Source organism: Natrix helvetica, assembly GCF_964273705.1.
Source record: "Natrix helvetica genome assembly, chromosome: 5".
NCBI lineage: Eukaryota > Metazoa > Chordata > Lepidosauria > Squamata > Natricidae > Natrix > Natrix helvetica.
The window spans coordinates 66373464-66445552 of record NC_138551.1 but is presented as its reverse complement, the minus strand read 5'-3'; the positions used below and the strand labels follow the sequence as shown (position 1 = coordinate 66445552).

Genomic DNA, 72089 nt, shown 5'->3' with positions numbered 1-72089 from the left:
ATTTGAATTCACTGAGAACTTTACAGAGGTCTGAGAACATTTTTTTTTCTGTGCACCTTCTAGCAGTTTTTGACAATTAATGCCATAAATCTTAGCTGGTCCTTACTATTGTGAACATGAGGTAGTACAACACAAGAAAAATGGATTTACAGTGAAATATAGATTTCATAATATTCCCAGAGTAATGAATCATGACACTATTTTATTATCATCTCAGGAAAGCCATCAACACAAACAAGGTAGGAATCACTGCACAAAGTCAATTTAAAAAGAAAACACCCTGGTTTTGCTACTCTGCACTAGATTACTCCCACAACTTTGTCTCTAAAGTTGAAATACATATCCTGCAATCTTAAGAACCTTTGTCTTTGGATTGCCATTTTTCACGTTACAGCATGAGGAATCCAATATAAGAAAAGAAATGCTACCTGTAATTTAAGACATGGGAAGTAAAATCAATGTTTGTTTCTATGTTGGTCTGCTGACAATTTAAATATAGTCATGTACTCCACTCAGGTTGTGATCCTTGGCATGAAATAAGATAGGGGAGTCCATTCTAGGGAAATAATATTCCTTGATTTCTAATACTGGATGGGGAATTCTGGGAAGCTGCCAAGATTAAGAAACATTGCTTTAACTCCTGAGCACAAACACCCAGTTCCCCATCTCCCTCCTCTATAAAATTGTCCAAGAATTGTGAATTTTGGTAAAGAAAAAAAATTTCTGATGGATTAGAGATTTTGCAATTAAATTTCAAGCCATTGTTATTCTGAGATTCTTCAATGATATTTGTAACATTTCTAGTCCATTCATTCATTATTAATTTATTTTCACTTTTCCACTTCCTCAATAACTACTATGCCTTATTTATATTACTATTCATAACAATGGCAGGCATAGGATGGTAATTGAATGCAATTAAAATCTAAATATAGACATACTCAGAGATATTAAACAATTGTATATATGATTATAATATTGCCATCCTGTAATACCCAGCATTCATTTTCCTATTATTACATAGTTTGAATTATGAGCTATTGAAGGCAATACTTGGATGCTTTCAAGGCTTCCCTGAATCATGGCTCATCACAGTTATGGGTGTGTACAGGTGCATGCATGCACCTGTGTGGTTCCAGAAAAACTAGGGCGGTTTCATTTAAGCACTTACATTAAGATTCAAAACCTGATGTTCCTCATGTAAAATCCCTACCAAATAAAATCCCTACAGGTAGTCCTCCACTTACAATCACTATTGAACAGAAATTGTTTTGAGTTAAGTTAAGAGAGTTTTGCCACATTTTACGACTTCTTTTGCAACAGTTGTTAAATGAGTCACTGCAGTTGATAAGTTAGTAACATGGTTGTTAAGTGAATCTGGCTTCCCCATTGACTTTACTTGTCAGAAAGTAGCACAAGGGGATCACATGACCCCGAGACACTGCGACCATCCATATAAATATGAACCAGTTGCCAACTGTCCAAAGTTTGATCACATGACCATGAGGATGTTGCAATATTGTAAGTGCAAAAAACACTCCGAAGTCACTTTTTTCCGTGCTGTTGTTAAATGAATAGTTGCAAGTTGAGGATTATCTGTACTGAAAAATAGAAGGAGAAATGCAGAGGTGTTGGTGTTTTTTGAACTTGGTTATTTTCTTGGAGACATTTCATTACCAACTAGGCAACATTATCATAGCTAGCCTAGCACTTACGATACTGTATCTTGTTTGATAATGAAATGCATGCAAGGAAACAACCAAGCTCAGAGAGCACCAACGACCTTGCAGTTTAATCCTTAGCTACAAATGTTTTCTTATATCAAAAGTGGAAAGTTTAGCCATTCTTCTAGCTTGATGCATACCTACTCACCTGATTTCATGTACTATGTGTATAATATGCCTCCAGAAGCATTGTCAAAAATATTGTAAACTCAATAGTTTACTTGCTTTCATAACCATTGTACAAGAGACATTCCTCTACAGAGGCTTTTAACCAGACAATTTGCCTAATGCTAAATCTGTTGCTTGGCACGTCTCCTAGTAAAGTACACATTATGTCATTGTGGGGACAATGACATGATTTCTACTATAATTTTTAAAAGCCTTCTTTTAGAAGCAACATAAAGGAAGAGTGTATTTGGGGTCAAGGAACATTATGTTCAACAGACTGGAACAGTTGCTTGGTAGGTAAGTCTGAACATAATAGAATGGCAATAATATATTAAGCAGTATTTTTTTTACATTTAGTGGCAGAGCATGACAGAAGAAAGAGACAGAGAAAAAAAATCCAACCCTGCACAAACATGATTACAATGTGTATCCCAATTTTTTTCTCTAGAAGACAAAATATAATCCCTTCCTCTTTTGACTTTATCTTTATTATGAGATAAAGTAAATTAAGAGTATGTGATTTGGATTCATCATATACTAAAAGAGTCTGGAAATTTCATTGGATTATATATTTTATATATATAATCGTAGATTAATATATATATTCATAGATTTTCATGGGTGTAGGTATGCTGGTTTTGTTGTATTCGGGTCTTTTCCCGTGTAAGGTTGAGATTGTCTTTGCAACGTTTCAGCAGGATCTCACCTGCCATCTTCAAGCGTGGGCTTAAAAAAACCACCATATTTTTATTTTTAATGTTGCCTTTTTATATTTATTTTTCAGTACAAACACAAATATAAAAAGGCAACATTAAAAATAAAAATATGGTTTTCTGCCTGCATGGTCTTCTGTGATGAGCCAAAGAACAGAAAGAGGGAGTAGTGACCTTCCTCCCATATTTAGGCATACCAGGGGTTATAACACAAATACATACCTATTTCCCTGGCTCAACTGATAAGGAGGCGAGCCTGTGGCTTAACAACAACAACAACAACAACAACAATAATAATAATAATAATAATAATAATAATAATAATAATAATAATAATAATAACAACAACAATAACAATAAATATTTATTTCTTAGCCGCACCCTCTCCCGAAGGACTCAGGGCGGCGTACAATGAAACATATGAAATAAATATGTGGACAAAACAAACATATAACAGAGACATATACCGAGACACACACAAGGAGGAGGTCGGCTGATAAATAAAAACAATTAAAATACAGTATTTAAAAACCCCTAGATAATTAAATATAATTAAAATACCCAGTTAAAAACCCGTCAGGAGCGATATGGTTAGATCAAAGTTGAGCCAGGCCAGCTGCTTGGAATAGGTGGGTCTTAAGCTTAATACGAAAGGAGCGGAGGTCAGAGGTATTCCTAATATCCGGAGGGAGGTCATTCCACAGGGCTGGGCCCGCCACAGAGAAGGCTCTACTCCTAGGCGCCGCCTTAGCTTAGTGGCTAAGACTTCTGCCTAAGATATAATACAGCCCAGGTTCAAATCCCAGTAAGGGTATGGCTAGCTGATGAGAGCTAATTAGCTCGAAATAGATCTATACTAGTCTCCCTTTATTTATTTATCAGTACAAATACAACACAAATATAAAAAGGCAACATTAAAAATAAAAATATGGTTTTCTGCCTGCATGGTCTTCTGTGATGAGCCAAAGGACAGAAAGAGGGAGTAGTGACCTTCCTCCCATATTTAGGCATACCAGGGGTTGTAACACAAATACATATACGTATACGTATACGTATACATACATACATACATACATACATACATACATACATACATACATACATACATATATATATATATATATATATATATATATATATATATATATATATATATATATAAATTTGCAATGACAGGTGAGAGGGGTGATTCCATGGGTGCTCCTTCTATCTGTTTGTATCTTTGTCCATTATGGATGAAGTATGTGTTGGTTAGGCAGTGGTTGGTCAGGTCCAGGATGTGTTTAGGGGGGTTGTGTTTTTTCTGGATGGCTGTCAAGGCTTCTTTTTTAGGCACTTGGGTGAAGAGGGATATGACATCGAAACTCATGACTAGGTCGCTGGGTCGTAAGTTTTGTTTCTTTATTGTTCCTATGAAGTGGAGTGAGTTTTGTACGTGTGAGGTGATGGATTCTGCGTAGGGTTGGAGTTGTTTGGCGAGGAATTTGGCAAGATTCTGTAGAGGTGAGCCTATGGAGCTGACTATGGGTCTGAGTGGTATTCCTTCTTTGTGTATCTTGGGGAGGCCATAGAGTTTGGGGCATCTGGAAGATTTCTCTCTGGGAATGATTCTTTGCTGGATCTCTTCACTGATGGCAGAGGCTTTTATTTTGGATTTGGTGGTTTTTTCCAGGTAGGTGGCGGGGTCTGTGTTTATAGGTTTGTAAGCAGGGTCTTGGAGTAGGTTGGATAGTTTGGCTTGGTAGTCAGATGTGTTCATCACCACTGTGGCATTTCCTTTGTCTGCTGGGAGAATGATTATGTTGTTGTCTTTCCTCAGGTTGGTGAGTGCTTTTTCTTCTTGTTGCTGTAAGTTGCTTCTGGGTGGATTGCTGGAGCAAAGGACGTTGCTGACTGCAAGTCTGATTTTATTGGCTTCATCTGGGTTGATTTTGATGAGTGTAACTTCAACTCCGCATATGATGTCTTCAGTGGGGATGCGTTTAGGGGCAACTGCAAAGTTGAATCCTCTGGAAAGGACATTGGTTTCAGCTGTGGTGAGGGTTCTGTCTGATATGTTGTGTACTGTTTGTTTCATGAATTGCTGAGGAGGGGGGTTAGGCTTCTGTCATTTTTCTAGTCTGTAGAGTTTGTTGGAGTGTTTTTCTGTCTTATAGGAGGTTTCTGTTTCTGCTCTCCAGAGGGCTAGTTGTTTGAATTTGTCCCAGAGTGCTGGGTGGATTTTTTTTCCTGAGTTTGAGGTGAAGAGTGAGTAGGTCCCGGTTGGTTTGGTCTAGTAGGAATCTTTTCCTGTGGAGTTCGTTTCTGATTAGGGCTAATTCAGTTCTTTTCAGGATCCTTTCGGTGGCTGAGGTTTGTGAATGGAATTTTAGCTGGAAGCATGTGGGGATCAGGCTTTTGTCTCGGCAGTTGCGTAGGAATATTAGGTCACATAATATGGTGACTCTTCGGACTTCAAGCCTCTCATAGGATCTGGTGAGCAAGAAGGTTTCCTCCCCGTAGAGGTAAGATATTTGTTTTCGTAGATTTTCACGGGTGTAGGTATGCTGGTTTTGTTGTATTCGGGTCTTTTCCCGTGTAAGATTGAGATTGTCTTTGCAACGTTTCGGCAGGATCTCACCTGCCATATTCAAGCTTGGGCTTAAAATGGGAACGGAGCTGCTGTCTTTCTGTAAATCTTGGTGGGAGGGGATGGGGTACTGGCTTTGTTTCAGTAAGTGGAATCACCAACCTAATCCAAAAGGAGACTCCCCCCAAAAAACAAGACACAGAACAGGACAATGGCATCGCCCTCCTCCCTTTCATCAAAGGCACCACAGATAAAATCAGCAAAATTCTCCACAAGCACAATATCAGGACAGCCTTCACCACTGACCAAAAAATAGCCAACAGCTTAAGAAACCCCAAAGACAAAATCCAGCTAGAAAACCAAGGAGTCTACAAAATACCATGCAAAATCTGCCCGGCAATATATATAGGACAAACAAACAGGAGAATAAATGCACGCATCACAGAACACAAGAACGCAGTAAGAAAAAAAGAAAAAACTTCCTCCCTTTTCCAGCACCTTAAAGCTACAGGACATGAAATCAACTTTGAAGGAGCCAGGTTAATCTCCAAAACAGAACACCTCAACAAGAGAATAATTATGGAAGCCATCGAAATAGAGAAACACCCCCACAACATGAATAAACATGATGATACCTCCCGCCTACCAAACATCTGGAAACCAGCCCTAGTCAACAAACGAACACCACCCACCACCCAAGCCGTTACAATACAAAACAACAATGCACACACAGCCAGCACCAATCAGCACCAATCTACCAATCATGATACAACCACACAACCAATCATTCCACTTACTGAAACAAAGCCAGCACCCCATCCCCTCCCACCAAGATTTACAGAAAGACGGCAGCTCTGTTCCCATTTTAAGCCCACGCTTGAAGATGGCAGGTGAGATCCTGCCGAAACGTTGCAAAGACAATCTCAACCTTACACGGGAAAAGACCCGAATACAACAAAACCAGCATACCTACACCCGTGAAAATCTACGAAAACAAATATATATATATATATATATATATATATATATATATATATATATATATATATATATATATATATATATATATATATATATATATATATATATATATATATATATATATATATACATACATACATACATACATACATACATACATACATACATACATATATATATAGAGAGAGACTATTTGGGCATACCAGGGGTTGTAACACAAATACCAGGGGTTGTAACACACATACATACATACATACATACATACATACATACATATATTATTTATACATGTACACTGAGTTATAACTTCAATTACTACAATGAGCCTGCATGAGATGGATTTTTAGAAAATTATTTGGGTGCACTCCAGCAGTTAGCAACAAAATGAACATGCAATAGTATGCTATAGTATAGCAACAATTCAATTGTATCTCTAGTATTAATATTCTAGGACAATAGGTAGTGTTGATAGTGGATCTTGTATATTTCATTTAAAGAGAGATGAAGATTACAGAGAAACCACAGAGCCATGTTCAAATCATCACATATCTTCAATGGTTTCTATCCTTTGCAACATGAAATTTGGTTTTACTGAAGTTTCTTAATCTACGTTATTAATAGAAAAGACATAGAGTTTTTAGAAAATTGTACATTTACAATACAGATTTCTTTCATGCTGTTCATTCCGTAAATTTGATCAAAGCTTGGCAATGTGAAAAGATATATTTATATCTACATCTTCAAAATATATTTATGTCTTCAAAATATATTCATGTTTTAGATTTCAGCCCTATAACACATTAAACTCTAATGTGATTAGAGAATTAAGTCCCATGAAGAAGTAATAGAATGGCTAAGTGAAAATTTTCTCTGTATGAAGCAAAATGTACATATTAAATAATATGTTTTTCTGTTTTTATTTAAATATCGGGTGTTATATAATTTGATTGCCTTTTGTTGTAGGTATACACTAACGCATAAAGGGCAACATTTTATGGATAAAATCACTTCAGTTTGCTCTTAAATACAACATGAATTAAGTTAGAGGAGTAACTGGCTTTATATTGTAAAATTATCTGGAATTTGCTTTAGTTGGCCAGCTCTGAGGGAGTAGATAAAATTATTTTGAATGGATTCAGACATTTGTAGACTTGACTCATGTCCTACTCCTTAAGGAAATTAGGAAGAATGTGAGAAGATAGTGGAAGATCTAGCTCATTGTCTTTAAGAGGCCTTCTAAAAATCCTTTCCTGAATCCAGTGAATCTGGATTCCAGTGAATTTTTAAAAAATCATTAAAAAGTTGTGGAAGTTCTAGAATTTGAAAGATTATTAATGTATTTTGAAATATATTATGGAGGCAAAAATAAGGAAAACAGTTTATCGACACTTCCACCTCACTTTCTGCAAAGGTAACATGTCTGATAACCCTATTTTTTTAAGTTTAATGACAATAACATAATGCAATTTCAAAAATAGATTGCATGGAAAAATTGATAGTTTTATGTGACTTAAGCTGTCATGAACCAATTATTGTATGCAAAGATCTGGTAGACTTAAGAAAATACTGAAACATTTATTTGAAGAAGTCAGCCAGGGCCCATTTCATTTCTACTTGCTGCGCATGTGTGGGGTGTGTATGAGTGAGAGAGACAGAGACACAGAGAGAGACAGAAAAACACAGTTCAACGCAGTCCAAATAAGATAATTTTTGTTCTCCTTCCCTTCAGTATAGTTCCCTTTCTACATTAAACTCATTTAGCAGAAGGGAAGAAAATAATGCAGAAAAACCTATAGCATCTAAAGGAATAACTCACAAGGAAAAAATTGATTTTCTTTCTTGAGTGCTAAGTCGATTCTGCAGCAATATAGCAATGCTCTTTGCCATTTAGGCATTTCACTCTATCTGTATTAAAATTGCAACATCTTGAGTCATAAATTATGAGGCTGTGCTCAGGGTACGCTTAAAGAACCAAGAAAATGGTGAGCTTAGAAGAACCAAGAAATATCCACTGAAACCTATCAATGAACTAAAGCCATTGAAAGTGATGGCGCATTATACTGTACAGAAGGAAAAGAGTACTCAGCAGAGATTGGCTGTTAGGATCTAGACTACATCAATGGCAGACTAGGTAGGTTTTCAAGGTAGGAAACTGCTTATTAGGTTAGCAACAAACTTATGAACTGATGACACATGTGCTATATGGAAAGGAACAATTGGGAATCCTGGTGAAAATTTGAGTTCTATTCATTTATAAAGGTCATCAAGCCACAAAAAATAATAATAAGTTAAATCTCAAATTCTCATGCACCTATATAAGAAAATCATAAGACAATCTGTTATGTTGAAGGTATTTAAGGTGAAGCAACATTAAAAAAAAATAACTACTTTTGCTAAGCATCTAATTGCACTATATTGAAAATTAGGATAATTTGGAGACATTCCTCCCTCTTTCTTCTTTTTTCTAATTGTTCATATTAATGGAACTTTACCAATGCTGCATAAACATCCAATATAATTTACTTTCCTGTTTTTAGCCTAGCTGTAAAAAAAACTATCCTGCCTTAACAAGTTGCAGACAAAGTGATTTATGACCCAGGAGGCTTGTTATAAATGAATCTCAGATGTGTTACACTGAGTTGATAGTGGCATCATATTTGTTGTTCTTGGCACCCTAAGATTTAGAAACTAACCAAATCAAGATTGACTTCCCCATTTTCAATCTACTATGTGCATTTGTATCATAATATGGCAATTATTCTGGGGTTGCCAAGGTAATATAAGAGGTACAGTTACCAAGTAATGTAATAGTTAACAAAATTCAATGCAGAGTGTGAAGACTTTGTTGATTGCAACTATATCATTAAATTTCCATAGTATTATTCAGTAGCTCTTCTATTTTCTGGGCCAAGGTCAATCCCCTTTTTCCAAAGAAAAAGTAGATGAGCAACATTTCCTATACTTGATATTGTGTTAAGATATAAATAAGCGCATATACAAGTCTTAAAATGCCATAAGATTAGGGATTAGAGACTGGTGAGGAAGAGTTGGCCAATATGTGCTCATTATAGGTACAGTACCAAGTCACACAAATCATTGTAGATCCACCAATGTAAGGCAATTTATCTTTAATGGAGGATTGGGCCGGGAAAGATGAAAATGCCACTTTCCTTTGATTTAGCAAAATACCAGTTTGAATTACCAAAAATAGAAATTTGAAAATATTAACATAGTTCTGTATAAAGCTACCTTAAATGATTGAGGCAGGCTCCCAAAATGGCTAAGTTTCTCATTAAAGTTTTTTTTCAGTCCTGAAGAATATATAAAATTTAAACTCTGCATATTCCTTTAATATTCATTTTAAAAAACCAAAATATAAGTTAATTAAAATATTTTAATAATTGGTCATTTTCATCTGCAAGTTTTATTAAGCATTTTATCAGTTTATATTTGTTTTTCTCTTACAGGGTATGTAAGCCTTCACATGTATTCATGCCAAGGAAATTAATCCGGGTCTTATTCTCACAGAAGGAAACATTAAATTATAACCAGGGGTGGGTTCCTGCCAGTTCTAACCTTTTCTATAGAAGAGGTTCCACAAATCTACAGAACCGTTTAGATCTGGTTCCAGCTCTCTCCCCGTCCGCACATCATCAAGATGAAGAGCGAGAGGAGGAATTCTGGGAGTTGAAGTCCACAAGTCTTAAAGCTGTCAAGTTTGAACACCCCTGGGGTTTTTTTTCTAAAGGGTTAGGGGTGCAAGGGTCTTGTAACTTGATAGCTTTAAGACTTGTGTGCTTCAAATGCCAGAGTTTCTGAGCCAACATTTTGGTTGCTAAGCAAGAGCGTTGTTAAGTGAGTTTCACCACGTTTTACAAGTTGGCCACGCCCACCCAGTCACATGGCTGGCAAGCCACTCCCACCCAGTCACATGGCCAGCAAGCCACTCCCACAAAGCAGGTCACATCTACAGAAGAGGTTCTAAAAAATTTTGAAACTCACCATTGATTATAAGAGTTACTATAATGATATTCAGCACTTACTTGAGAAGTCCCTATTAATTTTTGTTGTTGAATGTTAAACATAGACTACAGTGTAGAGTACTTAAATTTAGACCAAAAGCAGCTGCCTTCCTTTTATTCTTATTTCTTCAACAATCTAGCCACCTTTTTGTGAACTAATTTAATAAAGTCACAGATGTAGGGCAGCTTTTTATTACATTTTAAAGCTTTTTCTATGAATACAGGCCTGAAATCTAGACTCTCAATATTCCAGTAGAATTAACTCATTGACAATCATGTTTCTATTTTCCTACAGTCCAAAAATAAGAAGAAGGCAAGCAAGCACATAAATCAATGAATTCCTAGGTACAGTAAAACTGCAAAGAAAGATCCTGTCAATTCAAGCCAGATGCTGCTTGCAGGGAGAAATGGGCTGATGAGTAGACTGTAAGAAACAGAAGAATGACAAGGTAAAAATAATTGTACTTAGCTGAGGAAGACAACTGTTGATCTCTAGTGATTACCTCTCAATAATGGAGAATCCCAGGAAGTCTCATACAAACAGAGTACTCTGAAATCTCTGTGGATCTGTGCCCAGTCTTGGCTAAACCCCAGATGTTTTTATGATTTAAGTTGTTGTGATGGGGATTGCTTGCCACTGTTAATATAAATGGGAACTATATATAGATTATGGGGTTTTAAGTGCCATGCATGCTAGGAGGCAAGATGTTCTCCCCAAGATGGAGAAGATGTTCTATACTCATTGGCAGCTGTTTTGGGGTTCAGACATTATGCACTGCCATGACATGGTCTCTTTGATCTGTTCTTAACAGGATGTTTTAATGCAGCCACTGCAACATGGGAACTTTCCCTTACAGTTTAGTATTATGTGTGAACTATTTCAAAACAAACCATGACTTAAACAAGATATGTGAACCATGACATCTGTTTTACATAACAAAATTATCCTGTTGAAATTAACTAGACCTAAGGCAAGTCATTGCTTGAATGATAAACATGGACATTCCTGTAAATGCTGAGAAGTTTATTTTTTTAAAAAAAATATGGGGCTTTGATCTTCCTTTTTAAAAATAAACTAGTAACAACCTTTCTAGTACAAAAGGGTCATTTTGAATTGGCTACAGAACATTTACTATATTTCCATTTACTGTATAATATGTCTCAGATGATACATTAAGAATCCAGGCAGATGAAAATAATCTGCCACCATAGTAACAAGGTAGAACATAATTCAAATCCTTTTGATTATTTCTTTTTTTTTTTGAATAATTTTTATTGTTTTTGTCTTTTTATCACATATTACATTCTTTATATCAACAGTTTGTACAATGTTACATCGTCGTATCTATGTATGTTTTCCTCTCTTTACCATATATTACAATCCTTATGTCATTTTATCTATACATTTTTATGATATTTAACATATTTACCTATTTTTATATACAGTTCTATGTTTATTTATGTATATTGTTTTCGGCTTAAATGTTTTTCTTATTATCCAACCATTCATACCACTTATTCCAAATTTCGTAGTATTCCGATTCTTCTTTGTCCTGTAATTTTTGAGTTAGTTTGTCCATCTCTGCGCACTCCAAAGTTTTTTTTTATCACTAATTCGTCTGGCGGTGTATTGTTTTGCTTCCAGCATTGGGCGAAGGCAATTCTAGCTATAGTTAATATATGTGTTAGTAAATATTTAATTTTTTTTGTATAGTTCCCTTTAATTATTCCTAATAAAAAGGTTTCAGGTTTATACTTTACTTGTTCCCCCGTAATTTCTTGTGCCCACTTCCAGATTCTTTTCCAGTATTTTTGCGATTCCGGGCATGTCCACCACATGTGGTAGTAGGTCCCTTCTTCTTTTTTACATTTCCAGCATATCGATTTCAGTGTTGGGTACATTTTTGCTAATCTTGTTGGTGGTAGGTGCCAACGATAAAACATTTTATATATATTATCTTTCAGTGTCGCTGATCTCGTTAATTTATAATTTATATTCCAAATTTTTTCCCAATCCGCTAGATCTATGTTATAACCAAAATTTTTGGCCCATGCTATCATACATCCTTTAACTATTTCTTCTTCTAAGTTTATTTCTAACAAATATTTATACATTTTCGTTATAAATTTGTTTTCTGGGCCAGTTAAGATTTTGTCTATTTGTTGCAATTCCGTATATATTCCATATTCTTTTATATCTTTTTTATATCTTGATTGTATTTGGAGGTATGGCCACCAATCTATATTGATATTATTCTCTTTTAGTTCTTGGTTCGTTTTCAAATTCCCCTGGTTATCTAATATTTCACTATATCTAACCATTTTTGATAAATCTAGCGTATTGGGGTGTATCATGGCTTCCATGGTGGAAAGCCATGCCGGTATTTTCATATAGTGTTTTGCTTTAATTTTATTCCAGACTTGAATTAATGCTTCTCTAATGTAATGTCTATGGAAATATTTTTGCTTCGTTTTACTCTCTTCCCATAAGAAAAAGTGCCATCCTGTTTGTAGGTCGTGGCCTTCTATTGCTAATATTCTTTTGTTTTTTAGATTTATCCAATCTTTAATCCAAATTAGTGCTGCTGCATTGTAGTAGAGTTCCCAGTCAGGTAGTCCCATACCACCTCTGCTTCTATCGTCCTGTAATGCTTTCAGTTTTATCCTAGCTTTTTTCCCTTGCCAGATGAATTTTAGTATTATTTTATTCAATTCAGTAAAAAAAGTTTTCTCTAGTTTTATGGGAATCGTTTGAAATAGATATAGGACTCTTGGTAGTATGTTCATTTTTATAGTTGCTATTTTCCCTAATAGCGATAGTTGTAGTTTCCCCCATAATTCTAGGTCTTTTTTTATTTGTTGCACTAATTTTGTGTAATTATTTTCTTTTATGGTTGAGCACTTTGCAGTTAGCCATATTCCTAAATATTTGACTTTCTTTACTACCTGGAGTCCAGTGGTGGGTTCCTCCCGGATCGCACCGGATCGCGCGCGCTCCCTTTCAGCGTTCCACCTGGCTTGCGCGCTCCCTTTCAGCGCTCCACCTGGCTTGCGCGCTCCCTTTCAGCGCTCCACCTGGCTTGCGCGCTCCCTTTCAGCGCTCCACCTGGCTTGCGCGCTCCCTTCCGGCGCTGAAACCGGAAGTACAGTTTTGCCCGGCCCTGGCGAAGCAACGACGCCTGCCTGCGCTCCACCAGCTCGGCTGGGAACGGAGATGTTTCCTCAGCGGAGCGGAGCGCCTGAAAAGTCTTTTCAGGCGCTCCGCTCCGCTGAGGAAACATCTCCGTTCCCAGCCGAGCTGGTGGAGCGCAGGCAGGCGTCGTTGCTTCGCCAGGGGCGGGGCAAGACTGTACTTCCGGTTTCAGCGCCGGAAGGGAGCGCGAGAGCCAGGTGGAGCGCTGAAAGGGAGCGCGCAAGCCAGGTGGAGCGCTGAAAGGGAGCGCGCAAGCCAGGTGGAGCGCTGAAAGGGAGCGCGCGCGATCCGGTGCGATCCAGCAGGAACCCACCACTGCTGGAGTCCTATTGTTTTTTCTAATTCTTTGTTCTGTTTTTCCTTCAAATTTTTGGTTATTATTTTAGTCTTTTCTCTATTAATTTTTAGTCCTGCCACATCTCCATATTTTTCTAGTTCTTGCATTAACCTGTTCCCTGTTTCTAATGGATCTTCTATGATAAATACTAGGTCATCCGCAAAGGCCTGTATTTTGTATTCTTCCTTTTTAGTTTTGGTTCCTCTTATTTCCTGGTTTTTTCTAATTCGTATCAGAAGGCTTTCTAGCGTCAGAATAAAAAGCAGAGGTGATAGTGGGCAGCCTTGTCTCACTCCTTTCGTTATTTCAAAAGACTCTGTCTTCTCCCCATTCAATAGTATGCTTGCCTTTTGGGTGGAGTATATTGTTTCTATTAATTTTTCAAATTTATTTCCTAGATTCATATTTTTAATTTGTTGTTTCATGTATTGCCAATTTAAATTATCGAATGCCTTCTGTGCATCCAGGAATACAAGTGCCACTTGTTTCTCTGTATGCACCTCATAGTACTCCAAGATATTAGCAATTATTCTGGTATTATTTCTAATTTGTCTTGTTGGGAGAAATCCATTTTGATCTGGGTGTATGTAATCATTTAGTAATCTTTTTAGTCTCTCCGCTATTATTGTTGCAAATATTTTGTAGTCCACATTCAGCAACGAGATTGGCCTGTAATTTTGAATTTGGTTGTGGTCTGTACCTTCTTTATATATTAACGTAATGTATGCTTCCCTCCATGTGTTTGGTATTTTTGCTTTCGTCAATGTTTCGTTGTACATCTCCAACATTAGGGGTTCTATTGATTCATTCAGATCGTTTATCGTTTTGTACCATTCTGCTGGGAATCCATCTGGACCTGGTGTTTTATTATTTTTCTGTTTTTGAATTGCCTGTTTCAGTTCAATATTTGTTATTTGTTTCGTTAGCATTTCTTTCATCTCTTCCGGTATTACTGGGGGTTCTTCTTTGTTCAAATATTCTTGTATTTGTTTGTCATCTACTTGTTCCCCCTTGTATAACTTCTCGAAATATTTATGTACAATCTTTTTTTCCCCTTCCATTGTATGTTGTAATTCACCCGTTTCCTCTTGGAGTTGATATATTAGTCTTTTTTCTCTTTCTTTTCTCAATCTATAAGATAACCACCTTCCTGGTTTATTTGCTTGTTCAAAAAAATTTTGTTTCGTTAGTTTTAAGTGTTTTACTATTTCTTCCTGGACTAGTATGTTTAATTTGTGTTTCGCTAGCATCCAATCTTTTCTAATTTTGTCACTTTGTGGTTTGTTTTGGAGTTCTTTTTCTAGGTTCTCAATTTCCTTCTCTAATGCTTTCTGTTGTGCCCATTTTTCTTTATTTCTTTTTGCTGCATAAGCTATAATGATTCCTCGTATGTAGGCTTTCATGGTATCCCATAGATTTTGTATTGATGTCTGTTCAGTATTCGACCCCACATTTGTTTTTTCTGTTTCATTCATTTCTTCTGTTGGCCCTTTGGATGTTGGGGGGGCCGGCGAACCCCTTGTTGTTGGGTTTATTGCAGGGTTGATGTTCATCTTTTTTCCACTTCTAAGTGCTGTTGATGTTATATTTGCCATTTCTCTTATAGTTTTATCTTGTTCTGAAAGTATCTTGTATATATTGTCCCAAACTGGCATTCAATCTTTCCCCCCACCTTCTTTTTTTTTTTGTCTTAGTATATCCGCATTAATCTTAGTATACTATATAAATTTTAAGTAATACAGTATAATAATAATAATAATTATTATACAATAATATCTAGAGGTGTTGGGAGAAGGGGTTATATAGGCAGTGAGGGAGGTCTGGGGAGAGTCTCAATATTTGTTCATTTTAACATTTACAGTGCTATATTTAAGTACTTAAATGCTTAGATTGTTTCTTAATAATGTCAAATTTAAACTTATTTAAATGGTTGTGGCATATATAGCTAGTAATTGCCACCAGGATTCACACTTACTTATTTATGGTTATAGCAATGTAGCAATAAATATGTATATAAATAACGCTATTTGTCTTAAATATTGATTAATTTAAATATTTGATTATAAAGATTATAACAATTGTATAAAGTTAATATAGACAGTTCATTCACCACTTTTTCCTCTGTGTTTCTTTAAGTTTAGAGCTTCTTTAAATTCTTTTAAGTTCTTTTCAAGTCCTTTCTTTCAACTTTGCTCAGATACTCCGGCACTTCTAAGTTGTTACAATGTTGCGATTTCGTCAGCTTTCTCTTCCGCCTTGATACTTTGTTGCTCTATAATTAATGGCTGTCTGCTGCTGTTCCCCGGTCTAGCACGATCTTTCAAAGTCTCCTTCTGTCTCCTTTCTCCTGCTACCCGAGTCCACAGTAGCCTCAGCCAGATCGTATTTCTTTCCCCCTCGTTTCTGTTCGGGCTCCTTTTAAATTTTAAAGTGTCGCTCTCACCTCTTTCAGTGGCCTTTTTGATGGGGTTTTCACGCCAGATCTCTGGAGTCTCCCTGTTTGCCCGTTCTCCTCTATAGTTTAGGTACGTCTTTTCCCAGCCTGTAACTCTCCGCTGTGTTCACTTGTATCAGGCGTTGCAACAATGTAGCAAAAGTTGATTCAATTCTCTTCCTTCCTTCTTCTATTTGGTGGTTTGCCGAGGCTTCAGGTCCACCATTCAGTGCAGCAAGCGGCGAACGTTTACACGCTGGGTTAAAAAGGGTATCCCCAGTCGTAACGGGCGATCGCCTTCCGCCTCGTTCGTTCTGGGGTATCCCTACTTCTCCGCTTCACCCTACAAGCTCAGCGTATCCCCCTGGGGGATCCTCCAGGCGTGTATATCGGGGTTCGAAGAGCAGAGCCCTGCTTTCTTCCCCCCACTCGCCTCCACGTTACCACCGGAAGTCTTGATTATTTCTTTAGGTATGGATAAGGAGCAATTGTAAGGGTAATTTTTCTCTTATAATTTGCTTTTAAACAAGATCAACAATTATTTTTAAACAACAAATGAACAATTTTATGAATTGTTGAAGAGGCAATTAATGAAGAAAGGTTGAGTAAATTCTCCAGTTTAAAACACACAGAATAAAAGTCATTTATACAGAATTACTGTATCAAATTTTCATTCTCAAGTATCTGGTTACCAGTAAGACTGAAGAGACATAATTATACTGTAGAATTATGGAGTTGAAAAGGACCACACAGATCTAGTCCAACCCTCTGCAATGTTCAAGAAAACCAGTTAAACCATCCAGGAGAGTTGCTTTCTAGTCTACTGTTAAAAAAGTGAAAATAACTTCCAGAGTGAAACTGTTCCACTGTTGTACAGCACTTATTATCAGTTTTTTATTATATTTAAATAAAATATAGGTAGCTGCAACTTAGAGCAGCGCGGTGGCCTAGAGGTGGAGCTCTCACTTCACAATCAGGAGACTGTGAGTTCGATCCTAGGTATGGCAGATATTTCTCTCTCTGGGGGCAGTGAGTAATTATCTGCTGCAAACACTGCATAAGTGTCAGGAAGGGTATCCAGCCAGTAAATGTTCAGCTTCATTAAGTCGCTGCAATGCCACACCGATGCAAAGGACTACAAGGTCATTAAAGGTCATCAAATCATCAGGACCGGATAGATTACACCCCAGGGTTCTGAAGGAACTGGCAGACGAGATCCCAGAACCACTGAACTATACCTTTCAGAGATCCTGGAGCACCGGGGAACTGCCAGAGGACTGGAAAAGAACTGATGTGGTTCCCATCTTCAAAAAAAGGGAAAAAATAGATCCAGGAAACTATAGACCTATCAGCCTGACCTCAATACCAGGAAAGATTCTGGAAATGATAATCAAGCAATGAATTAGAGAACACCTAGAAGTAAACAAAGTAATAGCCAAAAGCCAACATGGGTTTGTCAAAAACAGATCATGCCAGACTAATCTTATTGCATTCTTTGATAAAGTGACAAAATTAGTGGACCAGAGAAATGCCGTCGATGTAGTTTACTTGGACGTCAGTAATGCATTTGATAAGGTAGACCATAACCTACTACTAGATAAAGCAGAAGAATATGGGTTGGACAGCATCACCACCAGATGGATTCGTAACTGGCTGACCAACCGCACTCAACGTGTAGTCCTCAATGGAACTGCACCTACATGGAGGGAAGTATGCAGTGGAGTACCCCAAGGCTCTGTTTTAGGCCCAGTGCTCTTCAACATTTTCATCAATGATTTGGATGAGGGAATAAATGGGGAACATATCAAATTTGCAGATGACACCAAGCTGGCAGGAATAGCCAATACTCCAGAAGATAGGCTTAAGATACAGAAGGATCTTGACAAACTTGAACATTGGGCACTATCTAACAAAATGAAATTCAATGGTGAAAAAAGTAAGGTTCTACATTTAGGCAAGAAAAACAAAATGCACAGATACAATATATGTGGTACCTCACTAAATAGTAATTGTGAGAGGGATCATGGGAGTCCTAGTGGACAACCATTTAAATATGAGCAGCAGCTGCCAAAAAAGCCAACACAGTTCTAGGCTTCATAAACAGAGGGATAGAATCAAGATCACGTGAAGTGTTAATACCACTTTATAATGCCTTGGTAAGGTCACACTTGGAATACTGCATTCAGTTTTGGTTGCCACGATGTAGAAAAGATGTGGAGACTCTAGAAAGAGTGCAGAGAAGAGCAACAAAGATGATTAGGGGACTGGAGGCTAAAACATATGAAGAACGGTTGCAGGAACTGGGTATGTCTAGTTTAATGAAAAGAAAGACTAGGGGAGACATGATAGCAGTGTTCCAATATCTCAGGGGTTGCCACAAAGAAGAGGGAGTCAAACTATTCTCCAAGGCACCTGAGTGTAGAACAAGAAGCAATGGGTGAAAACTAATCAAGGAGAGAAGCAACTTAGAACTGAGGAGAAATTTCCTGACAGTTAGAACAATTAATCAGTGGAACAGCTTGCCTCCAAAAGTTGTGAATGCCCCAACACTGGAAGTCTTTAAGAAGATGTTGGATAGCCATTTGTCTGAAATGGTATAGGGTTTCCTGCCTAGGCAGGGGGTTAGACTAGAAGACCTCCAAGATCCCTTCCTACTCTGCTATTGTATTATATTAAGGAAAAAAAATAGGTAGCTGCAACTTATACCTTATAACCTATGCTATTTATTATACATTTGGGGCTTGAGCCCCATTCTGCAATTAATAACTGAGGAGATAAAATAATGTTGCTTTTCTTGGAAGTAATGAATTCTATTTGTAAAAACACAGTTTTATCCTGTTGAGCTCTATTGTTAAGGACAAATTTATAAAGGAGGAAAGAGCCATGCAGCAGATGGTAAGTTAATTACCTATCAGTTTTACTATTCCTTTCAAAGAATAATATGACTGCTTGATAGACTTCTGGCACAGAGGCTAATCTAATGGATAAATTATGTGGGGGTTGTTTTTTTTTTGTAGAAATCTAACACTTTCAATTTTTGTTTCTGTTATACATAAGTTTTCTGCAGCTCCTATCAAAGGATCTGGATGGCTCACATATGTAAAACCCATAAAACTATACTACTATTATTAATAATCCAACTAGATAGTAATATTAGGTTTCTCCCAAACAAGATCTGAAAGCCTATTTCTCCAATTAATCTGTTTCCCAGTTACCACTAAAACTATTGCTTCATTGCCTGAAAGCATTAGTTTAGGATTTGATGTCTATCTTGTCTACATATTTTGGAGTGAGAAGACAAAAATGCATTATCTTTTCTACAGCCTCCTTATCATTGTCTGTATTCATTTACCCCCTCCCCAACATGAGGCACACTAAGTGCTTCCCATATAATTTCTATTTCATTTTTCAGCTCTATTTTAATGCCTCTCAAAATACTTTTATATCATTTGCTATCTTGCTTTATTTTTCTTTCTTGGATGACATTTTCAATGTCTGAAGGAATCTTATTATACAGAATCATAGCTGAATAGAATAATAAAGTTGGAAGGGACTATTTAGGCTGGCGTTTGCCCAATCTTAGTGACTTAAAACTGTGTGGACTTCAATTCCCAGAATCCCCCAGCAGTATGAAGTTCACACAGCTTAAAGTTGCCAAGGTTAAGAGCAGTGGGGGGTTATGACCGGTATGCCCTGGTACTGGTGTACTGGTGCCTGCCAGGAGCACCAGGTACCGTTCCAGTATGGTGCTCTGGAGGGAGGGACCACCCACCCACCCACCCATGCTCCTTACTGGTATTTGAAGTTTTTGGGGCTTCCGCGCATGCGCACTGAGTGTACCATGGTTGTGTGATGCTCCACCCAGCAGCTGGAGCTTCATGGAGGCATCACAGAGCATCACCGGCGGTAAGTACGCATGCATGCGCTGCACACATGTGCGCACACACTGCACACATTCATGTGGTAGGCACCTGGCCCCGTTGCACCGTACCGATTGCATCGGGATCCGGAACCCACCACTGGTTAAGAGACATTGGTTTCGACCACTGAGAGAAATTTTGTACTCAATGTAGGAATCTAAAGCATCTTCAATGGATGCCTATGTAGCCCATGTTTAAGCATGCTCACTGAACAGAAACCTACCATTTCTCTGAGTAATTACTTCCACTAAGATTGCTTCCTAATTTTTTTCTTAAAATTCAGACTCAATATTTTCTGTATCTTAAATCTATTTCTTGCTGTCCTGCATTTTAGAGTAATGGAGGAAAGATTCTAACTGGTTTTGATTTTGTTTAAGTACTTCTAAACAAGTTGTCATGTTGCTATCCTAGTTTTTTCTCTTCAGGGTTAAATAATTCCTTCAGTTTCTCTTATAATCTCTATTATTATAATTTTGGTAATAGAGGGACCAGGAGTGAACGATGTAGCATTTATTTTACAACTAACTCAATTTTAATGAGGAATTACTGATTATTCTTAGAGTATGATTTCAAAACGTGCATTAGAAATGCAATAGCTACTATAAAGACATTTCAAACTCTGCTGCTGAAAGTATATCTATCTCCTGGGTTCCATTGAACTCTTCACCCTCATAAATCTTGAAGAGCCCTTCAAACATTTAAAAAACAGGATGGAAATTCCACATCTTCTTTCAGAATCAAGACAGATGCTATTGCTATCTTTTTAAAAAGGTTCAAATTGCTTTTGATGTTATATTCAGCAAGTAAGAGTTTGGGATTCACTTTCTTGAGCAGTAATTTAATTAATGGGATTATTAGAAATCAGAAGTTGGAGAACTACAGGTTTCTTTTTTTTTATGACTGCAGTGTTTGCTAGGGATTTACTTAAATGAACTGTTGATGTATTGTTCACAAGCTCTGCACATCGTTAGGAAAATTATAGGTATAGGTAATCCTCAATTTATGACCATATTGGAGCTTGGAGTTTGATCATAAATCACATGACTGACCTGATTTTACTACCATTTTTTGTGGTGGTCATAAAATGAACGCAGTGACTGTAAAGCAAGACTGTATGGCCATTTTTTGGTGGAAACTGGCTCCAAAGGCTGAAACCAGCAAAATAGTCATAAATTGTGGTCACTGTAGAATGCTGCAATCAGTTATAGAAGTGAGCCAAGTGCTTCAAAAGTGGTCACCTGGGGTGGCTGCCATTGTTAGAACTCCAGAATCGGGTCATAAGTACCTTGTGGGAGGTCCATAACTTTGAATTGCTTATAAGCCAGGGGTCCCCAACCCCTTGTCCAATGACTGGCACCAGGCTGCAGCATGCCAGAATCCGGGCTGCACAAACAAGTGAAGCCCCATCCAAGCGATGTAGGCAGCACACAAAACTATACCTCCTCCAGTCTATGGAAAAACCTCTTTTCACAGAACTGGTTCCTGGTGCCCAAAAGGTTGGGGCCGCTGTGTTAAGCAACCAGTCATTAAGTGAGGGACTACATGTAGTCCTTGACTTATAACTACTAGATCAGCAACTGTTCAAAGTTACAACAGTACTGAACAAGAATTTACAATTGGTCCTCAAAGTTATAGCTATTACAGCAATTCTGTGGTCACATTATCATAGTTTTAATTCCAACTTAATCTCTGTGGACCTCACCCCATATTTAAGACGTCCTTAAGGGGGGCATGCGTAAGTGCAGTAGAATGCCTCTCATCCCTGTCACATTTTAATTGTTTTCATTTTGCTTGTTTGAATATGTACTTATTGTTTAGCAATCCTTACAATGGTTGCAGCAATGCAGCCACAAAGGTGGTTACACCATTGCAACCCTTTGCAACCTTCCCCGCTGGTTTCCCACCAGCTAAATCAAGGGTGAAGCTGGCAGGGAAGGTTGCAAATTGCTCCTGTAAGTCTGTCCTCCTGCTTTCCATTCTGAGGAGTCCCTACCTCTATAGCACACCTCCACATGCATGCACTCTGTAGCATGCACCTACCCATAGCACCCCCAACTGCCTATGCTCCATAGTGTGCATCTGCCTGCCGTTGCTAAATCTATTATTAAATATATAAATTATATTATGTACACTGAGAGCTAATGCTTAGGCAGAACCTTGAATCATGGGTAAATGCCATACTCCAGGAGATAGGTTAATAAAATCTTTTTACTGTCCACACCTGCTTCAAGCAATTTATGTACTGACTTTTATGATATTACCAGATGGACATCAAAAGCAAAGATTACCTCGTAAGAAAAATGCCAGGATACATCCACATTCATATTGTGGAATGGACCGTGAATTATTCATTACAAATAGCCACATAAAATCTAGAAAAATTAAAGAGAACAGAAATGCCAGGGAAAAAAAATATGATGGAAAAGGAGAGTAAAAAACAACTTCAAAGAAAAGAACAAATTTAGTATGTGAAAAATGAGGCAGTGAGATCTTCCCCAAATTAAAATAAAAAAATAAAAATAAATCAAGTGTCTTTTAGAAAAAGACCAAAGAAATATGGAGGGGGGGGGAGGGGGACATTGGGGAAGAGTACAAAGATTGAATGTATATCAACAAGATAGACTAGGAAAAAGTTGCAGTAAAAAATGAAATGGAGGATAAAACAAAAAAAAATTGAGAGATCCTTTTAAGATTATTAGAAAAATTCCAGGAAAATGTATAGCCAGGGTAGGAAGGCAGGAATACTAAAAATTAATCACAGAAGAGGTCCGACAGAGACAAAAAATGTCAAAGGAAGATAAAAGACATATGCTGAAATCTTTTTACTACATAAATGGGTTTATAGAATGGAATAAATATTTGCAGACAGAATATATTCTGAAACAACTCCATCTAGAAAGTGAGTTGTAATAGGCAATTGAGCAGTCATCAAGCAGAAAAGGACTAAGCACAGATGATACTAAACTGGTAGGAATAATCAACACCCTAGATGATAGGCTCAAGATCCAGATAGATTTTAACAGACTTGAACACTGGGCCCTATCTTGACAAAATGAAATTCAACCTAGAAATTCAGCCTAAGTCTTACACTTAGGCAAGAAAAACCAGAAGCACGTGTACAGATTAGGTGAAACCTGGCTTAATAGCAGTAACTGTGAGATGGATCTTGGAGCCCTACTGGACAATCAATTAAATATGAACCAGGAGTGTGTGGCAGAAGCCAAAAAAGCCAATGCAATCCTAAATTATCAGAGGGATTGAATCATGTGAGGTACTAGCACTGCTCAGTAAAGCCTTAGTAAGACCACACCTAGAATATTGCATCCAGTTTGGGTCGCTACATTGTAAAAAAAGATGTTGACATGCTAGAAAGAGTGCAGAGAAGAGCAAAGATGATCAGGGGCCTGGAGGCTAAAACATATGAAAGACGGTTGCAAGAACTGGGCATGGGTAATCCAGTGAAGGATCAGGGGTGACATGATAGCAGTATTCCAATATTTGGAGGGGCTGTCACAGAGAGGAGGGGAAACAACCTATTTTCCAAAGCACCTGAAGGCCAGGTAAGGAACAGTGGATAGAAACTGATTATGAAGAGATTCAACCTAGAAATAAGGAGAAATTTTATGACAGTGAGACCAATCAACCAATGGAACAACTTGCCTTCAGAAGTTGTGGGTGCTTCGTCACTGGAAGGAGTCAAGAAGAGACTGGACAGTCACTTGACAGAAATGGTATAGGCTCTCCTGCTTGAGCAGGGGGTTGGACTAGATGACTTACAAGATCCCTTCCAAATCTGTTATTCTGTATTCTGTATCCAGATGAAATACTCATTTGACTGTTTAAAACTGCAGGAGAGAAAAGTGGCTAAAATGGTAATAGCTCTGCCCCTAGCTTTAGAATAAGACATTGTGGTTTGGAGACTTGAATGGGTCATATATTCCTACATTAAAAAATAAAGATGCATGAATTACCATGTGCTCATTCCTCAGTTGCAGAAAATTTTATTAGCTTACAAGAAAATAAAAATCCTACATAGATAGGGAAATGTCAAATAAATTAGATTTTAGGAAGAGCAGACATATGAGATCTGATAGCCAATGAAAATTTGAAAGCCGAGGGAACAAAAGAATACAAGGAAGTTTACCTTTGCTGCATTGACTGCACCAAATCTTTGTGTACATTATGTAAGAATGTGGAACCTATTAAGTCTAACGGGTGTGCCAGAACACTGGACACTGGAAAGAACAAAACAACTATTGTGACAGACTATACTCCTTCAGTGAGATTCAAAAGAAGTTGGAAGGAATAATTTTAAATTCATCATAGGTCTGAAACATGCCAAATGCTTTTCCAAACAGCTCAGTTGTCATGCACGCACATTTCTTTCTTCCCAATTGTTTTGAACTGGCAACTTTGAAAATATAATTTGGGAGTATTTTTTAGGAGGATAATTAAATGTTGGCAATAAATGCATAGCAGACCATTAAAAGATTCATCTTTGAATTGCAAAGTATAATTTTACCTGCTTTTTTAAATATAGAATTCATACCACTTTAAAAAAAATGTAATTCAAAGAAAATGAATGTTGGATTACTTACCAGTTTCATTTAAGAACTTCTGCAATATGAGAATTGGATCTTAATATTTTTAATAAACCTTGAAAACTTCAAATTAGAAGTAGTCCATGGGATATGACACTAAATAATGGCTATTCTCTAAGAATCATTTTCTTTCATAATACAAATCTAGAATTTTCAGGAGTGCAAAGACTTTTTGGTAAATAGCTAGAAGGCATTACCTATTCAAGTCTCTGTAATTAAACTTTTCATAAGCTTTTCATAGTCACTTCATACTAAGGCCATGATAGAATCACAAAAGCATGAGAAGGAACTCCCCTCTCACTCCAGATCACTGATCTGGAACAACAATGCCCCCCTTAAAGAAATGATAAGGGTTTTAAATTCTGCAACTATCAGTTCAATTGCTTTGCCCTGATTATAATTACACTTGGATAAGGTCAGATTTTGGGCAAGTATTTCAGCAAAACAGACATTTAACACTATGAAACAAGATGAATCTAACTATGTGTCAATTAAGACTCACAATAGGAAATACCCAACATCTACTCAAAAGAAATATTTTAACATAAGGCGGCTTGTTTACTGTATACTCTTGCTTTTAAAAACAATATTTATAAGTTTAACTGCATGTTTTGTCCTACAGACTTGGTCATTGATAGTACATTCCTTGAAATTATTTTTCATGTTGCACTGACAATAATTCTCAGTATTTTATTTAGTACTCAAATTATTTTTTCAAAGGGAAGAACAACTTCTCAATAAACTACATACTGAAATAAACTGGAGTCTATTTCCTTATCTATTTCTTTTTCAAGTTTCAGTGCTTGTATGAAGATTATGATGTGTACACTAGATTTTCAAACCAGCTGTTTGTAATTTAGTTCTTTGTCAATTCTGTATGACAAGAACAAGTCTGGAGTGCTACTTAACAGGAAATACTATAAAGAAATGCAAACTCAGCAGATTACCTGTAAAATAGAACACAGGAAGAAACCAGCATTTTACACTATATTATCTAAATCCTCTTTCAGATATAGGGTTCTTACCTGTGCAAAAGGGCCTTTGTTGCTTGAGCAGTCAATCTAGACCAGGAGCACAACTGGAATTTTAGGAGCATGTGAATGCCTGCACTCAGAAAAATTACTGTCACGAGAGACATACCTACTCACAAAAGGGGCATTTACTAGAGAATGAACGAATTTTTCAGGATGCTAATTGGCAGCCCCATGGGGGTCAAAGCCATTCCTTACATAAATATGGTCCCAGAGTTTGGTGCTCTCTGACCCACCAGCTGCTTAGAGTTCGCTAGAACTTTTTTAGTATTGAGTGAGCCAGATACCCTGGTAATTGGGAGAACACTGGTCAAAGAGCAATACCTGCCTACTTCAGAGTCAGAAAGATGCACTACATTGAGAGTAGAGTTAAATGGACAGATTCAGAGCCCAGATGGATCTGTATTGGCTTTTCCCTAGCAACAACTGAAAGAGAAGTCCAGGGCTCATTGGATCTCAGCTTTATTTCTATCGTGTTTGGGCTGGGCATTGCATTCTAGTAAGCAAGTTGTCAATGACAAAAAAAACCCTAAATTTGATTTAGATTATTCCCTATGTAGTTAATTAGCATAATTTGATAAGCTTTTGGAAGGGCTGCACACAAAGCACATATAGTCCCAATTTATTGTTTTCCAGCCTTTAACAATTGAGAGAGCTTTTAAAAGGGGTTTGTTTCATGCTGTATTATTGTGGTTACCGTGCTCTTATATGTATTACTTATGCTTTCAGAATAAGTCTCTGGCTTGAATTTGCCCCCACCCACCCCCATCAGATTAGAAACGCTTAATATTTTCCTTGGAATCTGCTACTCAAAATGATTTGCAATAGGTTCTCATATTTGGGATTCAATTATGGCAACTTTCTTTTACATTGTGTACTTTGGCATGTGTTCCATTTATAATTCCCACCCAATGTGAGAAAGGCTCATTTAACGTCTATGTGCAATGTCTAGGCCGCTAAACATCAGCACTTCTGCATTAGATATAAACTATTTTCAAGTGCTTTTATGAACTCGAGTACTTGGTTCAAATATTTAGTGAAAATTCTGAAAGTGACATTCTTGGTCGGATGTTAAAATTTAAATGCCACTTATGAGCGTTTTTTATACTTACAGCCACTGTAGCATCACCATGGTCACATGATCAAAATTTGGATACTTGGCAATTGGGATGTATTTATTATGACAGTCGCCCTATCCTAGGGTTATGTGATCACCATTTCTAACCTAGCCAGCTTCTGACAGACAAAGTCAATGGGGAAAGCCACATTCGTTTAGCAACTGCATGGTTCATTTAACAACTGCAGTGATTCACTTAACAACCATGGCAAAAGGTCATAAAATGGAGCAAAACTCACGTAGCAACTGCCTTAGTTAGCATTGGAAATTTTGGGCTCAATTGTGCTAGCAAGCCAAGGACTACTTAGAGACGGAATTGGTCGCAGCTCAAAGAGAAATCATAGGGCCTTCTTCAGCTTCAGACCGACTGATTGAAGAAATATAACTGAGCTTCAATATGTGTGTTCAGTTCAAATATTTACCTACTAAAGCAGGGGTCTTGGCAACTTTAAGTCTGGAGGACTTCAATTCCCAGAACTCTTTGCTGGCTGGGGAATCCTGGGAGTTGAAGTCCCCCAGGCTTAAAGTTGCCAAGGTTGGAGACCCTTGTACTAAAGTGTCTCCTTGATGATTTAAAAGTCAAGATTTTTTGATTTTGCAAAAATGGCTTTTAATAGGCGATGCCATGATTCAACAACTGTTCAATAGCATGTATAGTAAATGAATGTGTTCACAAAAAATATTTGGGAATAGAATGGAAGTAAAAATCACATTGGCGTGAATAAATGAACATTTAAACACTGGCATTATTGCGTATAAACTACAATCATGTGTATGTTTGTCTGTACTGTCTGCTAATGTAGGGGCCAATATGCAGTTGTCTTCAAAAATTTGTTTCATGTTAAAACAAAGCAGCATAACTTTTTATTTGCAAATACATGATTTTGCTATAATGGAACCCCGCTGACAAATATTAAAAGATAAACGATTAAATAAGATTTTATTGTCACATTTACCTTTGTCAAAGTTGTACATTTAAAAGTTTCTGAGCAAGATTAAAAATTTATCAAATGAACTGATGAGATGGCAACAGCACTTATTGAACAAACTGCACTATAGTAGCTTGTATACCCAAAGTTAATAAAATCCAAATATTTTTTGTTAATTAGAACAGACTACAGCAATGAAAAAAATGCATCATGTTAAGGCCAAAGAATATATTAAGTAGTGGAATAGAAATGTTTTACAGTCCCAAATATCCAAGGAGATAAATCATTTAAATGCTATTTTTTTATTAATTAGAGACATAGAAGACTAATAATAAATAGATCTCAGACTGTTTAGCTATTGAGATTTTAGCCTGAGGAAGTCTGACATCTTTTTTAAAAAAGGAGGGGAGGGAGGTTGGATATTAATGAGAGGAATTATGCATGATCAAAACACATTGTCATAGACTGAACAGTTCACTATTTGGTAATTGAAATAAAAGCCAAATCAGATGCTTAAATTGCACTGTTTTTTTTTTTTAAATCATGGGGGTCAAAAAATACCCCCAAACCTCCACCAACCCTGCAAACACATAGTAAAGAAATAAGTGCATCCAATATTTTGAGCAGAATCTGCTTCGTGCTTCCAAAAGTAGAGTCTCTTCCTTCCCAATAAGAAACACAATTTAAATTTAAGAGGAAATTTTCAAGTTAAGCGCAAGTGTGGGCATTTTTGCAAGTAAGTTGCAAGAGCTTATCATCTTCATTAAATGTTCAGCATTTATAGTTTTCTAATACAAAACTCTGACATAACTGACCACTTTTACTATGTGCTTTCATGTGTCATGAACCAAACTGAGACAATAAGGATAGTGTGGCAAAGTCACATTAAATCCACCAACGTCAAAGTAGAATGCTTAGGACATTCACAGATGATTTACTGGTAAATCGCTTTTCTACATAAAAAGGCAACCATAATGTCAAGTGATTTACATTAGGCCTGTAGAAAAAAGATTGAAACAAACCCCATCTCTATTGAAAGAACATGCAGAGAGGATAATTCCCATTTGTTCCAATCCGGCTTCTTGGAAATAAAGGTTTGTTTGTTTTCCTGGCAATGATTTATTTGGCTTCATCATTAAAAAGCCTTCTGATTTAAGTCCTTTAGAAACAACCTCTCTAAAATTCAAGGCATGATAGTACACGAGGTAAGGTTTGATTTAAGATCATTAGAGACCATGCTTACTTGTGAAATCCCTTTTCTTTCTTTTTCTTTTCTTTTCTTTTGGAAGGTATGGCAACAAACTGTTTCAAATTTCACTTTGCTATTTACCAGTACATCCTGAATCTCGTCAATCAGTACAGGTTGATTATCTTCATGGTTCCATTACAAAACTTGTAAAACTGTATCAAAGTGAGTAAGCCATCTAAGTTCAAAGTCTTTTTTATATCTGTTGTGCACAATAATCCTCTTGTAGCTCTTTTCCTCAAAGTTAAATCCCAAAATATTTCTGTAACAATTAGGAAAGATAGTCCTATTTTAAGCTCTATATTAAATCTGAGAGATCTGAGTGTTCCTGGAATCTCCATCCACATGTGCTAAGGATCGAGAATCTCTTGTTTGTGCGTATTCACTGTCAGAAGACTCTGTAGGGTCAAGCGAATTCTCATAGTCACTGTCTTCTGATTCATTAACATTCTCATCGGTGGTGGTGGTGGTGGTGTGGGAACAAGGCTGCATGGATGTTCCACTGCCTGAATACTTCAATCCTGTGTTTGTGGAAGCATAACTAGAAGAGCCCACTGCTTGAGGCCGAGGCATAAAAACACTGCTTTCTAGAACCCCAGGGCGAACAGCACTGTCATGATTGATCACACTGAAGTCAGCATAAGGAGGAGGAGGATCAGAAGCATCCGATTCTTCAAGACTACTTTCCACAACAAATCCAGGATGTGCTATTTGTGGGATAAATATAGGCTCCAAGGTGTCATTTGACATTTGCCTGTTTAAGAGAGTCTGTTGTAATCCTAGAAAAGTGGAAAAGTAAAGGTTGTAATACCAACCAGTTAGATCAAGACAATTAGTTTAGGCGTCTTCTAACCTGCCTGTTGAAAAGTTTCTACATATCAATGGGAAAGGAATTTAATACATAGGTTGCATTCAATTGGTAAGGATTTAAGTGAAAAGTTTATAAACAAGTATCAAATAGAAATAGAAATCTATTTTTTTATAATTTACTTTTATTATTAGCATGATTAATATTTATATACTTTCTTTATTTTGTTATCTAGATTAAGTATGTATTCTTAGGGTTCTCGAAGGATAGGCAGGAACATAACCTTTACAAAGGGTCACAATACATACATAGAGTCTGTCTGTCTACTTATCATAATTATGACACAGAGGACTAGCCTGCTGCAAGCATAAACTGAATTTTCTTCAGGTGGTTTAATTTCAAGTAACTTAACATAATCAAAGCTTAACATAATAGGAATGATACCAGCACAGGTGAGGAATCTCTCAGGGAACCCAAAGGCCCTTTTATCTAAAGATCCAAGGCAAATCCAGATATAGATTGTTTGTTACAAGTGCCAAAGCCTACATTTATGTGAAAAATCCTATGACTGTTACATTTACTTTTCATAACTGAATCATATCTGATGCAAGCACTAGCAGAAGGAATATGTTATTCTTCTGATACTCAGGGGCTTTACTTAATTATTATTTTTTATTATTATTATTATTTGCCCATCCGGTAAATGTTCAGTAAGTATATGGAAATATATTGCTGAATATATTGCTTAACACCATCTATGGCAATGATGTGCTTATGGTACTTCAGGAGCAATTGGATAACAGCGCTGAGGTGAACAGAAAATGCATTATACAATATGTCATAACTGAAATTTGAAAACATCTCCCACACCTCTTTTTAATTCTTCATCCCATATCTACTCTGTTTCATCTTTACTCAGTTCTACTCACCCAACTGCAATCCTAAGCTAACATGACAGTTTATTTACAACTATACAGAACAGAATGCATCTTTCAGTTAAAAGATTATAATTGGTACCCATTATTTATATACTCCAGGTGAGACTCTTTGGTCTTTTCAGTGAATATTTTAAACTTGTATAATTTACTCCTAGGCCTCCTCACTATTTCTTCATTGTCTAATTCAATTAGCATAATTACACCAGCTAAAATATTGGCACTGGACTGGAGCTACATCTGAATTTACGGCAATCCTCTTGTAGAAATGACATATAAAATTGAATTTAGTCATTACACAAATAAAGTAACTGCTTCTTTCATTATTTCAAAAAGGAAGGCAGTTACAATAGGGAAAACCTATAAAAATCAAAGCTCCAGCCATGGTAAAAGAAGATGATCTAAGTAAAAACCATGTAAGTAAATATATATGCTCAGATGTACACTTTGCTCTGTCTATTGGTATCCCTCTACATTAAGTGTATGTAGCAGGCCTAATATTTGCATTAGGAAGGGCACCACTCACTTAAAATTATTTCCTGAAGGAGCTTATGGGATTATAATTAAAACGAGTATTCCATTGGCAGAACAGGGAAATATAAACTGAAATAGCAACTCACTTATTTTACCTCCCTTAAATAACAGGAGCATAATAAAACGTAATGCTGCTGGCTGCAGCATCACTTTTCTAAAATAGTTTTTTTTTTAAATTACACAAGAATCTTACTTATTTCCTGCTCTTTTTCAGTTTTCCTTTGTGAGATTTGCCTTTTTAGCTTATTCACCTCCGCTTGGAAAGATTCAACAGTTCGCTCGCTTTTCTCTACATCTATGCATACTGCCTAGGAGAAACACAACAAGGTTATTCAACTGACCCTGCCCACCCCTGATGCAGAAGAAACTATATGGATACCAGTTATCACAAACTGTCTAGTATCAGCCTATCTGTCTAGTAATTCTGGTTAAACATTTATTGTAAAATTAATGATAAAAAGCACCATAATACAAAATTCAGACCTATTGATTTGGAGTTCTGCAAAGGCATCTTATTAAAATGAACTGTACTTCATCAGCTATCTCTTATTTTAAATTATTTCTGAAGTGCATGTCATGGCACACAGTGGCTATGACTAAATAGTGAATGAGACAACCTCCTTATGCACAGCTGGATTCCATTCATAATGCCCCCCCCCCCCCCGCCATATTTTTAACATGGAATTAAAGGGTAAAGGTTCCCCTCGCACATATGTAGTAGTCGTTCCCGACTGTAGGGGTCAGTGCTCATCTCCGTTTCAAAGCTGAAGAGCCAGCACTGTCCGAAGATGTCTCCGGGTCATGTGGCTGGCATGACTAAATGCTGAAAGCACACGGAACGCTGTTACCTTCCCACCAAAGGTGGTTCCTATTTTTCTACTTGCATTTTTACATGCTTTCGAACAGCTAGGTTGGCGGCGCTAGGGATTTGAACTGCCAAACTTTCTGATTGACAAGCTCAGCATCTTAGCCACTGAGCCACCATGTCCCTGAATATGTAATTAGGTGGCTACTTATGGATGTAATAATAACTGATTTTGAAATAACTGGAATCCAATTCAAGGGAAGACAAAGGAACTAGAAACGGGACTCAAAGCTACTAAAATAAAGAATGCTATGTGCTGAAAATGTGATTGATTTGGTTTTTTTTTGCCAAAATTGTACTATTATCCATTTAAGATCCTTTGTGAAATATTTAACAGAAAGAGTTATTATGTATTTATACATAGGAGTCCAATCTTGCCAGCTAATCCAAACAAATTCCTACCCTTATAAAGATTCTGCATTTCACCCATGCAAGTATCACTAAGAGATCTAATTCACATTCTTTTCATTTGATTTTATTGAACTTTTTGTGCAATAAACTTTTAATCTTAAAACAGGCTGTTTTAGCTTTAGTTTCTTTATATTGCTACCTATTCTAATAGTTTTCTGTTTTTGCAAATATTAACACTGTAGCTAAAATATATTTTAAATACAGGTAGTCCTCGACTTATAGCCGTTCATTTATTGACTGTCCAAAGTTACAATGGTGCTAAAAAAAGTATCTTATGACTGTTTTTCACTCACAACTGTTGCAGCATCCCCATGGTTACGTGATCAAAATTCAAATGCTTGGCAACTGACTCATACTTATGATGGTTGTGGTGTCATGGGGACATGTGATCACCTTCTGCGACTTTCTGACAAGCAAAGTCAATGGGGAAACCAGTCACTTAACAACCAGGTTACTAACTTACCAACTGCAGTGATTCATTTAACAACTGTGGCATAAAATGGGGCAAAACTCACTTAACAAATGTTTTACTTAGCAACAGAAACTTTGGGCTCAATCGTGGTCGTAAGTCGAGGACTTCCCATACAAAATAGTTTTCTGTATGTTATTATAACATAAAAAGTAAAGATTGCCAAATTTTAAAATAAAAGGAGTTACCTGTACTTTTTCCTGAAGTGCATTATAAACCTGATATATAGCCCTGATGTCCTTCATCACTCCATCTTTATCAAAAAAATCAGTACTAAAAATACAAAAGATAATGTATTAGAAATAAATCATAGTCATATCTTACTCATTATCTGTTACCTTTAAAGTCAATTTATATTTCCTACGTGGTCATACATAGACTACCAATGCATGAACCGATATGGCTGTTTGCAAATCCAATTGTTTTCGTTCAGCCTGCTTTGATAGTGTCAAAGAAATATACCTTAGAGAAATCTAATTTACACATTAAAGAAGCATTCTTCATTTCTCTTGATTCCCGTTAATTTATTATACTGGGGAAAAAAATACAACTATAAAAGACATGAGTCTATATGCTGCAGATACCTGCCTGTATATTCTATGTGCAGGATACCCTGGCATGTCCCTATGTTTCTTATGCTAACCTTGATCAACACTTTCCTACATTGCTAGAAACTAGCAATGATATAACAAAAGAAGATAATCAAGAAAAGTGCATGCATATTGAAATTTATGTTTATTTCTTAATATGCCAATTTGGCAATGACTATGTTTGGAAACATTGCTTACCCATGTTCTTTAATAACTTTGGTATAGTTTTGAGAAGTATTTGGCACTGAAGAGACTTTATATTCTTGCTGGCTTGTGTTGCCCAAGTTAGGGATAGTAAGTGACACTCTTTGATTATACCTGCATAAAAAAAGTTCAGATAATTAATAAACTTCACAGAAATTCCTGAGATTTTAAGCACAGCAGTAATTCATGTTAACCAGATTTGTTTTTTATTTTATTTTAGGGAGTAAAGGCTACTATTAACTGTATCTATAGTTAGCTATAATGTTTAAATTGAATTTGGAGTGACCATTGTCTTACCCGAAGGTTCGTTTTCAATGCGCTGCGAAGGAGAGTCCAAGCAAGGGTTAAATACACCCAATCTGCCCAGAACTGAATTGAAACTTTAAGCCACGCCTCTGATGCTGACCATCTTCAGTTTTTTTCAATGAATGCGTGGAACTGTTGCGTGCTGAGAAGTTCAACAACAAGTCAAAAAACCCTATCCAACGCCAGAACAATGTCCAAATGGAAAACTCCAGAATGCTGCACAGAAAAAACAACGGAAATAGACTCCAGGGTGGGGTTGGATTCTCCTTCGCAGCGCCCCGAGAACGACCCTCCAGGTAAGACAATGGTCATTTTCCAGGGCACTGCTCTGGAGAGTCCAAACAAAGGACATACCCAAGCTAAATGTCATTAGAGCGGGAAGCAGTCGTGTTCAGGACCTCTCTGTTGGTATAAATGCACTGGAGAACTCGCCTCCCAAAAGCCCCTTCCGCTGAAGCAAATTTGTCCAATTTGTAATTCCGAACAGAGATAAGGAAGTCCAAGTAGCCGCCCTGCAAATCTCTTTGATCGGAGCTTGTGTTGCCCAGGCCGCCGTGGTGGCAGCACTTCTCATAGAATGTGCCGTGATGTGGCTAGGCACAGGTTTGGACTGAAAAACGTGAGTGAGGGTAATGCAGGCTCTCAACCACTGTCCGATGGTAGAGGAGGAAACTTTGCGGCCTTGGGAAGCTGGTTGGAAAGAAATAAACAGCGATTCAGAACGCTGAAACACAGCTGTGCGCTTGACGTATTTGTGGAGTGTCCTACGGACATCGAGCATGTGCCATCGCTTCTCCCTTGGGTGTCTGGGATGCGGACAAAAATCCGGGAGAATGACCTCCTGAGCCCGGTGGAACCAGGAGTTGATCTTAGGGATGAACGTTGGGTCCAGCCTGAGGACCATCCTGTCCTGTTGTATCAAATGCAAGTCCTTCTGAACTGATAGGGCTGCCAGTTCTGAGATATGCCACACAGAAGTAATGGTGATCAAAAAGGCGGTCTTAAAGGTCAAATGTTTAAGGCTGGCCGACCGAAGCGGTTCAAACGGTGGACCGATCAAGGCGCGGGAAGTACGTTGAGGTCCCATGAAGGGTATCTGTGGACCACCGGGGGGCTCATATTGGTTGTGCCACTCAGAAAACTACGGATAGTAGGATGACATCCAAGGAAGGAGTGTTCATCAGGAGCAAGTATCATGGAAATCGCGGCCACCTAACGTCACAGTGTGTTGGGCGCCAGGCCTTTGTCAAGTCATCTTGCAAGAAGTCCAAGATAATCGGAATCGTAGCTGAAGTCGCTGATATGTAATGAGAAGTGCATCAGGCGTCGAACGATCACCAGGTGGCGTCGTACATCCGGGTCGTAGAAGGCCGCCTGGATGGTGTGGATAACCTTGGTAGAGAGACTGCCACTGCTCAGGAGATCCCTCTCAAGTGCCAGATGGCCAGCTGTAGCCACTGGGGCTCTGGATGTTGAAGAGCCCCCTGGCTGAGAGAGATCTTGTGCGGAAGAATCTGCCAAGGAGGGTCGACGGAGAGACTCACCAGGTCGGCAAACCAGGTCCTCCTGGGCCAGAACGGGGCCACAAGCAAGACCTCTGCTTCCTCCGACAAGATCTTCCGGATGACTCTGGGAAGGAGAGGCAATGGCAGAAATGCATACAACAGTCCGCAGGGCGTTGACGCCTTCGGTTTGCGGATCGTGAAACCTTGTGAAGAACCTGGGAAGGTGTGTGTTGGCCGGAGTGGCGAACAGGCCAACCAGAGGACGCCGAACCTCTGGGACAGGCGGTGGAACAGTTACGGATGTAGTCGCCACTCCGAGTGGTCGACCATGGCCCTGCTTAGCCAATCTGCCTGGATGTTGCTTACTCCGGAGATGTGCTCCGCCTGTATCGATTGGAGGGGTTTCTCCGCCCACCGACCCAGGGCATCGGCTTCTGTCATCAGGGATCTGGAGCGAGTGCCCTTGGTGGTTAATGTGCGCTTTTGTCGCTACATTGTCTATTAGCACTCTCACATGATGTCCCTGAACGTTGTGGCGGAAATGGAGGAGGGCCAACCTAACTGCTCTCAGCTCTAGCCAATTGATGCTGTGAGAGGCTTCGGCTGAAGACCACCTGCCCTGCGTGATTTGATTGAGGAGGTGGGCTCCCCAGCCATAAAGGCTGGCATCCGTCGTGATGGTGAGATGGGCCAGCTCCCTGAATGGGGTGCCCCTCGCGAGGGCGGGAGACAGCCACCACTTGAGGGATTGACGTACCTTTGGGGAGACCAACACCAACCTTGTCGAGCTGCTTTCATTGGCCCTCTGGTAGGGCAGCAGGAACCACTGCAAGGGGCGAGAATGGAGTCTTGCCCACGGGACGATGGACAGGCAAGATTTCATCTTCCTTATGAGTTGCAACAACTGCACGACCTTGGCGTGAGGAGATCGCTGCACCTGTAGGACCTGTTCTTGAGGCTTGCTACCCAGTCCGGGGACAGGAAGACCTGGCAGGTGATGGTGTTGATGATGGCACCCAGGTGCTGCAACCTGGTCGTTGATTGAAGATGAATTTTCTCCAAATTTACGGAGAAGCTGTGGTCCTGAAGGACCTTCATGGTGTACGTCGGGTCTTGAGTCGCCTGCTGTGGTCATGACGACTAGATGAGGACGTCGTCTAGGTAGCAATGAAGCCGCACTGGACGAGATCTGAGGAAGGCTGCCACTGCTGCAAGAATCTTTGCAAACATCTTGGGGGCCGATGACAGGCCGAACGGCAAGGGCTGGTACTGGTAGTGGCGGCCAGCATAAACGAATCTCAGGAACCTGCGATGAGCTTCATGAATGGGGACATGGAGGTAGGCCACTTTGAGATCTATGGAGGTGAACGTGTCTCCTGGTCTGATGCAGCCCAGGATGGAATGCAGGGACTGCATCTTGAATTTCCGGTAAGTTATTATGATAGTTTAACCTTTCTAAATCTAGAATTCCCTTCCACCCCCAGATCTTTTGGGGACCAGGAACAGAATGGAGTAAAAGCCTGCTCCTTCCTGACCTGGTGGAACCAGTTCTATGGCCCTGATGTCCCTGAGATGACGGATCTCCTGTTCCATGAGAGCCCTCTTGACGGGACATGAGGGAGTGGGACAATGAATGAAGGGGGGAAGGGGAAAGAAACTCTAAGCTCAGACCCAAGCGGATCGTCTGTAGGACCCACTGGTCCGATGTGATCTGCTCCCATTGGGCGTGGAACAGCTGGAGACGCCCTCCTATGGGGGCTATCCGGTGGTGATCACTTATATCTTTTGAAAGGTCAGGAACTAGACTCCACTTGAAAGGGACGCCTGGAGAAATTCTGCTGGCGACCTCTGTCGTGAAATGGTTGACGGTCTGGGACCTGTCAGCGTGCTGTGAGTATGGCCGATGGAAGGGAGCAGAGCTGGTGGAGGGCTCTGTGTTCCAAAAGGGCTGCCTCCTGTAGGAGTTGGAGCCCTTCCGGTCAGATTTCTTAGTGACCGATGGCATTACTTTCTGTTTTTCACAAGGACCGGGTCCAGGACCTCCTTGAAAAGCTTGTCCCCTTTAAAGAGGACAGAAACAAGCTTCCACTTGGAATGCATATCGAGGTTCCAGTGCCTGAGCCACAAGAGGCGACGGGTAGTGACATTGGACGCCAAGGCCCTGGATGCAAACTTGGTGGCGCTCAGGGTGGTGACAGCGGTATACTCAGTAGCAGCCACAATTTTATTGACATCCTGCCTTAATTTGATATCTCTGGCTAGAAGTTTGGTGAGCAATTGTCTCAACCAGAGAAGGGCGGCCCTAGAAAGGAAGGACCCAGAAGCGGACATTTTAATCGCCCAAGCAGCCGCCTGATGAGTTTTATGGCAGGCATTCTCTGTTTTCTTGTCCTCTGCCTTGAGTCCCTTCAGGAGATCAGGGGGCAGCACAGAGGATGAGGTAAGTGCTGCCACAGGAGGTAATTTAAGCAAGTCTTCCAGACTGGCATCTACCGTGTACAACTTTTTATCATTACCACTGGGAGTAGCAAGGGTGGCCAGTTGCGCCCATTGCATTTGCACCACATTCAGAAAAAGTTTGGGAATTGGCACTATCTCTTGGGCTGACATAGGCTCCTCAAAGAGATCTCCAGACAGGTCATTCGGTTCAGTAGTTGCCTGATCTGGAGGGGTAGACCCCAAGGGGGTCGAGACTTTTGCCTTATTCAAAATAGTCTTGAAGTTGGCAAGCTTAAACAAACCCGAAGACAGGCTTTTCGGAGGCAACACCTTCATCCTCTGAAAACTCAGGTTCCGGGCTAGGTAGGATGTCCTCCTCCTCCCAGTTGGAATCCTCAATAGCCAGGGAGGAATGTGGAGACTGAGAAGTCTGGGTCAAGGACGCCTCCCGAGGGGTATCTTGGGGCTGGAGATGTCGGGTCTTGCGTGGGTGCTTGCCCTGCTGCAGCATGCCCGCCTCTATGCCCTGGGATATAGCTCTGAAAGGTTGGAGTCTAACTGAAACAGGCAGGGACTACCTCCATTCACCACCTTCATAGTTGCAGACCATGGACCCAAGCGCTCTGAAGAGAGACACAGAAGGCCACTGAGATCAGATCCAGCCAAGCAGGATTCTGGTGCGAGCGTTAACAGCTCCCAGCACCTGGCAGGTCAGGTAATGGAAGGCGACCTAGGTAAGCCACAATCCCTTGCTGCACCGAGCTGCAGGCTAGGAGTCAAATCGCCAGCGAAAACCGGACAAAGAGCCTCAACGCGGCTACCTGCAGTTAGTCAGGCAATCAGGCAGCTGCGGCAATGTGCTCAGAAACCGAAACTGGCTAAACAAAATGGCGGCTGGAACTTCGGCTCCTCAAAATGGCCACTGCACCAGTCATGCAGCCCAAAATGGCTGCCGGGACTAGATAGGAGCCCTGAAGAGCTGCGCCGAACACCGGCTTCTTCAAAGCGCAGTCGGCGGCAACAGATCCTTCAGCGAGGATCCCTACCGCAGTGGGGGTGCTGCGACGGTGCTGGCGTCGGCACTCTGACCCACGCACCTCCCACAACAGCTTCCTGTAGCCCTACGGCGCCCGAGCAAGCCCAGGCACCAAGAGGACCAAGTGGTGAGTAAATAGCCAATTAGGGGGGAAAGGATTTTTTTCTCTCACCAAGCCTGCTCGTTAAAGGAATAATAATATTTCCTACTTTTAAATCTAGGAGAGTCCAAGCAAGCTGTAGAACTGAAGAGAAACTGGAAGCGTGTCTACTGGGCTAGCTGAATTGAAAAAAACTGAAGATGGTCAGCACCAGAGGCGTGGCTTAAAGTTTCAATTCAGTTCTGGGCAGATTGGCTGTATTTAACCCTTCCTTGGCGTCTGCAGAACAGCGCCCTGGTAAATATCAATTTAAAAAAGCAACTCGCATTTTACCTGAGTATGCAGAAACGAAAAGGGCTTTTTGAAAACTCAACACTAGGGTTAATATAGGTATCTTATATAATTCACTTTTTCCTGTGTTTAATTATTATTTTATTAAAAATACAGTTCATACAAATCCCTCCCCTGTATAATAAAAATCATTTACCTTCGATTTGGTCTAAAAAGGACATATTCTAAAGCATGTGTAGAATTATTTGCAGTGGAGATGAAACTGAAGAGAAGGAAGACAAGGTCAGGTACTCCAAGTATCTGTGTCAGCTGTTTATGGATGATGTGTTCTCTATATGACATTTGTTGCTGAGTATTCCTTCTAAATCTATACCATCCAATAACATTCTGCAATAAAAAATGAGTAATGTTTCATTATTTAGACACAACTGTTCAATACACCATGGCCATTCTAAGGGGTCATTCTAACCTGGGAAAGTGGGTGAGGGAACCTATTCTAGAACAAGGTCGTTACTAAGGTTTGCTTCTGAGCACCAGATAAGCTTCAGTAACTTATTGCAGAAGAATACCATAGTAAAGAAGCGCTTATATTTCAGGAACTGGGCACTTATGGACATCAACTGATGTCTGTAGAAAAAAACTGAATTTCAACTCTATTTTCAAGCAGCAGAATGAAAGACAGAGGGTTTTCATTACCCTGCTTGACTATAGTCCCTAGGTCAGCGATGGCGAACCTTTTTTGGCTCGCGTGCCATAAGTGGGGGGAGCGCAGGGGGTCATGTGCGGGTGTGCCACACCCATAATGCAATACCCCCCAGTGCACATGCGCACACTACAGGTGCTCCCCCCCATTTTTACATGCTTTTTTCGCCCTCCGCAGGCTCGAGGCTTTATAGGAGCCTGGGGAGGGCAATAACAGTCTCCCCCGCTCCCCTGGACGCCCTCCAGAGGCATCAGGGAAGCCTCGGACGGTCCCTGAAGCCTTCGGAGCGCTCAAAATGATCCTCTGAGCAAATCGGAAGTCAGCTGACAGGGCAGCACCTCACGTGCCCTGATAAATGGCTCTGTGTGCCACCTGTAGCACGCATGCCATAGGTTCGCCATCACTGCCCTAGGTTATCTTGTAATGGTTTAACTTGGAAGAGGAGGAGAATGTTGAGCCATTCAAAAAAATATATTTGAGGTCTGGGAAAATACAAAAAGTGATTTAAAAACTCCTTTGCTTTGGTTGTGTTAGGTACAGTATGAAGCTGTTTGGATTTGCAATCTTTCTGCATAAATACAGTATGTCCTGCGAGTCCCTTGGACTGCAAGATCAAACCAGTCAGTCCTGGAAGAGATCAACCCTGATAAAGCCAGATCAAATTCTTTGGCCACCTAATGAGATGGAAGGATTCACTGGAGAAGAGCCTAATGCTGGGAACAATTGAGAGCAAAAGAAGAAGGGGATGACAGAGAATGAGGTGGCTGGATGAAGTCACTGAAGCAATCGGTGTGAGCTTAAATGGACTCTGGGGGCTGGTAGAGGACAGGAAGGCATGAAAGAACATTGTCCTTGGGGTCGCGATGGGTAGGACACGACTTCGCGACTAACAACAACAACAATGTCCTAAAATGTTATTTGTTTCTCACAGAAGTCCTAAAACTAGATAAAGAGAACTCAATTGAAGAAATGAGTCAAAAAAGTTCACTTTCATTGAGGAAAATGATCCAAAGTTACATATTTCTCTTTATTAGTTTATCTACCACTGCTTTATAAATTGAAATCAGTAACAACTTGATTTGATTTGATGCTGCAGGCAATTTTACTAGCATTCTTTTTGATTGAAATAAACTGTTCATTTGTTATTGCAGTTTAAATTTAAAAAAAAATTGAAAAAAAAATTGACTTGTTTCTATGCTTAGATAATTATGCTCTGAAATGGAACCTCTTCAACCATTCAAAGAAAAATCAAAACAACCATGATTCATAAATTTCATGACTTTTATTATTTATATGCTAATGTACAGAGTATGGGAAATAAAAAAGGGGGGCAGTTAGTATCAAAGACAAATATGATTTATTAGGTATGATAATAATCTGAAAGAATGATTCCTATGATTAGAATAAGGTAATTAAAGGATGCAATTTAATTAATCGAGGCAGCAACAGATGCAACAGAAAAGGAAAAGAAGTTGTATCACATGTTAACATGCTGTCAGAATCCCAGGAAGCATTTGTGATATAAGGAAAGAAACAAAAAATGTAATATTATTGTTGATGTCTAATATTATCTTCCATCAAATAGAAGATGTGGATCACACCTTCAAAAATCAAACTGCACATCATTCAACGAGGCATGAAGCTACACTGAAAGGAGACTTGAGCTAACATGTGTCTCAGCAACACATGGTCCTTACAGAAAATTCCCTATTTGTTCTGCTGATTACTTCCTACTTTACATGTGACTGGAAATCACAAAAGGATTGGCTTGATACTAACCAATACAGTATAGCATATTGCATAATGCTAGAGTTTTTGATTTAAAATGAAAGTGTGCATTTTCAAATATATATGTTGAGCTTAAAAAAATAAGGTTAATACATTCGGTCAATGGGAGCCTGGAACAGGAGAAGCTAATAGGAAAAGGTGCTAAAAATGGATTGGACTTCTTAAGAAGAGATATTAAAAGCACAAATGCAAACAATGCCAGCAGGGAAGAACAAGGTCAGCAGAAGACCCAACTGAAAAAACAAAACAAACCAATGGATACATGCAGTCAGTGGAAAGGGATCAGGATCACATACAAAAAAGAACAGGCAAGTAGCTCAGAAATGTAAAGCTGATGTTAGTAATCCGATAGGCAACTGGACTTTCTTTTTTTTGTTTTTCCTTGAAAACGTTCTGCTTCTCACCCAAGAAGCTTCTTCAGTTCATCTGAAAAATTGGTGAGAAACGGAACATTTTCAAGCAAAAAATAAAAAAAACAGAAAATCCAGTTCCCTGTCGGATTACTAACACCACTTTTACAAAATCAAATCAAAGTTTAAGGGTAGATGTTTAAAGTAATTTTAAAAAATAGCTTCTGTATAAAGGTTTAAAATAAAAGGCTTAGTGTTATGGTTAAGCCTAATAGTACACACAAGAATCAATACATCAGATCCTTATTTCTGTTTTCAATCTATGAGAAACAGAAAGTCAGCAAGCTGAAGACCAGTCAAATGTAATACTTAAAAAGAATTCCACAGAAGACAATAAAAAGATCAGCCTGCAATCAAATTGAAAATGATGTGTTAAGCATCAGAAATGACTGTGGATTTGTCGTGAACAAATCTTGCCATATCATGTTTGATACATAGTACATCTTGATGTCAGTAAAACATCAAGACAAAGTATCACATAGTTAAGTGTGGGCTGGATTGCAAGATTATTAAATCAAAATCATATTCAATGTACTCAGAAATTGGGAAGATATACCAAGTTAGATGCCACAAGTATCACTCCTAGATTGCCCTTATTATTGCTACTAATGGTTTGGAGGGACTGGAGGAAATAATTATTATATTTGCAGATGACACAAAACAGATTAACAAAAAGAAATGGAATTAGAAATGATCTTGATAAAATAGAGAAATGTGATGAAAATAATGGATTATATTTTTTAACTGTAAATGCAAAGTGCTTCACTAGCCATATGATATGGTTGCAAAAAAAGATACTGTAAATGCTATTTAGGCTGTATCAAGCAGTACAGCATCCATTCACTGGAAGTAATAGTTCTGTATTATTCTGCTTCAATAAATCACCATCTTATGTACTATTTTGGGTGAATAACTTTAGGAAGAATTCAGAAAAATTGGAGCAGATTCAGAGAAAGGCAATAATGATCCTGAAAACTAGACATTATGTGAAGAGAAATTGGGTATATTTTGCCTTGGGAAAAACAGATAGCAGCATTTTTTTTCAAATGAATGAAAGGATTTAACAAAGAAGCCAAGATCTGTGCTCATACAAGAGCAGGGGATAGAGAATAATAGATTTAGGTTACGGGAAAGCAGATTCCAATTAAGTATTAGGAAAAAAATGCTGCTTAACAGTAAAACCAATTATGTAGAGGTGGTAGCTTCCCCTTTACTATACATGTTCAAGTAACAACTTAAACAACCATAGGTCATTGATGCTTTAATTCTTGCACTGATCTGGGGGTTGGCATCATAAAGTAGACTAGATCAAGAAACTAATTCCACAGGGAGACTAGAACTATATTTTATTGAAATAGGCTAGTAACAGTATCTTGCAAGTCTGCTTGTTATTGGCTTCAGGATGGTTACTGCAAGATCATCACCCACATAGCTCCCTATAGTTGAATTCAACCACTGAAATGGTTCTTTTCAATTGTGTAACTCTACAATGATTTTATTCATTTATCAGATTTAGAATGGTCACCTAACTCAAAACAACTGAGATGCTCGGCAGCATATAATCCACAACAAGCAAATAATAATGAATCAATATAGTTAAAAGCAGCAGTAAAAATCAATAGGCAATTGGGAAACCCAGTTGATATTATAACTGGGTTTATAATAGGCGCGCGCCTAGTGAACTGGTAGGAACGCCGGTAGGAACCCACCACTGGTGTATGTGTATGGTTATTTTATTTCAGAGGCAGGTATTACAGTGGAAAAAGCAGGCCTCTTGGAACCTACTGGAGGACATTGCTTCAAGGAAGGGACCCAAATTATGCCCATCCTACTAGAGCAGGAATGTCAAACTGCTGGCCTGCAGGCCGGATGCGTCACACGCTGGCCATGCCCACTCCCGGTTTAGCAAAGGGGAAAAAAGTCCCGATACAACATGTGACGCAGCTGTGATGACATGAGTTTGACACCTCTGTACTAGAGGGTGTGGGAAAACTAGAGACCATGGGGATGGATTTTCTGAAAAGTAAATAAAATTGGCTGGAATGAATTCCAAAGCAGTAATTAGGTCTTTAGTATGATGCTTAGTTCAATTATATCACATTATTCTCCCATTTTGGGAGCATTTTTATCTACATTTGATTATGTATGTATCACCCTATATATATATATATTTTGAAGAATATACACCTAAGTCTTTCAGTTATGACTCTACTGGAGCCTACCCAACATATTTGTAATTTATGATGGTCAAAAATCAGGACACCCATGTGACCAACCTGATTTAATGGCCTTTTTTTGTGATGTTCATTAAGCAAAGACTATAGTCATTAAGTGAACCAATGCTTCACTATGGTTCAGTTTTGCTGAAAACTGGAAGTAAATGCCCAATTCTTTACAAAATCATGTAAAATATGCTTGTGATACTTTAGAACACTGAAAGTGGCCATAAACGTGCCCCAAATGCTTAGCATTGAAAGTGCAGTCACATGATTTAGGAGGTGGAAAAGCCGTCATCAGAATGTCAAATCATGAGTATCTTTGGAAGGATCTGTCATAACTTCAACTGGTCATTAAGTAATCAGTTGTAAATTAAGGACTACTTCTACTGGAACATTTTGGAAATGTTCTAAATGCTTAGAAGTCACTCTTTCTAAGAGCTATAATTAATTTTTCCTTCTTATACAGGAGAATAAATATGAATGCAAATGGAACTGAAAATATGTAAGCTTACTTTTCTCCGATTTTTAAGAATTCTGTCCAAATTCTCTTCATTGACTTTGCCTGCATAATCATAAAAACTTAAAAAAGAAGAAAACAGAAGTTTAGATTATACATTTAATCACAGCGAAGTGTTGTGAAGCAAAACACATAAGATGTTTAAATAAGCCATTCCTCACTAACTCTTCTGTGTACAGAGGTTTATGCAATACATGAAAGGTTAGAGAAAACATGCCACCATTTGAACACAATGCACTTAGTCTGAATATTCAGCAGAATTCCACAGCAATTCATATAGTATACAAATAATGTATCAAAGAAATGCTCTTATCAAAAAGAAAAAAGGAATATATCAGATCAAGCAACTCTTGTTACATGTGGAGCACTGGAAAATATTCCTGCCTTTTAATAACTTCTGGTCGCATGGTATAAATTGTTTCCTGATTCAGAGAAATGTATATTACTAGGAAAAATCCCAGTTTAACAGAGCATGTTTTTAACAATTTATCCCACTTCAGCTTGCAACATGTATACACTTAATATGCAAAGCATCATATTAATAATATTATGATTATGGCCTCTATTCAGAGAAATGAAGTATTATTTACTTTATAAAACACCTGTTTAATTAATTGAAAATGTCCCAGCTAGACAATGTGTTATTATTTTGTTCACAGTACAAATAAGGTCTCAGAAAATAATTCAGCGGGTAATTCTGAGGGTTATTTTTAAATAAGCTTTTTAAAGTAGATGAATTTAGAGATGGTTTTCTAAAATTAATGCAGTATAATCTTGAATAAAAGAACAGATGAAACATCATAATTATACATTCTCTGAATTCATTTATTTTAGGTTGTATCTTTTTATGAATTAGAATTTTTTTAAAATTTTTATACACCATTCTTATGGACAGGTTACAGCACAAGAAAAATTATAAAAACAACCCCTTCCCAAAATAAATAAACCAATCTTCCTCCAAATTACAACTAACAGCACTTCAGTTTGAATGTCTTTTGAAATAAAACTCATCTTCAATGGTTTTATTTATTTATTTTATTTATTTATTTATATGTGCATTAGAAATGTATAACACCGCCCAACACTGAATGGCAATAAAAATTCATACAATACAGGTTTTTTAAAAAAAATAACGAAGAAAAATAACAATTTAAGAGAATTAAATACATAGATGGAGGAACACCCTGGTTTTCAGAGAACTTTGAAGCTGGATTGAGAGCTATAACTTGTAGGATGGTGTTCAAAAGGGCAGGTATTGTAACAGAGAGTTCTTCTAAGTACCTTGAAGAAGGGGCTTTAAGAATCTTTCTAGACAAAGAGTTTCAAAGTGTAGGGACTTTGAAGTTGCACTTTAAAGTCAAGGGTAACTATCAATCCTTACAAGCAGTCCATTAAGGTACAATGATCAATGGTACTGAAGGGCACCCAAAGGGCTAAATGAATCAAGAAATCTTTACTCAGGTCCTGATAAAAGTCATCCACAGAGAACAAATGTTATTTCAATCTCTATCATTAGTCTGAATTCTGATGGCAAGAATTCAGATTTTGCTCGACCATCTAAAGCTGAGCTGCCACCACTTTCTCAATGATCTTTCTCAATAACCAAACAGAACATTGGAGACAGGAGGAAGAATCCAGATAACTTCAGAAGATATAGCCTTTTAGCACATTAGAGGGGAGATGTGCGGCATAACAATTTAATAAATAAAATAAATAAATTGACAGCACCTGATCTCTAATAACATGTGGAACTGTATTTTTAATTACTATGATAGCTCATTTACATCACACCTGTATAATAAAGGCGCAAAACAAATCATTTTACTCCCTCAATAGGAACTCTGAGAAACTGTGAACTAATTACTAGTCCAAAATTATCTATTGAATACTATAGTTGAATGAGCACCTAGGTCTCCTCAGTTCCATTCAGATACTTGACCCATTTTGCTACACTGTTGGATTTAGCCCAACGACAACTGGTAAGGGAATAAAAGTATGTGATAAAAGTAACCTACCTAAAGAGTTTGGAACAAGGCTCATGATTATGGATTTCTGGAAAAAGAAAACAACACATTTATATTACTCTAAGGAAATAGAGACGCTCTAAAAATAATTTAAAGCAATATATCCCTAGCCCATACAGATAGTTCCAAGTTCACACAATAAGTAAATATTTCACTTTTCACAAAACATATGAAGGTTTCACATTTATTAAGAACTCCTGAGGAACGTAACTCTGCAAGTTTGGCAGACTTAATCACTTCTCAAAATGAATGTATTAAATAAAGACTTCATTGCTATTGCCTGCCCACAAAGGTTTCTACAGCTGATTATTTAAATGAGTGGATCAGAAAGAGAACATGAAATTTCTCTGAAGATAATCAAGCAAAGTAGATATGTTGCCAAATCTTTAATGCAATGTATTTGCTTTAGGAACAGATTCACATTTTCAAATTATGTGTCAGAATGTGCTAGGAACCACAGTCCCACTTAGGGCAGATATGGAGGAAAACTATCTCTACAAAAGACCTCCTGAAGTTGAAAGCACACCTGCTAGGATTATGTGAATTATTGGCCCTGCCAACAGTAGCAAGTAAATTTAAAATAGAATGGGGGCAGGTAGAGACAGAAGAACCACAGTTGTTGAGAAGCTGTTGTTTCTTCCAGAGGTATGGCAGCATTTAATGGCTCTAAACTTCCCATCAAATGTGGACTTTCTGAAAATCTATTTATAACCATTTGTCATCTCTTAAGTCTATGTCTCCAAAAATATGGCAAAAGCCATTATAAAATAAAACAATTCTGACTCAATTTTAAACAAAGCTGTATAAGAGAGGCACTGACATTTCTACTTCGCCCTCCACTTTTGCAGAAACAGTAAAAATAATCATTTTCAAATTTAATGTCCAATGCACCATGGATCTGTTAACCTGAAATAATTGTGTGTACTTGAGTATATACAGTCATATTCATGACTCTGCATATGTTAAAAATCAAAGACCATATAAACTATATTCAACAAGATAAATCAAATAACATTACTCGCCTCCTGCTAAAATACTTTCTAGACTTACATCAATTTGACATTGTAATCAGAAAATCCATAATCAAATTTTTTATTGTGCAAGCCATCTAGTCACTTATACAATATGGGTAGACATACAAACTGAACAAATAAGCAAGCAAACATGCAACTACAACCATATAATCTAAATAAACACAATATTACATTGCTAGAGAGAAATTTAATAACGCTTACCAATCACTTGGAGAAATTCTGTGTTGCTAATCTGAGAGTCACTAATACTGAATGTCTCTTCTTGTCTTACCTCTCCTAATAAAAATCCTTCCTGTAAAAAGAAAAAATATTTTGATTAAAGGTAGAGAAATAGAAACTGAATTCATGTGTTTCTCTTACGCATTTAAAAAAAAGTGTTTTGGATTTTTATTTTTAGAATATACATCAACATCAGTACATGAACGGTGCAGCATCTGGATATCGTTCATTTTGGGACAAATGTCAATAATAATATTAATGGTATTTGTTACATTAATCAAACTTATGAAAGCCTAGTATTTATTTATTTATTTATTTATTTATATATTTATACACACACACATACATATATATATACATATATATTCATAGATTTTCATGGGTGTAGGTATGCTGGTCATGTTGTATTCGGGTCTTTTCCCGTGTAAGAGTGAGATTGTCTTGGCAACGTTTCAGCGAGGTCTCACTCACCATCATTCATATATATATATATCGGCCTAATATGCAATACAGCCCTGGTTCGATTCCCAGTAAGAGTATGGCTAGCTGATGAGAGCTAAATAGCTTGAAATAGATCTATACTAGTCTCCCTTTATTTATTTATCAGCACAAATACAACACAAATATAAAAAGGCAACATTAAAAATAAAAATAAAATAAAAATAAAAATATGGTTTTCTGCCTGGATGGTCCTCTGTAATGAGCCAAAGGACAGAAAGGGGGAGTAGTGAGCTCCCTCCCATATTTGGGCATACCAGGGGTTGTAACACAAATACATACCTATTTCCCTGGCCTAGCTGATAAGGAAGAGAGCCTGTGGCTTAGTGGCAATTACATCGGCCTAATATGCAATACAGCCCTGGTTCAATTCCCAGTAAGGGTATGGCTAGCTGATGAGAGCTAAATAGCTTGAAATAGATCTATACTAGTCTCCCTTTATTTATTTATCAGCACAAATACAACACAAATATAAAAAGGCAACATTAAAAATAAAAATATGGTTTTCTGCCTGGATGGTCCTCTGTAATGAGCCGAAGGACAGAAAGGGGGAATAGTGAGCTCCCTCCCATATTTGGGCATACCAGGGGTTGTAACACACACACACATACACACACACACACAGAGAGAGAGAGAGAGAGAGAGAGAGAGAGAGAGAGAGAGAGAGAGAGAGGTTGCATTTGTGCTGATAAATGCTGATAAATATAAATATAAATATAAATATAAATATAAATATAAATAATATAAATATAAATATAAATATAAATATAAATATAAATATAAATATAAATATAAATATAAATATAAATATAAATATAAATATAAATATAAATATATAAATATATATATATATATATATATATATATATATATATATATATATATATATATATATATATATATATATATATATATATATATATATATATATAATTTGTTTTCGTAGATTTTCACGGGTGTAGGTATGCTGGTTTTGTTGTATTCGGGTCTTTTCCCGTGTAAGGTTACACGGGAAAAGACCCGAATACAACAAAACCAGCATATATATATATATATATATATATATATATATATATATATATATATATATATATATATACAACACACACACACATACACACACATATATATTTTATACATATAAAAATATTTGTTTCAAAGTAGTTCTTCAATATTTCAATGTTCCATTTTAATGCCAATCACAATATTATTTGAGTTTACATAGTACTGCCTTCTTTCAACCTCTAATCTTTCCGTCTAGTTATTGCTTTAATTCTATTGTATGAAAAATATGTGTGCTAATATTCCCATTTCTTATTTCTGCATCTATTGTGGCTTCTAATCAGGCCACCATTACTAATCCTAGTGTTAATTCACTTGTTTATATTAAGATATAGTCCTTTATTATTTAATTATTCAATGTTTCAATGCGCCATTCTAGTGCCAAACCATATTATTTAAAGATACTTAATAATACCATCTTTCAACCTGTAATCTTTCCATCTAGCTATTACTTTATGAGAGTGTGTATTCTTATTTCTACCTCTATTCTAGTTTTTAATCAGCCATCATTATATTTAAAAAAAAGAGAGAGAAAAGAATTTCCTTTCTATCCATCATCTCTTGCCCATTTTAATACTTCAATTCTTATTCATTTTTTAGCTTGCCTCCCATACTCCTCTCTTGAATCCATGTCTCTAGCTACATCTGTTTCTTCACTGTTCAGTCTATACATTTCTTCTTCTCACCCAACTCCAGTCACTGTTCATCTACACTGCTCCTGCACTTTCTTTGTTGCCACCGCTGTTCCAGCTTCACAGCAGCCATGATAGCTGCCTCTTCTCCTCATCATGGATAAGGTCTGGGTCAAGCAGGAGAGTTGCGGGTCTCCGCAACCTGCAGGGTGCCCCTCTTTTCTTCACCACCCTACAGGGTGGCATTAGCTCCTTTCGGAGCCCTCCAACAGGGAGAACTCAATGCGGGAGCGCGGAGACCACCCCTTGCATCCGATCTTGCTGTGGGGTCAGCTGGAAGTCCCTTCACTTTTTATAGCTTCACAAAATTAAAAATGGTATTTACCTTTGTTTCACCTAGAAAATTTAACATCAAAACAATAGGAATTAATATAAAAGTGAAAAGGCATAAATCAGCAGTTCCAGGTCCATTCTCCTTGGGGTGGACATAATTCAGTCCATCCAAGTATGAAAAAATTGTGATATGAGATGATCCTCTAAACCTCACATTCTGAAAAATTAATGGAGTGCCTAGAGCCAATTTTGAAGGTGCGGGAAACATTATATAACACTGGATGTAATTAATAACCTCCAATAGAATCCCGACAGTTTCCAACAGAGTTTAAATATAAAAAAGGTCAGGCACATATATTTTATTCATTTTTAAAGACATAAAACTTGTACTATTAGTTGTTTGTGGAGCTAAACATCCATGCAGAGTTTATGACCCCAACTGCACTTAAAATAAAGAAAAATCTATCAATCAGAATGGAGTTGGAAGGGACCTAGCCTAACCAAGATTATCTACATAGAGATAAAAGCAAGTTTAAAAGTTACATGTATTCTCTCCCTTTGTAATCATAAAAAAGTAAAACCATACAAAACAGGCAAGATCATAATGCAGCTAAGACATACAAATGTGTAAATGTGAACTTTTTAAAGTTACTTGCTGTTGGTTTACCTCTGGACAAATTAAGCTAGCACTGCACTGCCAAACTGATATAGCAATGTCATTTTTTTCCTGGCAATAAGATTTTCAAATCTGTTATTACTGATAAAATATATGAAGCTTACTTTTAACACTGGCAACCTATTATTACCATTTAACATGGCAAAGCTTGTTTATTCAAATGTTTGGTCAAATGTTTACCATTGGTCAAATGTTTACCAGTTTTCCAAGTGGAAAAACTACTCAAGTTCAAGTTCACTTCTCATATTTTTTTAAAATGCAAAATTTAATGAAGGAAATCTATTAACTATTAAACGTATAAATGAAAACAATGGCAAACAAATGCATATCTTTCTTTGTATGAATGTTGTTTAAAAATATGGATAAAACCAGCTGAAAGTTTCTTAGTAGATATCCTTAAATATTAATTTGTTTTCAAATTTGTTCTATATTTTTTTATATAAATAGTCAAGTTTGTATATATTGGGACAACGATAGGTTTTTTGGCATTTGACCTCCATATATCACATTTGAAATGAATTGAATTTGAAATGAAACACAGAAGATGGGAACGAATCAATTCAAGCTTTAATTCAAGGGGTTTGCAAAAGTGACAGTAACTATGGAGGAATTACAGCCATTTTAATACATCCAGACCCCTTTTGGTGGCTCAAAAATAGTGGGGCAAGTGGCTGACAAGCAGTTTTAAGGCCAGTTCCCTTGTTAATTCATGAGAAATCAATAAAGATAAAGCTGTGGAGTTGGTTCTGAGTGTTATATTTGCATTTGGTAGCTGTTCATCAGAATACTCATCATGAAGTCCAAAGAAGAGTCTATACAAATGAAAGAGTACATCAATAGGCTGAAAAAAAAAAACCAAAATAAGAGAAATAAAAAAAACATTGGGAGTTATCAAAACAGCAGTCTAGAACCCGGGTGTCAAACTTGTGGCATCACATTTCCACCCACATGACGTATCATGTTTTCCCCCTTTGTGGAACTGGGGTGAGTATGGCCTGCATGTGACACATCTGGCCTGCGGGTCACCAGTTTGACACCCCTGGTCTAGAATTCTTAAAAAGAATTAAGAATTAAGAACCTGGCAGGCTCAGCAGCACCAAAAGGCCTGGCAGACCACAGAAGACAACTAAAGTGGAGAACAAGTATAACCCTTCGACAACATCTAGCCAAGTCAAGAACACTCTTGAGAAGGTAGGCCTGTCACTGTCAAAGTTCCCCAGTCAATAGAGAGCTTTATGAATGTAAATTCAAAGGCTTCACAAGAAGGTGCAAACCACTGCTAACACTCCAGTACAGAAAGGACGGAGTAGACTACATTAGAAAATGTAGAAAAAAGCCCTGGCCGATTCTGGAATATGATTCTTTGAAACCAAAATTAATTTCTGCAGAATGATGGGAAGAGAAAAGGGTGGAGAAGGAAAGGCACAGCTCATGATCCGAAGCATATCACATCATCTGTCAAACATGGTGGAGGCAGTATTATGGCATCGCCATATATAGCTGCCAATGAAATCAGGACACTGGTTGATTATTGCTGACCTGACTGCTGATAAAAGCAGCAGGGTAAATTCTGAAGTGTATAGAGCTATACTCTACTTAGATTCAGCCAAATGCTACAACATTGATAGGACACAGGAAAGGTAGAATTGGATATCGCGAGGATATGTAGATATTTGATAAATGGAATATCAACTATTAAAAAATTACATAATTTTAGAAATATAGTTAAAAATCTTAACATGATGTTGAACTATATTCCTAAAACATGCGATATGTGATCTCATGAAGAGCTTTGGCTCTATTGAGACTCATGCATTGCAAAGAGGCTAATTTTATTCAAATAGAAAGAATATTGCCCTACTGGTGCCACTTGAACAGAGATTTATTGTAAAAATGAGATGAAGCAATATATTTCCAAATAATCCAGATCTAATGATAAAGGATTGAATTAATTTTTATCTTGCTACTAATAGTTACTATATTGATCAATTCTATTTTTACCTATTTTAATCACTATAATGTATATAATTTTTCAATTAAATTGGGGGTTGCAAATAATTGTTTTATTCTAAATAATTATATTCTGTTTTGAATAAAAAAATCAAAAACATTGATGAGAAGCAGACCACCTTGATTCTTACAGAAAAGCATATGAAACAGCAACACACATAGATATAAGTGTGAAAATATATTTTGCATTATCTGCATATGACAATAAGTTCTTACATTAGATGTTTTAATGGCTAATTTGACTTATCAAAACCACAATTCACTATCTTTGTTTATCCAAAATTATCTGCATTAACAAGCCCTTCCTTCCTAGCAAACCAATAAAACTGTATTCTTCTAGCAATACAATAATACAAATTTGGCAGGTGAGGTTTCTAAGCAATACAGCTAAATTGTAATTTGCAATTCTCCAGAGGATAAACATAATTTCTTTCCTTGTCAACTAGTATTTTTGTCAAGTGGAATACAGAAAACAGCATTCGTCAGTGTGTCCTTTAGCTTCAAGCAGAATTATCATTCTTTCCCCCTTGACTTTTTTCTCAACAAAATTCTCTTCGTTAACAATATAAGAAAGTTACATCCTATATCAGTGATGCCTAACTTTTTTCCCATTGCATGCCAAAAGTGGGGGGAGCACAGGGGGGTCATGCATGGGCGTAGGCACACCCATAATTCTATGCACACAACGCGGTCGCGCATGCACACATGACCCCCGCCATCCCCCCTGCTTTTGGCATGCGATGGAGCTGTTTTTCTCCCTCTCCAGGCTCTGGAGGCTTCAGGAGGCTTGCCTGAGCTTCTGGAGGGTGAAAAACGACCCTATGGGCAAACTGGAAGTTCGGGAACAGACTTCTGGTTTCCCCAGAAGGCCGTTTTTCGCCCTTCGGAGGCTTCAGGAGGCTTCAGGAAAAATGGCCGAAAATGAAGACGGAAGTCAGCTGGCCAGAGCATGCATGTGCGATGGAGCTGACAGGACAACGCCTCGCATGCCCTAACAAATGGCTTCGCGTGCCACCTGCGGCAGGTGTGCCATACGTTTGCCATCATGGCCCTATATATTCCAGATATTTGGAACAAATAAGGATCTAAAATTAAAACATTTCATTAGAATGTGAACAAACTGGGTTGTTGGGCACGCCTTCAAAACAATAGTTTGGGAAAGCACGATGGACTCTCACATAAAATGAAAGAAATTTGTAAGAAGTCATGATAGCATTACAGTGATGTAACTATGTAGTGTAATGACATCTGATACAAGTAGATAAATGGAATTATTTGCATGATTATAGCCATTTCCTTTATCTTGGCCTCACTGCAAAAAAGTATCCATGCATGTAATTCTGTTTCCATATCACAGTTAATGTGAGCACGGTTTAAATCTTTATCGATCTGGTAACTAAACTTTTGTAGTAATCTAAAAATGTATTAAACTTTTATGCCTCTCATCTCCCATATAAGGTGACTCTGGATGACTTACAAAACAATCAGAGGATCTATTCATGTTCACACAGCCAAGTATCTCTCTTTTGTGACAAATGAAGAAAAACTTTTTTCTGGGCAAGGCATACTATTTTGCCTTTAGTAATACTAAAGGAACAATATTCTAAAATTCTATGTGACAAACATGTTTGCGTGTAGAACTGTTGATGGGGACTGTCTAGCACATGTTTAAGGCGCGTCTATGTATCTTGTAGTATTCTCATTTGTTTGGGAATCCACTTGCGCAAGTGTAATAAAATAGATGCTTTTTGTTGATCTTAGTCTCCTTGACCATTTTTTGATATGTAGAAAATATATCTGGGATATTTTTCTCACACTATACTCTCTATAGGGATATTCATAATGCCTATACCCTGCCTCTTTTATTCTGGGAGATTTGACAATACTTATATGTGGCTCCTTTTTCCAGATTATAAATTGTTCAAAACCCAGATTGTAGCAAAATACTATGCAGCAACTGATAATCATAACTGTAACATATTTTACATCAAATATTACAATTATTTGTATCACTTTTTAATTTTTTTTCGGTTGTACCTTTTAACTCTGGCCTTTGACTGTGGTATATATTCATTCAAAACACTATATTGCACTCCCTTCTTGGGCATAACACATAGCACATAAAAGTTATATATCTAATTTATAGAGTCACCCATCTCATGAGCAAGAAACTCTGGGCAGCAAGCCACAAATTATTTATCAACCACCTGAAACCCTAAAGACTCTAAGCAACTTACAGAACTTAACATAAAACAACTAATAAAGTAATGAAAATGGCAATCTATTTAAGTTTCCATTTACAACAATGCTAAAAGTATTTTTATCTTTACTGAAAGTGATGATGGTGCTTATAATTAATCCCTGAAGGAAACCCCTATGTTCACCTGCTTCCAGAAGGCCACGAGGGTAGGAGCTATCCTTGGTTCAAGACACAACATATTTCCAAGGAAGAAAGCTTTTAAAAAGAGCACTCCAGAGGTGGGTTGCTCCCGGTTCAGCCCAGATCAGAAGAACCGGTAGTAGCAGCGGTGGGAGGTTCCGCCCACCTGCCCGGATGTTTCTGCACTTGCACGGAAGCGTCGCGCAAATGCTCCCAAACCGGTAGTAAAAAAATTGGCAACCCACCACTGGAGCACTTGGTGTTCCCCTCCCTACCCCCAAACTCTCTTGACAAGTGAGGACTCAGAGCAGGGACTCTTGTCAGCTTCCTAAGTAGACCAGAAAAAGAAACTCAGGATGAACTAATTCTACTTTATTACAAAGCTATATTAACAAAATTTTGTAAGTCTGAAAGTACAACTCTCTCACCATCTTTTTTTACTGGCTGATAACTTGGGTTGATCCTCTCTAAGTTTCTTTCTCTGCCTTTTACTCAGTGGTGGGCTTCTCCTCCTTTTATCTGATTGTTCCCTTGCCAGATCACCCCCACTCTTTTCAAGGTCATTCTTCCATTCCATTGCATGCTTCTTGTTCCAACAAGCAGAAAGTATTGGGGAAAGGGAGTCTCTAAGATAGTCAAAACCTAACCCATATAAGTTCAGTTAAAGCAAGCAGACATTTGTTTGGTAACAGCAATTTAGAACGATGCTAGAGACAGGTGATCACTTTAAAGACATAGCAAAGTCATTGTCTGAAGGACCAGAATAGGGACAGAATATCCTGGGCAAAAAAAAATAACTCTACATAGTTGCTAAGGGTCAACACTCACTTCATGGATGGCCCATAATAAAAACTGAATGACTAAGATTTGAAGTGAACCTAGAAATCTATTGGTGATCAGCATGCATGCCATTATGTCCTGGACGATAGTAATTGAAGTTTCTTGGTGGGTCTTCAAGAGCAGACACAAATAGAGTTCTAATTTAATTAGTGTGACAACAGACATGAGTGATTGTCAGTTAAGGTTGCTAACTGGTGTACTAAAAGCTATGAATCTCCTAGAGACAGTCTCTACTTATTCTTCAAGCAAGAACTCTGAATCTAGGAGGAGTCACAATTGAGCCCAACATTTCTGTTGTTAAGTGAGATATTTGTTAAATGAATTTCACCGCCTTTCTTGCTACAGTTTAGTAACCCAGCTGTTAAGCAAATCTGGCTTCCCCATTGACTTTTCTTGTCAGAAGGTGGCAAAAGGGGAATCCCATGAGCCCAGGACACTGCAACTGTCATAAATATAAGTCAGCTTGACTAACTGCATCCGGAGACTGACTAACTTGACTAACTGCATCCGGAGACTGCAGTTAGTTCAGAACGCAGCCGCGTGGGTTATCATGGGGAGTACACGTTACTCCCACGTAACACCTCTCCTGCGCGAGCTGGCTACCTGTGGCCTTTCGGGTGCGTTTCAAGGTATTCAAGGTATTGATTACCATCTTTAAAGCGCTCCATGGCATAGGACCTAGTTATCTGCAGGATCGCATCCTACCACACACGTCCCTGCGACCTATCCGCTCACACAGGGAGGGACTCCTTCTGGTGCCGTCCGCTAGGCAATGCCAGCGGGCGACACCTAGGAGTAGGTCCTTCTCTGTGATGGGCCCAACCCTCTGGAATGACCTCCCCCCTGATATTCGAACTACCACCGACCTCCGTTCCTTCCGTCAAAAATTAAAGACTCACCTATTTCAATCAGCTGGCCTGGCACTCTCTTAGTTTTACCTCCTGGGGATATATTTTAATTGGGTTTGGGTATTTTAATTGGGGATGTTTTTAGGGTTTTTATGGTATATTTATTTCTTGTACAGCCTTATCTCCTCCACCCAAATGTATTTAACTGTTTTATATTATTGTATTTTTATCTGCATTTGACTGTACACCGCCCCGAGTCCCTTTTTGGGAGAGGGGGTGGTTTAGAAATCCAAGAAATAAAATAAATAAATAAGCTTGCCAAGCGTGTGAATTTTGATCACCTAACCGTGGGGGTGCTTGCAAAGGACGTAATTGTGAAAAATTGTCGTAAGCCATACTTTTTCTCAGCACCATTGCAACTTCCAACGGTCACTAAACAAACTGTTGTAAGTCAAGGATTACCTGTAAAACACAACTGTCCTCTCTAAAGTTTCTACCCTCTCTCTGATGAATATGGGCAGGTTTTTTTCCTCCCAAAGCTGAAGTGATACAGCAGCTGTAAGAACTACTTCCTCAATATAATCTGTAATCTTGCTGAGATAGCAATCCCGAGGCTGTCCACAGTCTAAATTTCACCAACCTGCTTTATGTATTAGCCTGCATACAAACTAACGCCCCCCCCCCGTTCACATGACAGCTCCACAGGTGCCCCATTAACCAGCAGCGCTGGTCCACACTGGCAAGTAAATGCTTTCCCGGCGACCCCCCCCCTCTCCAAATACTTGTTTCTTTTCAACCGCCCCCCTCCGACCACTTTCCCTTTCGACGGCCCCTCCCTCCGCGGGTCCTCCCCTTCTTTCGTCCCACCGCCACCTCGGTCCCTCAAGGGTCGTTCTCCATTCCTCCTCCTCCCTGTCCCTTTTTGTCAGACTGATTTCTTCTTTGCGGATCGCTCCCCTTTTCTCGAGCCTTCCCTCCCGTCTAGAACCGGGAAGACGGGAGTGGAGAGAAATCCCTCCCTTCCCCAATCCCTCGAGTGGGATAAAACCGCCGGAAAGTCCGAAATACTTACGTGATCGGCGCTGCTGTTGGCGCTGTAATAACAGACCGAACTGAAGGTATAGCCCGAAATGGAAGCCGCCATGATGGAGCCCCACCACCTCCGACGACGAACGATCCCACAAGCCACCACACCCGCAGCCTCCCCGGCTCGGCTCGCGCCCCCAGTTCCGGCCAGCGCGCGCGCGCGCGGCTTCTTGGGAAATGTAGTTCGCGAACTGGCAAACGCAAGTCGGAGAGCAACCGAGACGGCCTGAAATTGGATTATAGTTAGAGCCAGTAAAATTAAAGCAGCGTTGTTATTGTTATTATTATTATTATCATCATCATCATCATCCCTTGCGTAGAGAATATTGGGATATCGATTCTTTCCCAATTGTCACAATTTGGGTAGGTAATTCTTTTAGGTTCCCTGTAGAAAATCGTCTCTGTTTTTTTTTGGGGGGGGGGGCGTCCGAAGCATTTCAAGCACGGCTCCTTCTCTTCGGAATGGCGTAGCTCATCTTTTTTTAATGGACGTAACTCATCTTTTTTAATGACTGCAACTTTAACTGCGGGAACAGCCGCGGCTATTGATTTGCCCAGCCTTCACTCACCGGAAGAGGTTGAAAGAAGTGGCAAAAGAGAGTCCTACTGCGGCATACAAGAAAGCTAACCTTGGACGTGCCCTGCATCTTTTTCCGACTATGAGCAGCTGCGGAGAGGAAGAGTTTGAGCCGTCGGCGCTGGGGACCAAAGAACAGTGAGTAGTCGGAGAGGGAGGCTCTGTTGGAAAGCAACAGAAACATCTGTATTAGTCACGCCCTCCCCGATCACCAAAACTAACTCTGCTTCTAAAGGTGTTGCTTTTAAGAATAGAATAGAATTAGGAATAGAAAAGAAATTATTTATTGATAGACTAAAACATATGAAGAAGGGTTGCAGGATTTGGGTTTGGCTAATCTAGAGAAAAGAAGGACTGCGGGATATGGGACATGATAGCAGTATTCCAGTATTTGAGAGGTTGCCACAGAGTCGATTTATTTTCCAAAGCACCAGAGGACAGGACAAGAAACAACTAATCGAGGAGAGAAGCAACCTGGAATTGAGGAGAAACTTCTTAACAGTGAGGACAGCATCAATAGCACTTAGACTTACATACCGCTTTACCACCCTCTCTAAGTGGTTTACAGAGGCAGTATATGGCCCCCAACAATCTGGGTTCTCATTTTTCGACCTTGGACGGCCGAGTCAACCTTGAGCCTGGTGAGATTCGAACTGCCAAATTGCAGGCAGCTGGCAGTCAGCAGGAGTAGCTTGCAGTACTGCATTCCACTGTGCCACTGTGGCTCTAACCCAGTGATGGCGAACCTATGGCACGCGTGCCACAGGTGGCACACAGAGCCATTTGTCAGGGCATGCGAGGCGCTGGCCAGCTGAGTTCACCCTTTTTTAAAGCCATTTTTTGCCCTCCCCAGGCTCCAGACGCTTTATAGGAGCCTGGGGAGGGCAAAAAGACCCCCCCAGAGGCCCTCTGGAGGCTTCATGAGCTTCCCTGAAGCCTCCGGAGCGCAAAAAACCGGCCCTACGGGCAAACTGAAAGTTCAGGAACACACTTTCGGTTTGCTCGGAGGGTCATTTTGAGCGCTCCGAAGGCTTCAGGGAAGCCTCCTGAAAGTCCCTGAAGCCTCCGAAGGGCTTCCCGGGGGGTGGGGGAGGTTGTTTTCACCCTCCCCATGCTCCTATATAGCCTCTGGAGCATTTTTATTTATATTTTATTTATAGAGTGTGTGTTTGATGAGGCTTGTTTCCAGCTCTGTAACCTCTTCCCGTTTGGTTCTAAAAATATAAAAGTTAAATGATGAGTTTGTGCTTCTCCTGGAAACAGGGAAACCTTTTCTTAAATTGTTTCATAGATGAGGGGGAAATGCCAAGCATTTTCTATCATACTTTTTCTTTTTTTTCCTGTGTAGCTGGGAGGCAGCATATGAACAAGAGCTGCATAATTTTAAAGAAAGTGGTGATACTGGGGACATTTGGCAAGTATCTATAACCATGTAACATGCTTCCAAACATGTTTGTGATTTATTTTCTTTTTAAAAGTGCAGCTGTTTTGCTCAGAGTATTGGTAATGTGATAACTCTGGGTTGTGTTGTTTTTAAAATGCCAACTCTTTTCTTAGCTAAACCTGTTGCAAATTAAAATAATCATTTGTTTTTATGTGGGGAAAATGAGTTACTGGCTATAATATACTTGGTAAAGATTAAGCATTCATATCCTTGATCTTTTTCAAAAATTGAATAAGAAGTACAGGCAAAGATGCATTGCGGCCTTGAATGTATATACCTGTCTGCGTATGTGTAAAATTGACAACCTCTCATCTTCTGCAATCTTAATCAAACAAACAGACTTATCTAAACAAACCTGTAACGTGATCTCTGGAGGCGATATCGTAATGGTGACATGATGTAGTTACATTGCATGTGATTGACAAAATGTGTTTGTCTTCCTTAATGGAGTAGTTTATCTGAATCTCTCTTTCTAATTAGGTTTGGTGAAGAAAGTATGACTCGTATAATTAGATGGCTAGAAAAACAAAAGATACCTCTGGACACTTCTGTCCTTGACATTGGAACAGGAAATGGCATTTTGCTGGTTGAATTGGTTGGTATTTGTAATATTAGTGCTTTCTGATGCAAAATGCTTACAGCAGAAATTAAGCAAGTAAGAAACTTTAATGAAATGGTCAGATTAAATTAAATGTAGAATATGCTGATTATACGGCAATGATTTATGTTCATGGTAGGATTTAAAAAAAAAAACTTTAATATTAAACAGGGAAACATTCAGTTTCATTAAAGTTCAGTTGTATAAGAATGTTGACTTAAATATTTAGGGTTACAATTGGAAGAATCAAAATCCAATGTAGATTAAGGAATTTGTGAAAATTACTGAAAAGCTGCTACTGAACGACTTAGCACTAGTTGTACCTATGAAGTCCTAATATTGCTTCATTTCTTGACATGCATTATCCACTGCAGGGCAACTGGTTTTATTTTCTCAGTTTAATAGTTACAGAATTTGCAGTGTATTGTTTTTGCTAAGATATGTTTATATTGGAGACATAAACATATCCTATCTTAAATTTTAAAAGGATCAATATGTGTTGTCCCTTTGCCAATGCCTTTTAATCATAAAGTAACCATAAATGACTTCATGAATAAATAGGATATAAGAACATTCTTATGTCTCTTAAAATCCATTGTGATTTATTTTTATATTTAGTATCCAAGTACTTATTTTAGGCCTGTCCAAAAAAGAAAAGTATCAGAAATATGAAAATTTGATTCACTTGTGCTACTTTCACTGTAGTAGTGTAGCTTCTGCATGACATTAGCACCTGGGTTTAGTGCAATATACTGTAGCCAATTGGAATCTTTCTATTGATAAAACACTTTTATAATTTCAGTTCCTAATAGTCAGTAAATAGTCAGCACTGCAGGTTTTTTTTCCCCAAAATAAGTTCTGTAGTTTTCCCCCCTATAAATTGGTATAGCTTGCCTAATTATATTTTAGTGCTCCATAGGTTAACCGTGATGAATATGTCATGAAAGCCAACTAGGAAACAAAGGAAAAATGTCAAGTGCTTAATAAATTTCTCTTCTCTTTAGAGTAAATCTGGTTATACCAATCTTACAGGAGTTGATTACTCTACTTCTGCAATACAACTTTCAAAAAATATAATGCAAAAAGAAGGGCTGCCTTATATTAAACTGCTGGTAAGTTTTGTAATGAACAAATGAAGATGATTAAAAAGATCAGGAAGAGGGGGGGGTTAGGGATATATAGTGTAAAAAACAAATGATTGAAGACTGCCCTGATTGAACTTTATTAAAAATTCTCTTGATATTCATAAATTTCCTCTGTTGCACTCCAGTGCAAACACTTAAATCAATATGAACCAAGTTAAAATGTCTTTCTTCCTTCCTACTGACTATATGGAGGTCTTTAATCATATTCATCAAAGAATTAGGTTGTCCTCAGCTTACAACAGTTCACTTAGTGAAAGTACAAAGTTACAATGGCACTGAAAAAAGTGACCCATGACCGTTTTCACAGTTACAACCTTTGTAGCATCCCCATGATCATGGGACTAAAATTCAGATGCTTGGCAACTGATTCATACGTATGAATGTTGCAGCATCCCGGTGTCATGGGAATTTATCAACTGCAGCGATTCACTTAACAACTGTGGCAAGAAATGTTATAAAATGGCACAAAATTCACTTAATGTCTCACAAACTTTCTGTATAACAACATAAAGTTTGGGCTCAATTGTGATCATAAGTTTAAAGTAATTACAAATCATTTCCACAAGGAGTCTTACTGTACAAGCAAAATGCAATTCTGAGTGATTAAGAGGAAGAAGATTTTCATGTTATCAAGTTAGGGGTGTGATTACCAATTCATACTGGATTAACAATTGTTTTAAAACAGGGGTGTCAAAGTTGCGGCCTGTGGGCGAGATGCGTCATGCGCTGGCCATGTCCACCACCATTTTAGTGAAGAGGGAAAAGTCGCGATATGTCACATGACGAAAATCTAACAACATGAGTTTGATACTCCTATTTTAAAGAAATGTGAGTTCCTGAAGAATAATGTTTTAAGGCTGCAGTCCCAGATGACACAAACACCATTTGGTCCCATTCTGTTCAGTTTTTAAGTGCTGATAAGACAGTTCTCTGTGCTGATGCACAAACAGTCAAGATTGTTGGGTATATACAGCATATTGGGTTGAAAGGAGTAAAAATCAAGCATACATAAATAGATGACTGATGTGCAGTTAAACTATTCTGGGCCTGGAGGCAATGCAGTTCTGCTTAGTTATAAAAGTAACAACTGCATTAACATTTTCTCAAGTTTAACAGTTATATCTACCTTCCACAGATTGAAGACATTTTAAATCCCTCAGATGAATTATCAAATTTTCAGATCTGCATCGATAAAGGGACTTTTGATGCTATTAGTCTGAGCCCAGATAGTGCAGCTGAGAAAAGGAAACAGTATGTTAAATCCCTGCAGAGGCTATTAAGATCAAATGGCTTTTTCCTCATTACATCTTGTAACTGGACTAAAGAAGAACTGTGCAAACAATTTGAAGAAGGTATGCATGCTAAGATTCAGACTGTATATGCCTAACTTAAAATGTGACTTTGCTTTGTATGTCTTCCAAGGAAAATACTATAACTCTTTATTTGAACAATGCACTAATTGAATTTTGGATAGTATTTATTTATTAAACTATTATGCTGCCCAGCTTGCTGAGGCGACTCCAGGTGGCTAACAGTCATAATTAAACTATGATTTAAAACCCTAAAACAATAAATTATAAACTATACATTTGAAATTGAGTTAAAATTCACTTAACCAAGATGAGAGGAAGGGAGCAAAGTGTGCATTGGGGAAGAGGTAGGATCTATCTAATCCAGAGGTCTTCAAACTTGGCAACTTTAAGACTTGTGGACTTCAACTCCCAGAATTCTAGCTGGCTGGAGAATTCTGGGAGTTGAAGTCCACAGGTCTTAAGGTTACCAAGTTTGAAGATCTCTGATGTAATCCATTAACCCCCTCCAAGCTGACATGGCCAGCTCTTCAACCCTTTCAGAAGGGTGGGTAAGCAGTGGATCTCATTTATGTGGGGGCAGAAGAGGCTCTTCAGAAAGACTCCTCTACACCTCGCTAGCTGAAATTCCTTACCGATGGGGACTGCTTCTTCTCCCAGTGCATATGGAGCAGGTTCATCCCATTGCGATGAGCCAGTTCCTCAGATGCTATATTGGATCCAATCTATATTAAAGCATTAGTAAGCATTCTTATGCTCATCTTCATTTGAATTCATAAGATTAAGGCCTATTACATTTTTATTCTGAAAGGTTGATGATCTGAAGTTCAGTCTAAGCTATAAACAGCTTAATTGGTTTCCAAGTTCCTCAATTTCAGTTGAAATATGTGGCAACAGACATTTTGCCTTCAAAATAAATAGGATATTGAAAAATGAAGTATATATATTGGCCTTTAAGTCAGATGTGCTATTGGTTGCCTCTGTGTTACATTCTTAATTATTATATTACAGTAATGTATCAAAGAAAGAATGTCTTTCAATACTTTATTGTATGGATACCAAAATTAAAAGCTGCTTTTTAAGTGAACAGCAGCTTGACTCTGGCAGGGAAAACATCTATTATTTGCAGTAGGGTATATAAAGTATGTGTAGTTCTCCCTAGTGGTGGAGGCAGCATCCAGACTGGGTTTAACCTTCATCCAATTATATTGAGGACTGGGTCTTGTAATGTGTTTAAGCTCCGCCCCTGTTGCTAGGCAGACCCCAGCTTTGACTCAGTCCAGTTGTGAGGACGGCTGCGTTATCGCGTTTCTCCGGCTTTTTGTCAAATTGACAGCTTGTGGATTGGAAGTTTGGATTTCTAAAAGCTGTGCTTATATCTACTTCGCGACCAGTCAGCCCTAAGGTCCTTGCGGCCAGGCGTTTTTGGTCGGAGACTCTAAGCCCTGTCAGGGCGCGCAGGCTGCCAGAGTGAGTGTGAAAGGAAGGCACAAACGACTATCGTTGCTGAGGGGGCGAGTTCAACCCTCTACCTCACGCTGTGGATTGCTGCTGGCTTGGTGAGACCTTGTTGCTGGTCAGTTACACATACACTGTGATTCCTTCGGCTTGGGCAAGTGGGGAAGAGCGGCTGGCTCCTTACATAGTAGAGCGGCGAACCGTGGCTGCCTTCAAACAGATAAATTGACTTTTAATAATTGTTGAGACGGCCGCGGAGCAACCCAGAACGCCTTATTCTTGCCAATTGAATCCGACTAAGGCAATTGTGAGGCAGAGAGAGGGAGCCTGCGGCAGTTGAAAAAAGGTGGGAAAGCCATTTTGTTCAAACGGCTGTCAGAAACTTCAAAATGGCGGCCGCCAGCACTCAGGTTCTCGAGACACAAAATGACAGGGCTTCTGAGCCACACGTTCTCCCAGCAGGTGAGGCGGATTTAATGCCTCAACCAGCCCCCCCAACCCAGTACTTCGGAAAGCAAGGGTTCCAGCAGCAGCAGCAGAAGTAAAAAGAAGTCTGCAAAGGCAGACAGTGCAAAAAAGGCAAAAAAACCAGCCAGCTCCCGTTATGAGAGGCAGAAGGAGAGGGCTTTGGATCGCTTGCATAAAAAGGCTGCCAGCAAAAAAAACATCCTCTCCAAAATCTACTGACATGCCTCAGCAGCCACAAGGGCAATACTCCCGCTGCTTTCCCCTGGGGGAAGACAGAACACTGACATTCCCATTAACCCTGTCTTTCCTATAGATGTCTCCAACATTTGGGGGTCATCCCAAACGACCCAGGGTCACATGTCTGGCTGTGGGATGGAGTTGCCTCCTGTAGTCCAGAGGCTGGACTCCTTGCCTTCCAACTCCAACACCTTGGGACAGCCCCAGGCTAGGCTATGCTCCAATGATCCTGCCCAACTTTCAGGACATTATAGCTTCGGCCATATCTCAGAGCATCACGGCCAGCTTCCAGCAGCAACAGGCCCTGTCTCTTAGGCAGGCAGCTACCTCAGCTAATGTACCATCTGCTCCAGCCCAGGTGACTCTTCCTGCAGAGCCAGAGGTGTCTGACCAGGAGGAATTGGAGCACTCCTCGGAGTCAGAGGAAGGAGAACTGAAAGAGGCCGAACTGTCTGAGGATGAAGGCAGAGACCCTGACCAGAAGCCTTTTTCTGGCCTTTTTTCTCCTGCCTTCTTCCTGTCTCTTCTGTACAAGGCCAAGGCAGCCTCCAAGCTGGGGCCTGAACCAGCAGCAACCACGCCTCGCACAGCAACTGTGAGCGCAGAGTCCTTGTATGCCGAGCAGACACCCCCAACTGAGGCTGTCCCAATGCCCAAAATATTTGTAGACCTGATCCAGAAGCAGTGGGCTGCTCCCACATCCAGGTCCAATCCATCGGCCAACGATAAGAGGTTCTTCAACATGGCCAATGAGTTATCCCAATTTTTGGCTGTACCTTGTATTGACGCTCCGGTGATCGCCCTCTACACCCCGGCACACATGCCAGGGGCCCCGGACGACGTCCTTAAACCGGAGGAGAAGCAAGCTGACCTGACCCTGCAAAGAGGTCACCAGGCAGCGGCCTGGGCGGTGAAAGCCGCCACTACGGCTTCTTTCTTTACTCGCCCGTGCTTGCTGTGGCTACAGGAATTGCAACAGCATATTCCGGTATCCGACATAAGGGCCCACCAGGACATTGCCAAGCTGGTGGCGGCGATTCAGTTTGCGACGGATGCTACATTGACCTCAGCCAGGTTCGCCGCCAGGTCCATGGCCTCCTCCGTGGCTACCTGGAGAATGCTGTGGCTTCGTCAGTGGTAAGCCGACGTTCGCCACAAATGGAAGCTGGCCTCTGCCCCTTTCAAGGGGGGTTCTCTTTTCGGGGATGCTCTTGACCTGTACCTCATTGAGAACAAGGAGAAACGGAAGGTCCTTCCATCAGCCCCGAAGAAGGGCTTCAACCGCCCAGCACCATACCCCAGGTGCTCTTCCTTCCGTGGCCAGGACTCTGGTTCGTTCTATCGGGGCCAGGACTCTGGTTCCTCCTTACGGGGGGGCAGACTATGGGGCCCAGGGTTATAAGCAACAGGAAGGCTTTGCCTCCAGGCAGAGACCTCAATCTGACCGCTTTCAAAGGGGGAAATCTGCCAGGCGGCCCTTTCAAGGAAGGGGGGGGTCGCTACTATCGTAGAACCTAGGCCCCCCAAGTCTGGTTATCCCATAGGAGGTAGGTTAGCTAGATTTGCCCACGTTTGGGACGCTACCACCTCTGATGCATGGGTCAGATCCACAGTTAGACAAGGGCTTGCCCTTGAGTTTATCTCCAACCTCCCTAGTTCCTTCAGGGCCTGTCCCGTATCCAACAACCCAGCTCGCAGGCGCCTCATGTTGGAGGCGGTCCAACACCTCCTCGACATTTCTGCCATACAACCGGTACCGACTGAGGAATCCAGGCTGGGGTTTTATTCTATCCTTTTTGTTATTCCCAAAGCCTCGGGGGGGTGGAGAGCCATTTTGGATCTTAAACGATTAAACCGGTTTATTTGTTACAAACGTTTCAAAATGCATTCATTACACTCCATTTTGGGGTCCATTAGGCAAGGGGATTTTTTGAGTTCCATTGACCTGACAGAGGCCTACCTCCATGTTCCCATCTTACCTGCGTTTTGCTTACCTTGGGCAACATTTTCAATATACTGCCCTCCCCTTTGGCCTGTCTTCAGCCCCTCGTGTATTTACTAAAATCCTAGCTGCGTTGATGGCAGACCTAAGGGAGGTGCCTATTCAGCTTCAGGCCTACCTGGATGACATACTTATTCAGTCCTCTTCCCCTCGCCAGGCCCGAAGGGACCTCGCCTCCACTATCCAGGCTCTTCAGGCGCATGGGTTTTCCATCAATGTTCCCAAGAGCCACCTACATCCATCCACCAGATTGGTGCACCTAGGTGCGTTGATTGACACTGAAGTGTGCAAGGGGTACCTATCCCAAGAAAGGCAGGACGATATGAGAGCCCTAGCAGGTCAGGTGGCGGTGTCACACAGGTGCTCTTTGGCCCTACTGTCCAAATTAATGGGTACAATGGTGTCGACCATTGGGATTGTTCCATGGGCTCGATTACACTCATGACACCTACAGTGGTTCCTCTTACCGTTTCAGAGGAAGCTGTTGAGCTGTTCCCTGGCCAAGGTCCAGGTCCCGGCCAAAGTCAAGCGTTCGCTCAGTTGGTGGACGTCTCCGACAATCACGGAAGGGCTATGTTTCAAGGACCAGGAGTTCCTGACGGTTACGACGGATGCCAACCTTTTCGGCTGGGGGGGCCACCCTCGAGACTCAGGTAGCACAAGGCCAGTGGGACCGTACGCACAATATAAACTGGCTAGAGTTGAGGGCGGTCCATCTGGCTCTCCGCCACTTCCTCCCTGGGGTGGCGGGAAAACATGTGCTTGTGCTTACGGACAATGTGTCTGCAAAGGCACATATCAACCCTCGGGGGCACCAAATCACAGCCCCTCATGGACAAGGCCATGAGACTGGGCCTTTGGGCCGAAAAGAATTTACTGTCCCTCACCTCGGAACACATCTTGGGGGTGGACAATGTGCAGGCAGATTGGCTCAGCCGCGAGACTCTGGACAATGCCGAGTGGCAACTGCACCCCTCAATATTTCGGGACATAGTGGACAGGTTTGGTATACCGGTAGTGGATCTGTTCGCCACCCCTCTGAACAGCCAACTTCCAAGGTTTTTTTCCAGATACCTTACACCTCGGGCGGAGGGGGTGGATGCTTTGCGTTGTCGCTGGCCCAGGGGCCTACTTTATGCCTTCCCGCCTTTGCCCCTTTTGCCCAGGGTTGTGCAGAAAATTTTGAGAGAGGAGGCCGAGGTAGTGTTGGTAGCTCCACACTGGCCACGCAGGCCTTGGTTCGCCGACCTGCAGACACTTTTAAGTAAACAGGCCCTGGAGGATCCCTCGGGACAGCATCTCCCTCAGTCAGGGTCGCTGGAACATCCGGACCCTCAGTATATATATTTGTGTTACAACCCCTGGTATGCCTAAATATAAAAGGCAACATTAAAAATAAAAATATGGTTTTCTGCCTGCATGGTCTTCTGTGATGAAGCCGAAGGACAGAAAGAGGGAGTAGTGACCTTCCTCCCATATTTAGGCATACCAGGGGTTGTAACACAAATATATACTTATTTCCCTGGCTCAACTGATAAGGAGGCGATCCTGTGGCTCAGTGGCTAAGACTCCTGCCTGAGATATATAACAGCACAGGTTCAAATCCCAGTAAGGGTATGGCTAGCTGATGAGAGCTAATTAGCTCGAAATAGATCTATACTAGTCTCCCTTTATTTATTTATCAGTACAAATACAACACACACACACACACACACACACACACACACACACACATATATATATATGCATATGCATATGCATCATATACATCATATATATATATATATATATATATATATATATATATATATATATATATATATATATATATATATATATATATATATATATAATAAAAGAAACTGAAGTTGCTGTGTGTTGTTGGTTCTATAACAAGATGGTCGGATGACGATCCTATGGTATTGGCAGGTTCGCACAGAATATTGGCCGGACTGTACATATGTTCTTTCTGTTAGGCGATAACGCACGGGGTCTGTTATTTCTCTTTGTCAAAGCTGGGGTCTGCCTAGCAACAGGGGCGGATCTTAAACACATTACAAGACCCAGTCCTCAATATAATTGGATGAAGGTTAACCCAGTCTGGATGCTGCCTCCATCCTGGGAGAAGAGGCGTTTCAGGTAATTACCAACGCCCTTTCTGTTTTAAATCAAAATGTTGAAGCCTTGGTCATTAACCTTTTGTATGTGAGACAGAGTGAGGCTAGTTGGAAGACTTACTAACAAAAAACATGTAAGTTTTTTTTTTAACATATCCAATTGATAGTTTAATAATAATCTATCCTACACATTTCTATTTGAATACTTGAAAATAAGGTGTTATGCCTATTCCTATTAAAAATATGACATTACCCCATATTCTCTCTGGTCTCTTCTCAGTTCATTTTCTCATTATATCATTTTTTTTATCACTTGATAAAGGCAGAAACAGCATGCAAAAAGATTATTAAAACCAAGACTAAACTTTTAAATGTTACAGGAAATACAATTTAGATTTTCTAATAACTGGCTCCAAGAAAAATATATTTCATACGCGTACTTCCTGAAACTGAATTTTCTATTATTGATAACCTTTTATTTATGTGCAGCTTATATTGGTCAACACTATAAAATTACCACTCTTCTAAATTTTGCAATAATTGCTGTATTGTACGCATTCTGTTTGAATTAATATCAGAATTTAAAGGATTAACAGGGCTTTCTTTTAATAGAAATATTTTCCTTATATTTAATAGGGTTTCTGCTTTTGGAGGAACTGCCAACGCCAACCTTCTGTTTTAGAGGAAGAACTGGAAATAGTGTAACTGCCTTGGTTTTACAAAAAACATAAACTTTTTGATAAATTTTGGGACGAAGATCTCCTTTTGTGAAGTTTGGATTATAACCCAAAGCGGGATTAAAAAGTGAAATACAAATTTTAGAAATTTGACAGATGTCTATATGTTTGATTTTTAAAATTTTATTACAGATGTTTTCATATAATTTTTCAAGATTAAAATAGCATGTTTGTTAAATAATTAAGCTCCCTGTTAGGGGAGCGAGTATGCAGAGAAGTGTAATGAGAGTGATATGGAAGAACACGCACAAACCAGCATACAGAGACACTGAATAGTATAAAAATATAGTAGTTTACTATGTAGAAATATAGAGGTATTCAGAGTCCATTTAACAGTCCAAGTCGTACACGGTTCAGTAATTCAGTTATCAAAATAGTCAGTCTAACACACAAAATATAGCTAACAGTAGCAAACCACAATACCTCAGTATACACCAACCAGTGTCTAACAAACAGAGAGCTAACAGCCATTCTGGCTCCCTTTTATGGCTGCTTGAGGTAACAAACCAATTACATCTCTTAAGCATTTAAAGTAACAGTAATCATAGCTTATATACATTGCCAAGCCAAGCCTAGGGTTACATCCCTAACAATGTTAATTAAACTGCTAACATTGTCAGAGTGTAAAAGCCATTAAAGAGATACCTGCCTTTATACAATGTTAATCAATTTGGCCATTGCGTGCATGATAGGCCCATCCTATCCCTTGGGAGATTTATGCCAGATGGAAGGCAGCCAACTATGAGAAGCTGGCCTTCCTTCATAGCTGCATTTGGAATGGCTTACCACCAAAATCGCTGCAGAAGAGACCCGTAGTCAATACACTGAAGAGCCATGCAGACATTCGCCAGTTCCAGTCCAGAATGCTATATGCAATTATCAATGACTGCCATAGACAGATCAACACGCAAATGGTAAGAATTAGGCAGTGCCAGGCACAATGCCGGGCAACACCCACTTCAGTACCCTTGACCATTGAATATTCCAAGTGGCATGGAAGGCACGCCTGTGGAAAATCAGCATACTTAGATGAAAAGCAGAGGCGTTACGGTCCTTGAGTTCCCGCCAGATGGAGAGAATATTGGTGCACAACTTATCCTCAAAAGTGCTCAGGGACACACAGACCTGGGTCCTACAACAGGATGCCAGTTTCAACTTGACTGATGCCAAACCCATTGATTTTGCTGCGGTTCTTGAGTCAATGGTTTTTCAACTCGAGGCTACCGAAGAGGTAAAAGT

The 72089-nt window shown here is 39.1% G+C and overlaps 2 protein-coding genes across 2 annotated transcripts; one reads left to right on the top strand and one right to left on the bottom strand.

The window, feature by feature from the left end:
- Positions 1 to 27435: 27435 nt before the first annotated feature.
- ABRAXAS2 (abraxas 2, BRISC complex subunit) lies at positions 27436 to 58897 on the bottom strand. Its single transcript, XM_081954287.1, has 9 exons — positions 58744 to 58897; positions 48375 to 48465; positions 47131 to 47167; positions 45111 to 45177; positions 39675 to 39865; positions 33796 to 33915; positions 33196 to 33280; positions 31456 to 31570; positions 27436 to 29764 (listed from the first exon to the last, which is right to left on the bottom strand). Exons 1-9 carry the CDS (start codon positions 58813 to 58815, stop codon positions 29289 to 29291), a joined length of 1254 nt encoding a protein of 417 aa, XP_081810413.1. The 5' UTR covers positions 58816 to 58897; the 3' UTR covers positions 27436 to 29288.
- Positions 58898 to 58956: 59 nt separating this feature from the next.
- Positions 58957 to 71186, top strand: EEF1AKMT2 (EEF1A lysine methyltransferase 2). Its single transcript, XM_081954288.1, has 7 exons — positions 58957 to 59120; positions 59294 to 59472; positions 60683 to 60748; positions 61259 to 61373; positions 62381 to 62488; positions 63657 to 63873; positions 70750 to 71186. Exons 2-7 carry the CDS (start codon positions 59417 to 59419, stop codon positions 70842 to 70844), a joined length of 657 nt encoding a protein of 218 aa, XP_081810414.1. The 5' UTR covers positions 58957 to 59120; positions 59294 to 59416; the 3' UTR covers positions 70845 to 71186.
- Positions 71187 to 72089: the final 903 nt, after the last annotated feature.

What these genes read in the sequence shown, in the direction of transcription:
- EEF1AKMT2 (XM_081954288.1), top strand. Translation starts at nt 59,417, where the DNA reads ATGAGCAGCTGCGGAGAGGAAGAGTTTGAGCCGTCGGCGCTGGGGACC. An exon ending in GCATTTTGCTGGTTGAATTG is followed by an intron (nt 61,374 to 62,380) that starts GTTGGTATTTGT and finishes TCTTCTCTTTAG; the next exon opens with AGTAAATCTGGTTATACCAA. An exon ending in TGCCTTATATTAAACTGCTG is followed by an intron (nt 62,489 to 63,656) that starts GTAAGTTTTGTA and finishes TACCTTCCACAG; the next exon opens with ATTGAAGACATTTTAAATCC.
- ABRAXAS2 (XM_081954287.1), bottom strand. Translation starts at nt 58,815, where the DNA reads ATGGCGGCTTCCATTTCGGGCTATACCTTCAGTTCGGTCTGTTATTAC. An exon ending in CCTTGTTCCAAACTCTTTAG is followed by an intron (nt 45,178 to 47,130) that starts GTAGGTTACTTT and finishes TTCTTTTTTAAG; the next exon opens with TTTTTATGATTATGCAGGCA. An exon ending in CTTTTTAGACCAAATCGAAG is followed by an intron (nt 33,916 to 39,674) that starts GTAAATGATTTT and finishes TTTTTTATGCAG; the next exon opens with GTATAATCAAAGAGTGTCAC.